Source organism: Cnephaeus nilssonii, assembly GCF_951640355.1.
Source record: "Cnephaeus nilssonii genome assembly, chromosome: 4".
Lineage (NCBI taxonomy): Eukaryota > Metazoa > Chordata > Mammalia > Chiroptera > Vespertilionidae > Cnephaeus > Cnephaeus nilssonii.
This window is the reverse complement of record NC_137075.1, coordinates 3,603,306-3,664,253: the sequence shown is the minus strand read 5'-3', so window position 1 is coordinate 3,664,253 and position 60,948 is coordinate 3,603,306. Positions and strand designations below refer to the sequence as shown.

The window sequence follows — 60,948 nt, the reverse complement described above, 5'->3', positions numbered from 1 at the left end:
AGAGTATTGTGGTTATATTTTTAAAAGTCTTCTTTTGGAGAAATGTACTAAAGCTTTCTGGAGGAATCAATATAGTGTCTAGGATCTGCTTCCAAATACCCCAGACCGTGGGGTGTGGACGGCACAGCATGTGACCGTGGGGTGTGTGGACGGCACAGCATGTGACCGTGGGGTGTGTGTGGATGGCACATCATGTGACCGTGGGGCGTGTGGATGGCACAGCATGTGACCGTGGGGTGTGTGGACGGCACATTTGACCTTGGGGTGTATGGATGGCACAGCATGTGACCTTGAATTGATAACTATTCAGGTTGGATGGTGGGCTCATTATATTCTTCCCTTGACTTTTATGTTTGATAATTTCCATAATAAGCACATTAAAAAAGTAAGTAATCCTGTAAGTCAAGTATTTTTATCCAGATAAATGTTGGTTTTCCAGAGTGGCTCTTTTTCTGAGAATTCTGGATAGCTGAGGTTTATTGTAGTTTGTAAGTTCTCGGTAGGATTCAGTTACTGAAGCTCTGCAGATTAAAATCAAGGCTGTAAATGGAAAATTTTAGGACATGCTAAAAGACACACTAAATCCTCAGCCACCTTCACTCGCACCTTCACAGTCAGGCTGTGGAAAGCTTGGGCCCCACCCGGGTCCTGCTTCGTCACCTCCCACTCGATCTCCCAGCTGCTGCCCCTGCCGCCCGCCCTCTGGGTAAAGCTGCTCCAGCAAGGCCTGTCCTCTGTGCCTAGTGGGTACTTCCTAACCCAGTGTCTGCAGTGTGAACGGCTATGGATGTCCGCCCCCCACGCCCAGCCCTGCCCAAGGCTCCCTGCTGCCCTGGAGCTCCTTTGCCACCGCTCTGCCTCCCCAGCCCTTCCACTGGGCAGCTCTCCTCACTCACCACGTGCTCCCTGGCAAGCTCGTCCACGCCCATGGCTTCAAGCACTACAGCTGTGCCATGACCCTCAAATCCCCACTTTCAGCTCATCTGCTCCTGGAGCCTCAAACCCTAATAAATGTCCAACTCTGCAGGGAACAACTCTGCTGGGATGCCCCCAGGCTCCCAGGTGACGTGTTCAAACCAAACTCCTCCTCTCCACCCCTCAGCCATCCTCTTCCGTGGCTGGGGTCTTGTGGGTGGCACTCTCACCTTATGGAGCCAGAGACTGGAACCCCCCAGATCCCTTCTGCTTCCTCCTCTCATCACCCATCAGCAAGCTCTTCCCCTCTCCCACTACTGTCCCTGAGTCTCTCCAAGCCTTGGTTCCTTACTTGTAAAATGAAGATAATAACAGTATCTCCAAGAGTTGTTTGGAGGGTTACATGAGGTAATACACCTACCTCTTGTGCTTACAACAGGGCCTGACAGACAGCGAATGCTCAGGTAAGACATCAGCTGTGTTCCTCTTCCTCTCCACCTCCTACTGGCTCCCCAGCCCGGGACACCACCAATCACCTGCCTGGCTGACTGCAACCTGCCCACTTGTCTCCCCGTCTCCACGCGGGACAAACTCCCCAAGGCCAGATGGTAGCCGGAAGGGTGTTTCTAAAATACAGATCTGCACAGGTCATTCCTCTGTCCTAAAGCCTTGACTGGTCCTGTCATCTCTGCACGAAGCTGAACTCCTGTGGGGCCGCAGAACCAGGTGGGGCTGGCCGTTTTCTCTTCGGCCTTACTTGCTCCCAACCACACCCTGGCACCTTTGCCCCAGCCACACTTGAGCACCTCACCACCTCCGCTAGGCAATGCCCTGTCTTTACCAGACACTCCTGCTCTCTGTCCCTGCTTGTCCTCTAAGTGTCTGAGAAGCTGCCCCCCACCTCCCCGCTCCGCTGTCTCACGGGCTTGTTGTGGGCTGTTGGAAACCCTCCCAGGTCCTGGGCACGGAACTGAGTCTGGAGTGAGGCCCCACCGGGCCATGAGCAGCTGGAGGGAGAGAAGTGTCCTGCTCATCTATGATGAGCCAGCGGCCAGCACAGAGCAGAGGATGAGAGAAAAGAAAGGGGGAAACAAAAGAACTATAAGCCAAGTGAGAGAAAGGGGCGGATAAAGGAAGCTCACATGCCAACGGGTAGAAAGAGGGACAGCTGGCTACCTGAGCCTGCATTCCCTCAGGGCCCCATCAGCTGGCCCCTCTCTTACTCCCGATTGTGTTAGGTGCCTCCTGGCCCCTCTCATGACTGGCACCATTTCATTTCTGAACCAAGCCGGGTTGGAGCAGCTAGTGAGAGCCCAAAATCCCCTAGACCCGGTATCAACGGCTATAAATCAGAGCTCCCCACCCACTCTTGCCCCAGCTTCGTGACTCCCTCTCCAGGACAGTCCCTCCCCTGGCAGGCCCATTGCACTCACCCCTTCCATCACTATGTGTTTCTTTCATAGCACTTATCAGTTTTGTAATTAACTTTTTTTTTGCTGTTAATCCTCATCTGAGGATACTTTTCCCACTGATTTTTAGAGAGTGCAAGGGAGGAGGTAGGAAATATAGAGAAAGAAACATCAATGTGAGATACATTGACTGGTTGGTGCCTGCACACGCCCTGACCAGGCCAGGATTGAATCTATAACCCAGGTACATGCCCTTACCCGTGAATAGAACCCACAACCCTTTGGTGTATGGCTGGTGCTCTAACTACTGAGCACACTGGCCAGGACTGTAATTGTCTTTGTGATTGTTTTCCTAACTGAACTCCACAGGGTCTTGGCTCACTACTGAACTCCAGTTCAGTTCTAGCACACAACAGGTTTTCAAATATTTGTGGTTGAATGGTCTAGTTTAAAAAAAATGAGAGGATAGACTGGTGGAGGCAAGGAGGCTGCTGTGCTGGGCCAGGTGGGAGAGGACGGTGGCTGGATGGCAGTGCAGGCACAGGCACATTGCAGTCACCTGCCTGGAGCCCCGGCAGGCGTGGCTCAGTTGGTTAGAGTGTAGTAACTACCCTGCACCAGAAGGCGGCAGGTTCCATTCCTGTCAGAGGTTTTGGGTTTGAGTTCTGGTCGGAGCCCTTACGGGAGGCAGCTGATGGATGTTTCTCTCTCTCTCTGTCCCTCCTCCCCTCTCTGAAATTAACTTTAGAAAAGGAAAAGAAGAGCTGCCGGAGTTCCAGGCCCTGCTGACTGGAGCAGAAAGGGTCAGAACCCCAACCGGACAAGGACCCCCCAGCGGCCTGTCTCGGTGAGTGAAGTGAGCCTCCCGTCCCTCAGAGGTTCTGTACTATCGCCCTGGGAACCTGAGAGGAAGCCAGTGTCGTGGCTGGTCCTCATTCCCCATCTGTGCCCCCGAGAGGCCGCTCACATTTGCATCCTCAGGCCTGGGGCTGGGCAGTGCTTACATCTCAGGTGAACGGTGAGAACCACCAGCAGCTCAGAGCCTCCCTCCCCTCTCCCTCCAGGGTCAACAGCTCCTCTGAGATATTTACTTTGCCTCCTACCAGGGGGACCCCATCTGTATCCGGTCAGGCTGGCACCCTCCCACCCCCACCCCCATCCCCATGCTTGGTTCCAGCCCTCCTTGTGCTGATGGCTTGAACACAGCAGGAGAGACAGCCAGGAGGACAGGGCTCCAGAGCCCAGATGGTCCCAGGGCCAGCCTGGGGCTATAGCAGAATGGTGGGGGAGGGCAGTGGCGAGAGCTCCCACGGCAGACAGGACACTCACGGGTGCAGCTTACACAAAGCGGCGGCCACATCTTCCGGCCGTGCTCCCCACCCACTCCTCACAGGGCAAGCACAGCCCCACTCACAGACAGAGGACGGACAAGATGGCACGGGGCAGGAGATGGGGCAGGCAGGCTCAGGGAGTAAGCCCGAGGCTGGGCCGTGGTGTCCTGGTGGAGTGGTTTATTACAATTCTATCTCACAAGGCAGGCGGCAGCAGCACACACGAGCTCCAAGCCCCTGACAGACGTCCGCCTCGGGCGCATGCAAACAGTGCAACATGGTCAAGCGCAAACACAGGGCGACCGAGGCGACACAGAACACAGAACGGGGAACAAGGTTGGGGCGATGGGTCTCTGGAGAGGGGCCTGGTTTCCCCAACCCTAGGCAGGACAGGAAAAATAAGATTCGTACTTCTTGTAAAATGCCCATTTCCTGGGTACTTTCTTTCTCCTTATTGTGAAAAATAATAAAAAATAAGCACATGGAAAAGAACCTCAAAAAAGTAAAGGAATAAAACTCTAGGAAGGTGAGAGATGGGAGGCCAGGGAAGCCTGACCGTGGTGGGGCATCCGCCTCCTGCTCCTCACCCTCCTCTCTTCTGGGCCGTCAGCAGGACTCCCCAAATCCCAGTGGGCCCGTGAGAGGTGCCGGGCCTCGGCGGGGCCCCTGAGGGGGACCGGGGCACAGGCGGGGACAGAGGAAGGAGGTCCACTGGGCTCAGTTCAGGCTTAGGCCCAGCAATAGGGGCACGAGGTCCAGTCTCTCCAGGTTGAGTCCCCAGAGGCCCATGACCTGTGCGAGCCCAGACGTCACAGGTGCAGCTCATGGGCTTTGATGTGCTCGAGCTGCTCTCGGAGCTGCAGGAAGGAGGGCCGTGTGGCGGCGTCCAGCTGCCAGCAGTTCTTCATCACCTCGTAGACTGCAGGCGGGCAGCCGTCAGGGGCATCCATCTTGTAGCCCTTCTCCACCCGAGGGACGACGTCCTTCAGGGGCTGAGGGCAGATGGGTGGCATGAATCTGTGCAGGGCCTAACCCCTGGAGGGGACCCCTACTCAGCATCCCTCTTCAGGGGTCCCCTTTAGCTCTGCCTCACACCCAGGCCCAGGAAGTGGCCCGGAAGGCCCTGAGGGCAAGCTTCTAGGCCTCAGACTAGGGAGGCAGGGCCCAGGGAGGCCCCACACCTTGCCTACCCCAGCCTGACCCACCCCAGTGCCCACACTCACAATTCTTGGATAAGGCACTCGCCCGAAGGAGTAGATTTCCCAGAGAAGGATTCCGAAACTCCACACATCAGACTTGGTGGAGAATTTCTGCCACGTGGGTGGGAAAAGCTGTGTCAGATCCTGGGAATTTGGGGGTAGGGTGACCCAGGACCCCTGTCCCCACTGCTCAGGATATAGGGGGAGGCCCACCTACCTTCTCTCTCAGGGCTTCAGGGGCTGTCCACTTGACTGGCAGCTTGCCCGTGTCCTGGGTGCTGGAGGCCTCCTTGGTGAGGCCAAAGTCGCTGACCTTGGCCACGTTGTCCTCAGACACCAGCACATTTCGGGCAGCCAGGTCCCGGTGCACAAAGTTGTTGCCTTCCAGGTACTCCATAGCCTCACACACGTCTCTAGGGGCGAGGCAGACACATGTCCCCTCAGAGAGGCCTCCATAGCAGGTGGGGCCCCTCCCCCCGGGGCGCTTCACTCACAGTGAGAACTTGAGGAGGCAGTCTCCGCCCAGCACCGACCGACCCCGTGACCGAAGGTAGTCCACCAGGCTCCCCTGGGGCAGGAGAGACAGACCACGGCCCACAGGTTAGACTTGCCCTCTAGCCCTTGGGAACAGTGAACCTGAGGCTGGGTGAAGGGGACACCCAAGGGAGGTGTTAGGAAAGGAGAGGAACATGGGAGGAGGTGACATGAACATTAGGTTCTACAGCAGGACACTGCTCAGCATTCTCTTTTAATTCTCATCACTCTGAGGTAAACTTCCTTAGTATCTCCGTTTCACAGATGAGAAAACGGAGGCTTAGAGGCAAAACAATTTGTCCAACGTTGAAGTGAATAAACGATGAGCCAGGACAAAAGCTGAGCTGTGGGGACTTCAAAGCTCAGTCGGAAGGAGGGGACTAAGAGCAGGGCCCCGTGGGGGGCTTGAGGCAGTTGGAAAGCCCAAGTATTCAGCTCTAGCACAGGGTGACTCTTGGGGCTGGTGCACACCTTGGCCATGTACTCGGTGACAATGTAGAGTCCGCCCTTCTCTTCCACAATCACGCCCAGAAGCTGTACCAGGTTGCTATGCCGAAGTTGCCTGGGGCAGGATGAAGTGATCAGAGCCTTCCGAGCCATCTCATCGTGAGGGGCAGCCTTCCCGTACACCCCCTACCCAACTCACGTCATGACCGAGGCTTCAGCCAGGAAGGCCTGGGCCGTGGCGTCGTTCTTAATGCATTTGACAGCGACTTTGTTCCCTCGGTAATCGCCCAGCATCACGTCTGTGCGGAGTGTTTGGGGTTACTCCCAGAGTCCCCACAGTCCCTTGGCCCCTCGAAGGGCTCCCGGCTCCCCCTGCTCACCTCCAAACTCCCCCTTCCCAATGGTCTGCAGCAGCTTCAGGTCCTTCATATTCAGCGCCCAGCCACCTGGTAGAAGGAAAGGGGTCCCGTGAGGGGTGTTGAGGCTCGAAGAGAGTTCACAGCAGGAGAGACAGAGGCCGACTCTAGTGTGTGGGGCTCCCTGGAAGTCTCCAGAGCACCTGGGATGGGAAGTGCCAGAAGCCTGGGTAGCAGGAGGCGAGTAGGCAAGTGAGGACTGGGGTGGGGGTAGCACTCACTCCGGAAGAACTCGTCCTGGGCTGCCACTGTGCCCTCCATGACCTTTGGCTTGATGAGCCGAGTGCAGAGTCCATCTGCATCTGAGGTATAGTGCTGCAGGGTACAGGACAGGCCATCATCAGCTGCTCACCCACTGCCCAGATCTGACCACTAGAGGGCGGCAGAGGCTCATACCAACCAGCCCCAAGTTGCTTTGTGGGGGAGAGCTCCTTTTGGCAGTGCTTGGGTTAGGGAGGCCCCAGACTGACACACGTGACCCACTGCCCATGCCACCTCACACCCAGTTGCTGGACAGATCCCCCTTTGTTGCTACCACTCTGGTCCTCGCCAGCATTCCCTGACTCAGTCCAGACACCAGTTTGTAGCCAGGCATGCCCAGGACTCTTCCCTGCCAGAGGCCAAGCCAGATAGGCAGGGGGAAGAAGCTGAGAGTGAATTCAGGAGGCACCTGGGAGGCTGTCTGGAGCTACAGGGACACGTGGGCACATCCTTGAAGGCGCATGAGTCCAGGGGACCCTGGCCATTAAGGCGTAGCTCATGAGGTCATGCTTATATACACACACTTGGACATGTAGTTCTGTAAGTGGCTGGAAGGAAGCTAGTTCCAGGATTCAAATCCTGGCACCTCCAATTTATAGTTATGTGACCTCAGGCAAATATCTTAACTGCTCTGAACCTGGCCGACGAAATGGGGATAGTGCCCTGGCTGGTGCCCTGGCCCAGTTGGTTGAGCGTCATCCCATGCACCAAAAGGTTGCTGGTTTGATTCCTGGTCAGGGCACATGCTCAAGTTGTGGCTCGATGCCCGATGCCCGTTAAGGGGCGTGTAGGAGGCAGCTGATCAGTATTCTGTTCTCACATCGATGCTTCTCTTTCTCTCTCCCTCTCCCTTCCTCTCTCTCCAAAAATAAATAAAAATATTCTTAAAAACACACAAAACTAGTACTTAAGAAAATAGAAATGGGGCCCTGGCCAATTTTTCTCAGTGGTTAGAGTATCAGCCCGAGGACTGAAGGATCTCAGGTTTGCTTCCTGGCCAAGTGCACAAACCTCGGCTGCAGGTGCAATTCCTGGCCCAGCTGGAGTACATGTGGCAGGCAACCAGTCGATGTGTCTCTCTCACATCAACGTTTCTCTCTTTCTCTCCCCCTCCTCCCTCCCTTCCATATTCTCTCTAAAGATCAATGAAAACTTATCCTCAGGGGAGGATTAAGAAAAGAAAGAAAAAGCAACGGGGACAGTGCCGCCCTCCCTGTGGTGGCATTGTGGGACCAGAGACCCACCCTGGCACACAGTCAGTGCCATCCAGGCTGCCAGACAGTCCCGAGGTCACAAAGCCAGAAGCAGTGGGACTAGAGCCAACACCCAGACCTGTGGGTGCTGCAGCTCACCTCCACCAGCTGCATGAGGTTCTCGAAGTACACCTCCTCGTCGATGCTGAGCTTGCTGGCGTGGTACATGATCCGGTAGTGCTCCACCTTGCCGTCGCAGCTCACGCACAGCGTGTAGTCACCAGGGTAGTTGGTGCTCTCCCGCACGAGGAACAGGCCTGTCTCTGGCGGGCAGAGAAGCCGTTCTGCCTGCTCCCGTGTGATCTTGCCATGGAACCAACTGGGGGATGGCAGGCCAGGGGTCATGGTGGCCCACGGGTAAGGAGCCTGGTGCCCCTGCCAGCACCCTCCTGCATCCGCCAGGCTCTACTTCCTGAAGGCCCTCCCTCTGTCCACCCTCCTATCTTCAGGCCCAGACCCATCCTCCCCCTTTGAGGTCCCGCACCCATGCCCTTCCCCTCATCTTGAGAAGCCCTCAGGACATTTCAGCCCTCTCCTCTGGTCTCCCAGTTTCCCTGACTCTTTCCTGGGGGAATCAGGGTTCCTCACCCTCCCTCCTCCCAGACGGGGAGAGGATCCCCCTCAGGTACTCACGGCATGAGGCTCAGTTTGGTGCCGACCTTCACGCCCTCCCGCTTTTGGACATAGTTGGCTGGAATGATGCCCTCACGGCCCACCTTGTTCTTGGCTTTGTACCAGTTGGGGTCCTAGGGGAAGGGCAGCCCACACACGCTCTCAGGCCCACCCTCCTCTGCAGGGACCCAGGACCCAGAGGAATGCCCAGAGGTGGGAAAGGGTGGGGGTGGACATGTGAGGTCCCTGATTACCTTGGTGACGGCCACAATGGTGAGCACATCTCCCTTGCAGAAGGGAAGGTCCTGCTCAGCAGTGCCATGGAAGTTGTACTTGGCAATACATTCTGTACCAGATGGCCAGGCGGCCTGCAGGACAGGCAACAAATGGGCAGGTGCGGCCTGGGGCTCCTCTCCACCCACCTGCCCACAAACCCTCGAGGTCCTAGCTCTTGGCTGCCATCTGTGGGCCAGGTGAGGTGCTACCTCCCACAAGAACGTGGGGTCCTTCCAGTTCACCTTCTACACTGACTGACCTGCGCTCCCATCTTGGGGCCCTGTGACAGTGGACCCTGGATTCTACTCTGTTGAAAGCCAGGGTTAAGAGAGGGCTGGGAAAGGGAAATGAACTGATCTGAACCCCCTTTTCTGCTCAGCATCCCCATGAGGGATGGGGATGCTCAACTGCCCAAAGCCCGCCCCCATGGTACCTGTATTGCTGACATCTTCTCAGATCTGGCGTCCCCGTGTCACAGGAAGGCCAACCTGTTACTTGGTACCATGAGAGCTGTGGGGAGAAAGGGAAGATTGAAAAGTATGAGAATATGCCCCCAACCCGCAAGTCACTGAGATCCCTCTCCTTCCCCATAGCCAGAGCTGGGGCTGGGAGTGACGGGGCCACCATGGGGGCTTACAGACGGACAGAACAGCCAACAGAGGCAAAGGAGGTTCGGGGCTGAGTAGCACCAGTGTCACCTGCCCCCCCCCCCCCCCCCAGCCCCAAGCCTGATGGTCTGCAGGGGAAGAGGGCCCAGGGAAGTTCTGTGACCTGGGGGAAGGTGCAGTGTGACTTGGGAAAGTCACCTGTCCTCTGTGGACCTCCTAGTTTCTTTGTCTATAAAGTCTTGCCCAGGCAGTATTTTTAAGCCAAGGCTCACCGAGCCTATAGCCTGGAAATCCCGCTTCAGGGTGCACACTCCATAGAAAACAGGCCCGGTGTCCACTGAGGCGGGCACAGGGCACTCACTGCAGCACGGTTTGTAATAAGCCTCAAAACGGACAGCTGCCCAGATGCCTCCGAAAAGTCAGATGGATAAACTGTGGTATACCCACGGAATGTAACACTGTGCTGTGACGAACATCGATCAGCTACAGCTAAGAAACAACATGGATAAACCTTGAAACATAGTGTTAACCAATAAACCAGACACAGACGGAGCACATGCCATGTGATTCCATCGTAAATGTTGGAAACTGGCCTAACCTATGGTCAGGACGGTGACTGCGATGGGGAGGAGGCAGTGACAGGAAGGGGCTTCTGGATGCTGGTTGTGCAACTGCCTGAGCCCAGACGGGGTGGGTTCACTCTGTGGCAGTTCGCTGAGTTGGACCTGGCATAAACCTTACAGGGTGCAGGGGCTTCAAATGGCAATGCGAGGAGCCAGGGTTTGCTTTTGGGGGTCATGGGCCTCAGCAGCAGAGCGTGTGATCTCAGAGCCGGGAGAACCACCCCACTTCCAGGCCTCACTCCTGGTTCTAGAGGCAGGCAGACCTGGCACTGTCAAGTGTCCAACTTGGGTGAATGACTCAACCCTCTGAGCCTCAGATCCCTCACCCTGAAAGGTAGGGACTGGGATCCCCTGCAAGCAGGCTGTGGGAGGAATAGAATGAGGCCCTAGACTTGGAAGTGTCTGGCATAAACCCCCCACCTCTCTTCTCTTCCCCAAAGGTCAGCCTACCAATCTGACAGGAAGATTGAGGTGCAAGGAGGATGACCCATGCTCCCCTCTCCCCCATTAATACAACTGAGCTGGGCTCTTGTGGTCTGCACATGGTGGGAGCTGCGAGCTCCTTACCCCCACTTTATGGAAGCAGAAACAAAGGCTCACACGGTTGAAAACAACTTGCCTGAAGTCACACAGCCCAGACCTTGAATTGGAGCCCCCAACCTCGGGCCCTTCTAAACAGGGACTCTGCTTACTCTCCACATCCCACACCTCCCTCCCCCCACAAACAGGCCACTGCAGGAGGGCTTAGAGGCTGTGGCATCATTAGTCACCCCCTCAGCTGTCAGTTTGCAAACACTCCTTTCCCAGCCTGCAGCTGCTGCCGCCTCCCCACTGACTTGATGATGATAATAAAAGTAACAGGCCGTTTTCTGAGCACTTATTCTGTGCCAGACCCTGTCTTTGGCATGTTACGGCTTGTCAAGTCCTCTAACAACTGAGAGAGAGGCTACACCGTTTTATAGAAGGAGACCCCGAGCGAGGCCACGAGGCAAGGAGTCTCCTTCTATAAAAGGGAGGAGCCCTCAGGTCACCCTCTCTCCCCACTGACACCTGAGGGCTCCGGTGTCACCCACCTCTGTGCCTCCATGCCTCCCCTGCCCACCATGCCAGGACCACACTGGTCTAGGAGAGAGAGAATGTGAGGGAGGAGAAGCAAGTGATGCTCAGAGAAGGGACAAGCCCAGGAAGCAGTAATCTGGGTGGCCTTCCTTGAGGGGCCAGGCTTGGAGAGGGAGGAGTCAGGCTCGGAGAGGGAGGAGCCAGGCTCGGAGAGGGAGGAGCCAGGCTTGGAGAGGGAGGAGCCAGGCTTGGAGAGGGAGGGGCCAGGCTTGGAGAGGGAGGAGTCAGGCTTGGAGAGGGAGGAGCCAGGCTTGGAGAGGGAGGAGTCAGGCCTGGAGAGGGAGGAGTCAGGCATGGAGAGGGAGGAGCCAGGCTTGGAGAGGGAGGGGCCAGGCTTGGAGAGGGAGGAGTCAGGCTCGGAGAGGGAGGAGCCAGGCTTGGAGAGGGAGGAGCCAGGCCTGGAGAGGGAGGAGCCAGGCTCGGAGAGGGAGGAGTCAGGCTTGGAGAGGGAGGAGCCAGGCTTGGAGAGGGAGGAGTCAGGCCTGGAGAGGGAGGAGTCAGGCATGGAGAGGGAGGAGCCAGGCTTGGAGAGGGAGGGGCCAGGCTTGGAGAGGGAGGAGTCAGGCTCGGAGAGGGAGGAGTCAGGCGTGGAGAGGGAGGAGCCAGGCCTGGAGAGGGAGGAGCCAGGCGTGGAGAGGGAGGAGCCAGGCTTGGAGAGGGAGGAGCCAGGCCTGGAGAGGGAGGAGCCAGGCTCGGAGAGGGAGGAGCCAGGCTTGGAGAGGGAGGAGCCAGGCGTGGAGAGGGAGGAGCCAGGCTTGGAGAGGGAGGAGTCAGGCCTGGAGAGGGAGGAGCCAGGCTCGGAGAGGGAGGAGCCAGGCCTGGAGAGGGAGGAGCCAGGCTCGGAGAGGGAGGAGTCAGGCTCGGAGAGGGAGGAGCCAGGCCTGGAGAGGGAGGAGTCAGGCATGAAGAGGGAGGAGTCAGGCTTGGAGAGGGAGGAGCCAGGCCTGGAGAGGGAGGAGTCAGGCTTGGAGAGGGAGGAGCCAGGCTTGGAGAGGGAGGAGCCAGGCCTGGAGAGGGAGGAGCCAGGCCTGGAGAGGGAGGAGCCAGGCCTGGAGAGGGAGGAGCCAGGCTTGGAGAGGGAGGAGCCAGGCTTGGAGAGGGAGGAGTCAGGCTTGGAGAGGGAGGAGCCAGGCTTGGAGAGGGAGGAGTCAGGCTTGGAGAGGGAGGAGCCAGGCGTGGAGAGGGAGGAGTCAGGCGTGGAGAGGGAGGAGCCAGGCGTGGAGAGGGAGGAGCCAGGCGTGGAGAGGGAGGAGTCAGGCGTGGAGAGGGAGGAGTCAGGCGTGGAGAGGGAGGAGTCAGGCGTGGAGAGGGAGGAGCCAGGCGTGGAGAGGGAGGAGTCAGGCCTGGAGAGGGAGGAGCCAGGCTCGGAGAGGGAGGAGTCAGGCTCGGAGAGGGAGGAGCCAGGCCTGGAGAGGGAGGAGTCAGGCCTGGAGAGGGAGGAGCCAGGCTTGGAGAGGGAGGAGCCAGGCCTGGAGAGGGAGGAGCCAGGCCTGGAGAGGGAGGAGCCAGGCTTGGAGAGGGAGGAGCCAGGCTTGGAGAGGGAGGAGCCAGGCCTGGAGAGGGAGGAGCCAGGCCTGGAGAGGGAGGAGCCAGGCCTGGAGAGGGAGGAGCCAGGCTTGGAGAGGGAGGAGTCAGGCTTGGAGAGGGAGGTGCCAGGCTTGGAGAGGGAGGAGTCAGGCTTGGAGAGGGAGGAGCCAGGCGTGGAGAGGGAGGAGCCAGGCGTGGAGAGGGAGGAGTCAGGCGTGGAGAGGGAGGAGCCAGGCGTGGAGAGGGAGGAGTCAGGCGTGGAGAGGGAGGAGTCAGGCGTGGAGAGGGAGGAGTCAGGCGTGGAGAGGGAGGAGCCAGGCGTGGAGAGGGAGGAGCCAGGCCTGGAGAGGGAGGAGCCAGGCTCGGAGAGGGAGGAGTCTGGCTCGGAGAGGGAGGAGCCTGGCCTGGAGAGGGAGGAGCCAGGCCTGGAGAGGGAGGAGTCAGGCCTGGAGAGGGAGGAGTCAGGCGTGGAGAGGGAGGAGTCAGGCGTGGAGAGGGAGGAGTCAGGCGTGGAGAGGGAGGAGCCAGGCCTGGAGAGGGAGGAGCCAGGCCTGGAGAGGGAGGAGTCAGGCTCGGAGAGGGAGGAGTCAGGCTCGGAGAGGGAGGAGCCAGGCCTGGAGAGGGAGGAGTCAGGCTTGGAGAGGGAGGAGCCAGGCTTGGAGAGGGAGGAGCCAGGCGTGGAGAGGGAGGAGTCAGGCTTGGAGAGGGAGGAGCCAGGCGTGGAGAGGGAGGAGTCAGGCGTGGAGAGGGAGGAGTCAGGCGTGGAGAGGGAGGAGCCAGGCGTGGAGAGGGAGGAGCCAGGCTCGGAGAGGGAGGAGTCAGGCGTGGAGAGGGAGGAGTCAGGCGTGGAGAGGGAGGAGCCAGGCGTGGAGAGGGAGGAGCCAGGCTCGGAGAGGGAGGAGTCAGGCGTGGAGAGGGAGGAGTCAGGCGTGGAGAGGGAGGAGTCAGGCTCGGAGAGGGAGGAGTCAGGCTCGGAGAGGGAGGAGTCAGGCGTGGAGAGGGAGGAGTCAGGCGTGGAGAGGGAGGAGTCAGGCGTGGAGAGGGAGGAGTCAGGCGTGGAGAGGGAGGAGCCAGGCTCGGAGAGGGAGGAGTCAGGCGTGGAGAGGGAGGAGTCAGGCGTGGAGAGGGAGGAGCCAGGCTCGGAGAGGGAGGAGTCAGGCGTGGAGAGGGAGGAGTCAGGCGTGGAGAGGGAGGAGTCAGGCGTGGAGAGGGAGGAGTCAGGCTTGGAGAGGGAGGAGCCAGGCGTGGAGAGGGAGGAGCCAGGCGTGGAGAGGGAGGAGCCAGGCTTGGAGAGGGAGGAGCCAGGCTTGGAGAGGGAGGAGTCAGGCTTGGAGAGGGAGGAGCCAGGCGTGGAGAGGGAGGAGCCAGGCGTGGAGAGGGAGGAGCCAGGCTTGGAGAGGGAGGAGCCAGGCGTGCAGAGGGAGGAGCCAGGCGTGGAGAGGGAGGAGCCAGGCGTGGAGAGGGAGGAGTCAGGCGTGGAGAGGGAGGAGCCAGGCGTGGAGAGGGAGGAGCCAGGCGTGGAGAGGGAGGAGCCAGGCTTGGAGAGGGAGGAGCCAGGCTTGGAGAGGGAGGAGTCAGGCTTGGAGAGGGAGGAGCCAGGCGTGGAGAGGGAGGAGCCAGGCGTGGAGAGGGAGGAGCCAGGCTTGGAGAGGGAGGAGCCAGGCGTGCAGAGGGAGGAGCCAGGCGTGGAGAGGGAGGAGCCAGGCGTGGAGAGGGAGGAGTCAGGCTTGGAGAGGGAGGAGTCAGGCGTGGAGAGGGAGGAGCCAGGCGTGGAGAGGGAGGAGCCAGGCGTGGAGAGGGAGGAGCCAGGCGTGGAGAGGGAGGAGCCAGGCGTGCAGAGGGAGGAGCCAGGCGTGGAGAGGGAGGAGCCAGGCTTGAAGAGAGAGGGGTCAGGCTTGGAGAGGGAGGAGTCAGGCATGGAGAGGGAGGAGTCAGGCGTGGAGAGGGAGGAGCCAAGTTCTCCCCTTTGCTCTACTGGCGGCAGCGTGACCACTGGTGCTCCCACCAGCACAAAGGGTTGGCGATAACCCCGCAGCTCCAGCGCTGCTCTGGGCCTTGCCAGCTCTCCAGGGCCTCCGTTATGCCTGTTTTCTACCTGCGGTCCCCATGTCCTGCCTTGGCATTGTCTTCCCACTCCCTCCCCTGCTCTACCCAAGGAAATGCCACTCAACTTTCAGGGAGCAGAGGAAATGCTTCGGTTGGATACGCGCCTGAAAAACGTAGTGCGGCAGTCCACACAGTACTGTTGGTAGTAGCAAGAGATTGGGAGACACTCTTTTTATGTCCATTCATCAGGGGCCAAGTAAACAAATGACCAGGTATCCCTAAAAGGGAACAACGTATTTCAGCTAAGGGGGCCAGGACAGATCTGTAGCTGCTGATATGATACACAACACTCTTCATGACAGAGTAAATAGAAATGGCAAAGCCAGCCCAAGTCATAAAGGAAAAGCTGCTGGACACAGCTTCCAAATCCCAGCCCGCCGATTAATCAGGATGAAAAGCACCTTCACAATAGGGAATCTGGCAGGCGTCTTGCTAACCAAATGGTCAGATTAAGCATCACCAATAGTAAGAGAAGCAACGAGGGCCCCCCGCTGTGATCTATGATGCCAAGAAGGACAGACTCTGGGGTAGTATCTGCAGAGCTGATGAACCTGACTCACTCAGGAAGATGCGATCAGATGGAGCCCAAATAACTGGCCTGGACTCTTTTTTTTCTTAAATGTATTTTTATTGATTTCAGAGAGGAAGGAAGAGAAGGAGGGGGAGAGAAACATCAAGGGTGAGAGAGAATCATTAATCAGCTGCCTTGCTGAAACCGGTTTGGCTCAGTGGATAGAGCGTTGGTCTGCGGACTGGAAGGTCCCAGGTTCGATTCCGGTCAAGGGCATGTACATTGGTTGCGGGCACGTCCCCAGTGGGGGATGTGCAGGAGGCAGCTGGTCGATGTTTCTCTCTCATCGATGTTTCTAGCTTTCTATCCCTCTCCCTTCCTCTCTGTAAAATATCAATAAAATATTAAAAAAAAAAAATCAGCTGCCTCCTGCATGTCCCCTACTGGGGATCGAGCCCGCAACCCAGCCATGTGTCCTGACCAGGAATCGAACCATGACTTTCTGGTTCATGGATCAACACTCAACCATTGAGCAACACTGGTCAGGGCTGGCCTGGACTCTAAAGTCAATGTCATAAAAGACAAAACAAAGGCTGGGGAATGTTACAGATTAAATAAGACAGGGAAGGAGCAGGATACAACAACAAAATGGTAATTATGTGAGGTGAAGGGTGTGTTAATTAACCATATTGTGGTAACTTTTTGCAATATAAATAAATATCCAATCATTACATTGTACACCTTACACTTACAATGTTATATGTCAATAAAGCTGGGGGGGGGGGGGCGGTAAAAGAAAGGTGACAATATTCAGTGAGTTATTCTAATTGAGATTCTGAGATAGAGGGAAAAATAGCTATAGAAATCATTACAGGACATTGGGAAAATGGAAATGTTCGACAATATAAGTGTGACCATGGTGCTGAGATTACGTTAGAGATCCACACTAAAACACTGCAGAGGAAGCCCTGGCTGGTAGCTCAGTTGGTTAGTGTTGTCCCAAAATGCCACGGTCGGGAGTTTGATCCGCGGTCAGGGCACATACAAGAATCAACCAATGAGCCCTGGCCGGTATAGCTCAGTTGGTCGGAGCGCAGTCCTATACACCAGAGGGTGGTGGGTTTGACCCTTGGTCAAGGCGCTTACCTAGGTTGCGGGTTTGACCCTTGTTGGGGCACATACAGGAGGCAACTGATTGATGTTTCTCTCACATCAATATTTCTCTCTTTCCCTTCCTTTCTCTAAGTATCAATAAAAAATTTAAAATATCAACCAATGAATGCATAAATAAGTGGAACAACAAATGGACGTCTCTCTAAAAATCAAATAAGCCCTGGCTGGTATGGCTCAGTAGTTGGAATGTTGGCTTGTGCACTGAAGGGTCGCAGGTTTGATTCCGGTCAAGGGCACATCCAATCTCCACCCCAGGCCGGGGCACCTGTGGGAGGCAACCAACTGATGTGCACATCATGTTTCTCTCTCTCCCCACCACTCTCTCTAAGAATCAATGGGAAAAAATATCCTCAATCCTTGGATGAGGATTAAAATAATAACAATAATGATAATGATAATAAAATAAAAATAGAATACTTGGGAGTAAAGGGTATGATGCCTGCAACTAACACTCAAATATATCAGCAACAAAATACATATATACACGTGTCTATGTATATAAAAGAGGTAACGCAAATATGGCAAAATGTTTAGAACTGGTGAATCTGGGTAAAGGATATATGGGTTTTCATTATACTATTATTTCAGCTTTTTGGTACGTTTGAAATATCCAAAAGGTTGTATAGAAGAGCAAGGTGCAGAATGTCATCCATGGTATGTTACAAGTTGTGTTTTTCAAAGTGACATACAATTCCTCCCTAAACTCATATGCACAGATTATCTTTGAAAGATAGAGGAAACTGATAAGCAAGGTTGCTTCTGAGATGGGAAGGGGGAGTATTAAGTTCAAGGGAAACATACTTTTCACTGTATATTTGCTATTTTGTCCCTGACCTTTTTTTAAACAACATGCATCTATTACCTTCCCCCTAAAAATAAGACTGAAAATAAGTAAGCTTTTGAAAGCCACCTCTGTCAGGAGCTTTGTGATCCCCCAGCTGTGCTGGCTGCTCTGAGCCTCCATCCACAGCCTCTCACACATTCCAATGCTCCAATAAGAACCTCACTGGTCCTGGCTGGGAACTCTTAGGGGAAAAGTGGGGGGGAGGGGAGGGGGGGGCTGACTCACTTCCCCAGCATGGCTGGGCCCAGAGTGCTGAATGAATGAACCAACAGAAGAAAGGGGGAAGCTAGGATGGCTGCACCACACTGAGGCCCCATAACCAACTGGACTATATTTAACCCTAAAGGACAGCAGCTGTCACCCCCCCCCATAGGACTTGGGGACAGGGAACTTTGTAACTTTGTTAAGTCAACGCTTCACTCTGACTTCCTGCCCCAAACGCTGCTCCTAGCAGTCCTTGTGCTGGGGTCCTGGGAACAGACTGGGCATTGTGCCCAAGTACTGAGGTCAGTGGCCACAGCCTCAGGCAGGCCTTTCTTGGGAGCCCAGGCTGGTGGGGGCGGAAGCCCAGAAATTCCTGGGCTGCCATCTCCCTGCCCTGGGGGCAGTTTTAGACCCCCACAGCCAAGCACATGCTGAGAGCCCTGGGAGGTCAAGGGGCTCCTGCCCTGCCCCCTCACCAAAACTCACTGCCTAATGGGGTCTGGGAGCCTTCAGTAACTGTTTATACCCAGCTAAAAATACCCACTGAAAGGGGAAGTGCACAAGAGACCTAGGGGAACTCGGGGCCATGCCCCCAGAGACTCTGATCCGCCACAGGACCCAGCTAGAGTCTGGGTGCGGGGCATGGGCAGCCGCGGAGGCAACAGGCAGGTCCACCTTGCCTTCCCATTCCTTGAGTCAGTTTTCAGGAGCCTCCGTATGCACCCAGCCCTATGCCTGGTGGGCCAGGCTGGGCAGGAGGAAAGGGCCCAGGAGGTCCTGCCCTTAGGGCTCCAAGAACTGCACTCAATGTCCTCCTGATAGCAAATCACAGTCAGGTGTGCTCAGTGCCTCACCAGCAGGACAGACGGGGCAACCTGGGAAGACTCTCAGGAGGGAGGGGAGGGGAGCTGCCACTGGGAGGATTTTAGGTGGAAGCGACTTGAAGGGGTGTGTGCTTAAGACTCCAAACTGTGGTACGGAGGGAGTTAAGGCTGAAGAAGGCTCAGCATGGGGCACACAAAGGCTTTGAAGCCAGCCCGGAAGTTTCTGACGGGTCACAGGACAGATACAAGCAGAAGTGAATTTCCGATGTGGGCATGCCCCTCCGAAAGGGCAGTGCACCTGAGAAGGGTGGGGCACTGCCAGCAGCTGGGCTGGTTTGGCAGTAAAAGCAGCCCCACCTCTGCAAAGGACACCCAGGCTTTGGGCACTGGGGCGCCTCGGCCACACACCAGACTATGGGGGTGAAAGGTTCTGGCTGACCCAAGCAGGTGGTCCCAGAGCCCTCAGCACCCCCCTGCAGATGTCTCAGTGTTGGGCAGCAGAATTGGGCACCAGACCCTTGGAGATACCTATACTTCTCTGGGGATCAGGGAAGGCCTGGAAGGATGCTCTACTTTGGCTCCAGTGTATGTTGCCCAAACCCCACCCCCAGAGCTCCCACAGCCTTCAGCACCCCTTCCTTAAGGGGAGGTGCCAGTTTAATGGCTGAAAACGTTAAAAAACAAAATCACAGCCACTCACTGGCTTTCTTCCTGCCCCCAATGGCTGGCTCAGTGGGAATGGTAGTCCCACCTAGGCAGCCTGCAGCGGGAGGCTGACACTCCTGGCCCAGAAAGGGTTCTAATTACCACTCAGGGCTAATTATCTGCATGCACTGGGCCGCAGGGACTGGGGCCTCCCCAGGGTCCTCCTCGGTCCTGAGCTCAGGCGGTATAGTTTGCATCTTCATTTGCCTATATTTACATACAGCCTCTCAGCACTGACCTCCAACGAGCCCTTAGAAATCACAGAGTGTACCTGTTCCTCACCCAAAGTCTCCTAGCCACGTTACAGATGGGGAGACTGAGGCCCAGAAGCCCATTAGCTGTCTAGAACTTTGGCCTAGATTCCTGGTCTCCCAATCTCAGAAAGGGATCCACAGAACATACAGCTCAGAAGGGAAGACAATGAGGGTCCAACACAGGACATACAGCTTTGCTGCCTACGTGAGGGAGAAGCGGGGTTCAACACCCTCCCCAGCAGGATGGGCTATAAAAATGAAAGCACAGGAGAGCCTACTGACCCACCCTGAGTTAATTACTTAATCCTCCGAAAACCCTGTGAGATTTTACTGCCCATCTATTTGTCAGAGGAGGAACTAGGCTCTGAGCAGTGTCACCAGCTTCCATGAGGCAGGGCAGGGAGTTGAGTTCAGCTCTGTCTGAATTTGTTCAGGGGAAAAACGTTCCACTTTTCCTTGGGCAGAACAGATGACACCCTGAAAATGGACAGACAGGTGAGGAGGGTGTTCACGGGAGGTGTGCCCAGAGCTTGGCCCTCCTGTCCAGGAAAGCACAAGTTACATCGGTGCCCACTCCGTGGGTGCCACACCCTGCCTCGCACAGAGAGACCAAGAGTTTGTCTAGGGCCGTGGTCGGCAAACTGCGGCTCGCGAGCCACATGCGGCTCTTTGGCCCCTTGAGTGTGGCTCTTCCACAAAATACCACGGCCTGGGTGAGTCTATTTTGAAGAAGTGGCGTTAGAAGAAGTTTAAGTTTAAAAAATGTGGCTCTCCAAAGAAATTTCAATCGTACTGTTGGTATTGGCTCTGTTGACTAACGAGTCTGCCGACCACTGGGCCACACTGCAACTAGAGAAGCCAGCAACCCTAGGGAGGGCAGAAGCTCCAAGCCAGGAACTCTGCCCCAGCCCTGCCTCTTCTGCAAATGCTTCTTGGTTTTCACGGCCTTCCCCTCCAGGAAGCCCTCCACATCACAGCCTACGCAGATCCTCGGCTCTGCCAGGAAGTCGTAACCACAGGCCTCCCTAATGGACTGCTCTCCCCATCTGCTCTCTCCTGCAGCAGGCCACTAGGGGAGCTCCCAGGGTTCCTTCTTCATCCTCCCCTCCAGTCTCCCCGAAGCGTGGACAACAGAGACCACAGATGCCTGAGTCTCAGTGAGGACCAGGTGCTGGGCAGGACTGAAGAGCAATAGGGTGAACAGGCGTGAGAATGACACCAGGTTTTCACCCACCCACAGGCTCCCAACTGTGGAGAGCAGGGCAGGCAGAGGGGCATCAGGCAGCCTCTCTTCCGCTGCTCCTGCAACTCTGGGTCCAGACCACAGAGGGTGGGGGAGGGGGGAGGCGGAGGGAAGCTGCGGTTGGAGGCCCAGCCCCACGGAGGCGTACAGAGCTAGTGTGCGATGAGAAACGACTCTCATCATAGCACTTCAAAACCAGGAAGAGAAACTGAGCAGGCAGAAAGGGCGAGCTGGCTGCATGTGGCCCTCAGGTCCCTGGGGCCTGCCACGGGTGGCTCCAGGAAAGTCACAGACCGCTTCTCCCTTCTGGGCCTCAGTTTCCCCAAGGAAAGAATGGGATTCTCTCCCTGGCCCTGCCAGTCTGCCCGACCAGTGCAGGCTGCATCCTGCTGGTTAAGAGACGCCACATTGGGTGGAGCAGTGCCGATACCCCAGGGGGCCGTGGCCTCTCCCAGGAAGCAGGGCCCGGCCTTTCGAAGCTAGCCCCGCCCTGCTCACTTCTCCCCTCAGCCACGCAGGGAGCACAGCAGCTCCCCCTTCACCAGCTCTTTATTTTTAGGTTTGAATTTGACTTTAATCATTACTTAGCAGATTCTATTTCCAGCCCGTGAATAAAGGACCCGAGGAGAGAAGGGAAGCAGGGCTCCCTGCCTGGTATGGGGGAGCCTGCTGCTCCGCCCATCCTGCCCAACCAAGAAGCGGGGACCCAGAAACATCCAAAGGGCTTACCCAGGCCGGACCAGCATCTTGGAGAGGACCCCACCCTGTGACCTCATCCCAGCCCAAGCTATGGGACAGGAGGGCAGCTGTAATACCTACTTCCCCTGTACCAAGACCAGGGAGGAGGAAGACACTTCACAGCAGAAGAGTGGCAGCCAGAGTCCAGGTCACATGCACGGGGGACCTCTGCATTGATTGGGCCATTTTGGGGAGGATCCTCTGCCCAGGTTGGTCCTAAGCCATCCTACGGTCATCTGGGACAATGGTTTCCTAGGCCTGGGAGTGACAAGCTGAGACTGGTTTCCTCCCACTGTCCATGAGGTGGCTCCAGGAGGGCACTCCCAATTCTGTAGTTTCCACAGAAGCAGAACAAGAGGAAGCAAGCAGAGTCACAGCAGTACACACTCAGGTTAGAGCCGGGGACACCTGCCAAAGAGGAGGGCGCTAACACAAGACTTCCCCAGGGATTTGTGGACCATTGATGTTCTCCTTTAACTCCCCTGCCGGAGGCTCTAAAAGCCCGACCTCCCCCATAGCTTTCTCTCCTCCCCCGGCCACCTGGGAGGATGAGGTTGGCATGGCTGTACCAGGTTGGGGCTCAGAATGCCTGGGTTCCTTGCCCAAGTCTGTTTTTCCAGGGAAAGCAGGCCTTTGCCTCCAAGGGGTAAATGCAGGGCTTTCCCAAACGGCCTAGGAAGTAGCTGAAGCTGGGACAGGAGGCAGCTGAGCTCAGAGAACTCATCCACGCAGTTCTGATGCTGGGCAAAGAGAACGGGCAGGGTCAGGTTCCAGAAACCAACCAGTACCCTATCTTCTCAGAGCCAGGCCCATGATCTTGGCTGGCAAATCACAGGGTGATTGGGAGGGGGAAGGCAGGGAAGCCAGAGCAGTCCAGAGCCTCAGGGACATAAAGAGGGTTTCAGAAGCGTGCCCCCCGCCCCCCCCCCCCCCCCAGCAGAGACCAGCCCTTGGCTGGGTGAGCCATCAGCTAAGCCTGCCCCAGGTGTCTTCCCCATATGTTGAGGCAGCCTGTGGTGGGCACTCCATCAAGAGTGCCAACCCCTCCTGACAAAGTGCCTACAGAAGCCAGGGGCTGGGCCAGCGCTTTCTAGCACCTTGGTTAGTTTACACTATCCACCCCCCGTCCCCCAAGGAGGTATCGCCATCCCAGGTGTACATACAAAGGAACTCTGGCTCTTCAAGGCCCCTCCACCAGGCCTAAATGGCATGGCTGGGCCTAGAACCTACGTTGATTGGGAGCCAAGTTGCCCACTCTCTCCAATACTCCTGGCTGCTTTGGGGGCCTGTAGCAACGACCATCACAACAACAGATGGGCAACAGGTGCACATGCTCAGTAAGAAGGTCTGGGTGAGGCTGCTGTGGCAGCTATTTGGAAAATTCTATAATTTCTTAGAGGCAAAGTTACACAGACCATGTAGCAATATGAGAAAATGCCCATAGACACAGTATTAAGTGAAAAAAGGTGTCATTGCCTGCACATTCAAATGACAATAGTGACGAAGAAACAACCAGGAAAGACTGGCAAGGAATTCAAAAATGCTACAATTTGTAAAGAAACAGTGGGTGATTTTTGTTGTTTTCTAAATTACCTGTAGTTCTGTTTTGTCTTTCTAAATTAAGAAACTAATACATACATAGTTTTCTCACAATGAGCTCAGATTTGCTTTCCTGAGCTCCACCTGCTCCCCAGCTCTGGTCCTTGTGTCTGGGACATCTTTTGCCATGGGACACCCTTCTATTAAGAGGCAGCCCCTCAGATACATTAGGGTCTCTCCCTACCATGTCTTTCCCAGGCCAAACACCTCTGTTTTGGGGGGACTATGTGTCAAGGCTTTGAAATTCCTCAAAAGATGAAATTCAGAACTAGACCCAGGCTATCCTGCCCGATCAGGCCACCTGGAGGCTTGTTAGGGCAGCCTCATCCCACCGTGGATTCTTAGCCTCAGTCCCTGCCTGCTCTCAGATGCTTCATAGGGCTCAACCTCTTGGGGCCTGGTGTCCCCTGCAGTGGTGCTGGGGACCATTTTCTGTCCTTTCTTGCCCCCAACCCAACTCAGAGAGAAAAGGAACCACTTCTGAGAAGGAGGGAGACACCAAGATTGCCAGATAAAATACACATCCCTGCACACACGCTAGCCTGAAGCCAGACCCTTTTCTATACAGGCCTCAGGACCCCAGCCACACCAGTGCAGGTCATGGATGGTATAAAAGCACCTAACAATGTCAGGCCTCAGCTCCAGCCCCGCAGGCTGGAAAGAAAATTACCGCTAGGTGAGGGCAGCCCTCACAGGCCACCCACATCTGGTTCCCCTCCACTTTGCATGTCAGGATGACCAGAAAAAACAACTTCAAAATCAAGGGTAGAGGCCTGAGCTGGGCTCAGACATGGCTCAACATCCTCCAGGGAACCTCCCACTCTTTTCAGGAGCAAGAGGATCCTGCCACACTCCCAATCTCCCTCTTGCTGCCTTTGCCATTCCTGCTGAGGTCCCACCTAAAAAGACACTGGAGCCGAGACCGGTTTGGCTCAGTGGATGGAGCGTCGGCCTGCGGACTGAAAGGTCCCAGGTTCGATTCCGGTCAAGGGCACGTGCCTTGGTTGCAGGCACATCCCCAGTTGGGGGCGTGCAGGAGGCAGCTGATCGATGTTTCTAACTATCTCTCTCCCTTTCTCTCTGTAAAAAATCAATAAAATAAAAAGACACGGGAACCCCCACGGTGTGAGAAGCTTGGAACAGGCCCCTGGTGCCCCTGACGACGCTCCTAGGCCAAGGCTGCAGGGGGCTCCCATTGGAAACAGGCTCTCATCTTCCGCATCTGGGTCTCATTCACACCCTGAACCTGGCTGTCCCTATGCTAGCTAGGACCAAGGTGTGGGAACTGACCATCAAGCTGTCTCAGCTCAACTCTAGGGTCACACCAGATGGGTGCCCCCACATATTCACCACATCCCCATTGGTGGGATCCAGCCTCAGGCACAGCAGGGAAATCCCATGGCAGAGCAGATGCTGTCTGAGCCCTACCCGGCAGAGCCGAGGCCGGAAGTTCTCTCCCTCCCCTCCAGCCCTCGGTGTGGCACATGCCCACTCCACAGGGTCCCTTGGGCCGGGCTGGGAGCCCGTGTCCCTGATCGGTACAGGTGCCTGTCCGGTTGCCCTCCAACCTACAGAAGCCCTCCACCTGCAGTGTGGGGGGTGCAAGGGCAGACGGCAAAGCTACCAGAGTCCTGGGGGAGTAACATCCCCCTCTGAGCCTCAGTTCTCTGGTCTACAAAATGGGAGAGGAGCTGAACCCCTAGTTAAGCTTCAAGAATCTGGTAGCTGGACACGCCCCTTCCTCACACCTGGCCTTGGCCCTGAGCCGTCTAGAATGGGCTGACCAGACTGTTAGGTGGTGGGACATGGTCCTAACACCCAGTGCTACCTCCACCTAAGACAAAGGCCCTGCCCAGTGTCCCCACCCAAGGCCGGAGGTCCCAGCCAGAGGCTTAGGCTGGTCTGGGACGTCAGGGTGACAAGTTCAAGCTCTGGGCCCTGGGCACCCTGGAGCCGGCAGAGCCTCAGCGGAGGGAGGCAGGGCGGGAGGGGTCAGAAGCAGGGGGCCCAGGGCAGGGAACCGCACACGCCCTGTCCCCAGGCTCCCTCCCTCCCTCGGGGCTCCAGCCAGCCTCTACCGGGGACAGAGGGACCCTCAGACGGCGTGGGACAAGTCTGTGGGACTCGGGGGGCAGCGGCTCCCTCCGGCGCTCCCCTCCCAGCCGGGCGGACAGCGACTCCCGGGAGAATTCGAACCCAGGAAGGAGGGGCAAGGGAAGTGGGGGATGGGAGTGGACGCGACGGCAGCGCCACCCGAAGCGAAAGGAGCGGAATGGGAGACCTCCACCCTCCTCCCCGGGAAGCGCGCCCACGTCCGCCTCCTCCGGGCGGCCAGCACTCACCTCTCGGGAAACCGCGGTCCGAGCCACCTCGCCGCGGGCAGCATCAGCGGCCTGCGGGGCGGTCCATGTGGCCAGGAGGGGGGCAGGGTCCCGGGGCGCGCGGAGCGGAGGGGCGGAGGTGCGGAGCGGGGAAGGAGGGCCGGCCGGCCGGAGGCAGGGGGCCGGCCGCGCGGCTGGGGTCGGGAGGGAAGAAAGGCGGGGGAAGGGGGCGGGAGGGAGGGAGGGGGAGGAAACAATGTAGCCGGCTCGGCCCGGCAGAGTTCCGCTTCCGAACGCCGCCGCCGAGGGTCGATTTCGGAGCGTCGCGGCGGGGCCGTCCGCCGCTGGACCGGGGGCCGCGGGGCTCCCCGCACGCTACGCCGGCGGCCACAGGCTGGCCCGGGCGGGGGAACTCCGGGCCGGTGGCCGGCCCCGACGGCGGCGCGGCCGGGGGACGGCCCGCTGGGACCCGCCCCAGCAGGACCCCCAGGCGGGGTGCGGGGTGGGGCGGCGGCGGGAGGGCGGCGGGGCGGCGGCGGCGGCCCACCTCGGCTCGCCCGGGGCTCCGCAGGGAGGAAGCGCGCAGGCCCGGCCGGAGGAAGCGCGGCCCGGATCCTCCGCCCGCGGCAGCGCGCCTGCGCGAGGGAGCCCGCCGGACGTGCGGCGGGGCGTGGGCCGCGGAGCGGGAGCCGGCCGGCGGCGCCCCCTGCCGGGCGCCGGGGGCACGGCGGGAGGTGTGTCCCCGCGCCGGGCCTCCACCTGCCCGCCCGCGGGGAGCGCTCGCCAAAGACCCTCGCTGGGGCCGCCCGGGCCCACCTCCAGCTCCTCCGGGCGCCGCGCCGCCGGGGCAGACGCGGGTGCGGCCGGGCCTGGGCCCTCTCCCGATCTGCTGTGCGGAGTGGGCCTCGCTCGCCGCCGTAAGCATTCATTCATTCATTCATTCATTCATTCATTCCCAGACCTCTAAAGGCGCTGACGACGGAAGGCCCGGCTCTGGAGTCCACTAGTGGGACTCCTTCCTGACTGCCGAGGAGTTCTCAGTAGTAAAACTGATCGGCCAACAGACGATCTCAAAGAAATAACTGATAGAAGTGCAGAGGTGATGCACCAGGTCCACAGGACACAGAAAAGAGGGGGCGGGCTAATGGGGAGACCTCAGAGCTGGAACCCCAGGCTAGGGAACGCGTGGACAAGGCAGGGAGAGGTGAGAGAGCTTGATGTCGTTGGGAACTGTAAAGAGCTCGGTATGGATGCGGTTTGTAGTGTGGGTCCAGGAAAGTGGTGGGACATGGGGGTCGCTGGAAGCCACAGGGACTAGAGAGATCCCAAGAGCCTTGTGGGACTTTCTTAGGCTTTGTTTTCAGCCTGGAGCTAGTAAAGAAGTTGTCAATAGCTGTGTGACTTCGGGAAAGTTACTTAACCTTTCTATGCTTTAAATCCCCATTTGGTGAAATGGGGGAAATAACAGCCCCACAGTTTTGAGATTAGGTGAGACAGGAAATGAGTAAATACATTTAAAACGCTCTGTGTGGTGTGGCTGGCACCTGGTCAGCTCTCAATAGTGCCTGTTATTATATATCATTATCAACAAGGACAGGGAGGTGATCTGCTTTGAATTACAGGAGCAGGTCTGTGTGGGGGCACAGAGTGGGGCTGGACAGTGATGGGGGAGAGATCAGAGACTCCAGTGTAGGTAGGAGGTGTCAAGGCACTTCATAGGGACTGGGTTGGGTGGGCAGAGCGTAGGGGCATTCTCAAGTGGGGGAAATGAGTTGTACTGGCAAAATCTTGAAATTCCAAATTAGGGAGGGGCTGAGGGAGTGAAGTGAACAGTAAAGGGCCCTGTGGGAGAGTGTGGCTGCAGATTGTAAAGAGTCTTACATGCCAGGAACAGGAGTTGGCTGTGCCTCCCCAGACAAACCACAGGTTGGCCCTTTGACCCAATGCACCCCTGGGCCAGCTTCCCAGGAAGAGGCCAGCCCTTCAAGGAGGGAAGTAGTTACACCCCTGCCCTTTGAGGAGACATCCAGTAAATCGGAGAGAGAGCTATGGTTGGTATAATGGAGAAAAGCATGAATTTGGGATTCAAATATTTTCTTGTGTGTGTGGCAGAATTTTATGATTTTATTAACACAAATACAATGTGCACACAATCTGTCTATTCACTTTCTTCGCTGCGCAGCCTGGCATTGGGGTTGGTGAGTCTGATGGCCAGCTGGGCTGCTCTTCCCGCAGTGGCTTTGCGGTTCTTTGAGGAGACGCTGTGAGCAACCTCAGCACAGTAAGATTTATTGCACATCAGCAGCACTTCAATCTCCTTGATGTTATGGACCAGAAACTTCCGAAAGCCACTGGGCAGCATGCGCTTGGTTTTCTTGTTGCTCCCATAGCCAATGTTGGGCATCAAGGTCTGGCCCTTGAATCTTCTACACACCCTATTGTCAATGCCTCTGGGTTTCCGCCAGTTCTGCCGAATTTTGACATATCGGTCTGACTGGTGCCGGATGAACTTCTTGGTCCTCTTTTTGGCAATCTTGGGCTTCACGAGGGCTCTGAGGGCAGCCATGGTGCCGAGTAGGAGATGGTTGCCTCCTCCGTAGGGAGCCCCGAGGAAGAGCTGGGATTCAAATCTTAAAGTTAAATCTCAGCTGAACCACTTACCAGCTGTGTGACCTTGGGTTAGTTACTTAAGGTCTCTGAGCTTAGTTTCCTCTTCTGTCAGATCCTGCTCAAAGCACACCTCTCTCATGAGAGATGGTGCAGATTCAGCGAGATAACAGCCTAGGGGTGAGAGGGATGTGAGGATGCTCAGCTCCTTTGGTTCCCCTTTTTCTCCTCTGAGGTCAAGATGAAATGATAAAGTGGGGGCTGATGGGGCCACCTCTCAGCCTAAAAGAAAGCATTTCAGCAGCTCTGCAAAGGCTTCTAGAAGGGAGAAGTTGACAGCTCTCCTACCCTGCCTGAATCAGCTAGCAAAATAGGAAAGGACTGCGGGGATTTGGAGAAAATGCTCTAATCCCTGTCCCGATTTTGTTACCACCCCATCTTTCCTTAAACTTAAATGCATTTGACTCCCCCAGCCCCTCCCTCTGGGTTTACGTGGCCCAGAGCATGAACTTTGGAGTCAAATAGACTTGCATTTGAATCCTGGCTCCACCTCTTCACAGTAGAGCAAAATAAAATTCAAACTTCCCTGAACCCCAGGCACAGGGGACAAATCAATAAAGGGCTCTGTGCCACAGAACTACCCTCTAGAGCAGTGCTCTGCGGACCACTGGTGGTCCGTGAGGTCCGAAAGGCTGGCGACCGCTGCTCTAGTGGAAGAGCTAATTAACTCCCAACCTCCCCATTCATTTGCTCATTCAATAAATACTGAGCACCTACTAAGTGCTAGGCACTGTTCTGGATGCTGGAAATGAAGAAGTGAGCAAAGAGTGAGCATGGGTCTAGCTTGAGAGGCGAATTCAATAAACAGGGAAATTAGATACTGTGGGAGGAAGGCAAGGAGTGCTTGATGGAGGAGAGCAGAGCAGGAAGACAGGCCCAGAGGGTTTAGCACCTTGGGGGACAGTAAGAAGGCTGACATAACAAAACCAGTAAGTGGGAGAGGGTAGTCTGAGAGAAAGGGCCAGATTCTGCAGAGTGCTGTGGACTAGGGATTTTATTACATGAGTTTGGGTTTTATTATACGAGCAATGAGGAGCCATTAAAGAATTTTAAGTAGGGAAGTGACATGACCGAGTGAAGGTCAAGAGACCAGAGAGGATGTTGTGAATAATCCCACCAGTGGCAGTGAGCGTGGGCTTTGGCGGACCAAGGAGAGCCGTGTGACGGCTCTTGGTGAGGGGCTGTGAGGGGAGTGAGGCCACGGGAGAAAGCAGGCTGGTCCTCAGGGGTGGCTGGAGCCCTGGGGGGAAGTATGGTGCTCTTTACTGAAGTGGGAGGGCCTGGGAGAGGCTCAAGCTGGGAGTAATGCTCGGAGCTGGCTTTTGGACAAACCCAGTTGAAGACGCCTACGAGAAACGGAGGTGTCAAGCCAATGTTTGGAGCCATCTTCTATAGACCAGGCTCAGAATAGAAAGAATCTTCCCAGCGTCCACTCCCAGGACTAGGGTTTAGATCTGAGGACCTCCGAAACCGGGAACACCAGCTTCCCCGTGTAGTGGGAAGGAAATCATTAGAGTAGGGGCCTTGGGTTTTAGGATTTGGGGGGAAATGTAAGAGGAGCCCTCTCCCACCAGGTAGGCCCAAGCACCAGCTTTCTCAAGCTGGGCCACCTGTCTGGCGTGAGGGAAAGGAGAAAAGAGAGGCTGGAGACCTGGATGTGGGAAGTGGAGCTCAGGACTTTGGGTGGCATTTTTATTAGATGACACAACTGGGCAGCTTGTTGCTAAACTGGGCTGGTTGTTGATGGCCAGAGGTCCTGAGCTTAAGCGCCGTTTGGGTGGGCTGTGCTCTGCTCCTAGGGCCTCTCTTCCCTGCTTCATTACTCCTCCCCGCCCCCAGCATCTGCTTTGAGATGACAGTTTAGAGAAGCTGGTGTGAAGTAGTTTGAAACTCAGTCCTGTCTGGGCGTCCCCAGGGGCAGAAAACAGGAAGCCAAGATTAAAGGCAGATTTCCAGCAAAGTCCCCTCGACTTCCTGCCGAGCAGGTGCCCAGGGTGAGCTGACTGTGAGCAGCCTCCCTTGCTGACAGCACCTGGGGCACCCCGCATGGCTGGCCCTCCTGCCGTGGGAGCTGTTCTTTGGCCCTTCATCACCTTCCCCATGGGGAGCTCCGCCAAGCCCTTGGGGAACAACCTCCTCCAGAAGAATACTGTGGGAGGTGCAAGGAGCAGTCACTGGGAGAGAGGCCTGGTGCTGAGGACACGGGGGGGGGGGGGGGGGGGGGGGGCAGGCAGGGAGACCAAGCAGAAAGGGCATGGGCTTTGAGGTCACTCAGACCTGGTGTGAATGCCAATTCCCTGCTGCAGGGACTCACTGACCTGTGGAGGTGGGGCAAGGGGCAAAGCAGCAGAAAGGGGGCAGGGGGGCTTAAGGAAGGTGGCCGGGGAGACTGGACCAATGCCCAGGGCTAAGCGACCTAGGGAAGGCCAGAAACCAGGAGACAGTACGTGGTCATAGTGGCCCCCGCCATCTGAAAGTCAGAGGCTCCTTTCACGAGCTTCACCTAGTCAAGAAACAGCCTGCCTCATGCCGAGGCATCATTCTCACCCAATTTATCATAATAGCTTCTGGGTTAGAGTCCTGGTCTCCCCGGTGCCCAGCGGTATGCCCGTAAGCAGAAGTCACTTAACTGTTCTGAGCCTCAGTGACCTCATCTCTAAGATGGGAGTGAGAGGCCCACCTCACAGGGTACTTATAATGCTAAACTGAGATGAGCTAGTGAATCGCTGGCACAGTGCTTTGGCCCAAGGCACACTTTCACTCACTGGCAGTTAGAAGAATATTTTTTCTCTGACTCCAGAAACAGGCTGTGTAGTCTCAGCTCTCCCCTGCTGTCCTCTAAGCATCCACGTCTAGCTCCCTGAGGCCTTTGTTCAATGGACGCCCTCTGTCATCCATTCACCCAATATTGAGGGCGTGTTCAGTCCTTTCTGGGACCTAAGCCGCTAGAATTAGGCAGGTCCAGACGCTTCCTCGGTTCTTAACTGGAGTCCTGGGCTTTCAATACCTCTTACAGGTGAGGCTTCCCCCTCAGAGCTTCTTCACCTGCCAGGTGTCATCTCTGAGCTGGACCAACCCTCCCAGAAGTCCCAAGCTCTGCCTTGTGGATGGGAAACGCCAGTTGGTGCTGTTTGGGCTTCTTCATGGGAACTGTTTGGGGGAAAGCAAGAAAAGCGTCCAGGGGTTCTCTGCGGACAGAAACTGGGCCCAGGATGGGAGGAATGAGGAGCAGGAGCAGGTTTGCCTGGCTTGAGCCTCAGGCCAGCCTTTTGCAAATCACATGCAAATCCTCTTTGCCAGGTGTATCTGTGAATAAGCCTGGTGCCAACATTTGTCCCTGTCAAAGATTGGGGCACTTTCCAAAGTCCCCTCCCTCGGTTGGGAGTGGGGTGGAGCTGGGTAGGAAGGGAACATTCCCCGAGCCAGAGGAAGTCTCAGAGGCCACGTGTGGTCAGAGAAGGGCCTTCTTCAGTGAGCTGCGGTGGGATGGGATGTGTTTCTCCCCTTTGGTTGTACAGCCCCTGAGTTTAGTTCTAAACAATGTGCTGGCGGGGGCGGGGGGGGGGGGGAGCTCTCTGAGGACAGGGACTGGTTCCTTTTCCTGTCTCTTCAGTGGTGGCGCTGAGCCTGCAGTAGTAAATGTACGTTGAATGTGTCAGTGAGTGACTGGATTCTCCTTGGGATCGCTGCTCTCACTCCTGCGACAGGTCCCCCCAGGGCTCCCATACCAAGGAGAAGGCCTTTGCCTGCTCCCCCATTGTCCTTCCCACAGCCTATCTTCTTGGACCCCTTCTCGTCTCCTCTGGGTCTCCAGGGGCCCTCTCCTGACGTACAGGTAGCTTCCTAGAGGTCAGGGTCCTAGGTGTTCGATGTCCACACTGACCGAACATTGGTTGAATGAGTGAAGGATTGAAGTTGGGGTAACAGGACCAACGCTTGGAAGAAGGTTTTTGCTTCTCTGAGTTTGTGGTGCAGAAGAAGCATAAGGCTTCAGGTCAGTGAGGGTGAGGGTTTGTGACAGAGAGAAGCGGTGTCACCAAACACTAGGGACACTTGGAGATGATTCTCAGTGGCAGCTGGAGGCTGAGAAGCCAGGCGCAGCATCCTGTTCAAACCGCACAGGAGGCCCAGTCTTAGCTGTCTTCCTTGAGCACTGTCTTTTCTGCCACTTTCGTGAGCAGTGCGTTTTTTCAGTTTTTGCTTAAGTTAGCTGAAGGTCGGTTTCTGTTGTTTGTGACTTAGAATACTGCCTCTCAACCCCTAGCACCCCCCATCGTGGTGGTGGGAGGATGAGGTAAAGTCCTGCATGGGAAGTTCCAGATTCATAGCCGCGGTGAGACAAAGGCCGTTGTCTTTCCTTTGCACTCCCTGCGATGACTCGCCTTCCACTCTCTTTTTGTAAGAGACCTGCGAGCTCATCAGGTCTGAGGGGGAACAGTGCCTCTGGTCGCCAGAGTGCAGATCCCAAGCAGAAGGGAAAGAATTGGTCCTGGAGGCGGAACAAAGTCACAAGGCCCTGGCCAGCAGCTTCAGGGTCAGGCCAGAAGAGCAGGCCTATGTCTGTCCTGGAAAAGGGTGGCTGCTAGGAGCCTAGGGAAGACCCTGTCCCAGGCTCGATTAGGGCCAAAGGCAGAGCTGACCGTCTCCAACTGGGGCCAAAGAGCCGCATGTGGCTCGCGAGCCACAGTTTGCCGACCACGGCCTTAGACCATCAATGCATTACCTCCAATGGATGCCCCCTCCCCTGGGAGTGTCAGAGGGCTTGCTGGGGTAGACGAGGACAGGGAAACGGGGCTGCTAGAAGGGGAGGAGATAAGGCCACTTCCTAAAGCATGTGGATTGGTTATTCCTTCACAGAGGCAGTAACCAGCCGTTCTGGAAACCCCAGTGACCCATGTCTGGCTCTGCGTGGCCTTTTCCAGATGGGGTGCTGGTAGGAGACAGCCAGATCAGCACCTGGCGGCCAGGCTTCCCCAGGGCTTCCCACCTTGAGTTGCTCTAGGTTTCCAAGGCCCCCACCACACTGGCCTCCAAGTACCTGGCCTAGCCTCAGCATTGACACCTGGGATTTCCCTGAGCACCGAGAGCAAGCTGAGGATGAGAAGGAAGGCATACTCTTGTCTCTCTCTCCATATATATATATGTTCTTATTGATTTTAGAGAGAGAGGAAGGGCGAGGGAGAGAGATAGAAATATCAATGAGAGAGAAATCTTGATTGGCTGCCTCCTGCATGCCCCCCACTGGGGATTGAGCTCGAAACCTGGGCATGTGCCCTAACGGGGGAATCGAACTGTGACACTCAACTATTGAGCCATGCTGGCCAGGCACGCACACTCTCTTGAACTGTGTGCTGGCTGTTTTTATATTTGATCTCATTTGGTCATTATCCTTCAAGGAACACAGTAGCATCTAGATCTTATCTGTATGGCAAGGAGGCCCACAGAGGATGATTTGCAGCACCATCCCAGAGCCTGAGCTGTGTCTTCTGCCCCATGACGGGGGCTCTCAGACAGCAGTTCCAGAGGTCCCAGGCCCCAGGTCCTGAGTTTGCTCGGCAGTGGAGGGACTGTGAGCTGGGGGAGAGGTTTTCATCTTGGCACAGAGGAGCTGCTGGCACAGAGCAGGAGGGCCTGGATGGAATGTCATGAGCCTCTAGGTGGCAGGCAGGACTGGGAGGGAGGGGTGTGAGGGGCAGGCTGGGCACACACTTCTTGCTTCACAGTCTGGACCGAACCTTCCCGGCAGGCCTGGCTTGGGCCCAGGTGTCATGTGTGGGGACACGGAATTCTGAGCGTCAGAAGCCATCCAGCAAGCCTGAGGTCAAGCTCAACTCTGAAGATTCCTAGCAGGGTCATCCTAGGCAGGTGACTTCCCCTCTGCAGCCCTGTCCCCATCTGCCTGGTGAGCATGAGCACACTGCCTCACAGAGTGTTGTGAGGACTAGTAGGGCAAAACACCACGAGGGGCAAGTGCTCAGGGAATGAGGCTGATTCTCAAGCAGAATCAAGGGCCACCTGGGTTCCAGACATCCCCAAGATTCTAGAACTTAATTCCTTTGAATATAAGAGCCCTGAGAAGAGGTAGGTTGGGTATATATGCAGGTAGAACTGACTACTGCACCTCTGCCTGTAGGTGAACTTGTAACCCTTGTTTGCTCACCTGTTGCTCCAGGTAAGTGAGTAGTGTGAGAGTCCCAGTGCTTCTCATGTCCCAGCATAGAAAGGTGATGGGTTAATGTTGGGGGTAGTGAGCTCTCTGCTCCTGGAAGTAAGAGAAATAAGTTGGACTTTTGGCAGGGAATTGGACTAGGGATTTCTATTCAGGTGGGTTATAATGACCAAGTCAGGGAACGGGGGAGAGGGAGTAGGGAGAGTCCTTTGGCCGTTTTTATTGAATTCTCCAGAGTTTCTGAGTTGGAATGACTGGAAACTTGTCTTAAAGCTGAATTTGCAGAGTAAATTTACTTTTACTTTGGAATGGGTCATCAGGGCTGCAACGATGGTCAGCAATGGTGGAAAGCATGTGCTTCTCTGAGTGGCCACTAGGGGGCAGCCCAGACTGTATTCTCACGGCTCCAGCTCCAAGCAGTAGGGTGTGGCAGATCTGGCCAGAGAACTGAGAACGTGGCTGGTTGCCTGCAGGAAGCGGGGTGCCAAATTGGACCGCTACAGGGGTTGGAGTAGGAAGGGACACTCTCATCCCTGCAGGCCACAGCACAGGGACCTGGCCCCTGTACCCCAAGCAGCCTGACTTTTTCTTTTAGAGAGGGCAAGGTGGCAAGGTTTCCTTTGAACAATGAGTCCTGCTATTGGAAAAAATTTGCAGACTTTGAAGACTACAATTGTAGTGAGTGTTGGGTCTGACCAAATAATTGAATTGATGCCCCCTCCCCTGGGAACTGACCTTTAGACCAGTTCGCAATGGACATTCCCTTTCACTTACACCACATTTCACTTGCTAAGACCATTATCTCTCCCCTCCGGACTTTCCCAGGATCTGGACCCAGCCAGACAGTTCCTTGCCAAAAAAGGCCCCCTAGAGTCCTTTAAAACCTCTGACTCCTCCTTCCTGGGTGCTGGCACCATTTTGGGGCTCAGCCCGTCTAGTCTCCAGATGACCTAATAAATTTATAATCCCTTACCACCTTTAGCCTCGTGTGTTCTACCTTCGTTGACCCTAACATTTGGTACCGAAGCCCGGGAGGGTTCCACAGGGAAGGGGAACCATCATCCCAGCTTTGGTCATCCCAAGTTTGCTACTCAGAGAATGGTGGGCAGCAGCAGCTCATCCGGGGTTACCTCCAAATCCTACTCAGGTGACTCAATCGCCGGCTTCCATCCCTGGCCTCGATTAAGCCTCCCTCCGTTACCTCCCCCCCCCCCCCCAACCCCAATCAGCCAAGGAGGATGTCAGATCAAGAACCTCTCCTCCATTGCTGACCCTCCATCCCACATCAGCCAATCTTCTCTAGGTGATTGACATTCCACAATTTCCCTTGTCTCGAGTCTTCTGTCCACTTACTCTCACTGACTTCTGGAAAGTCCTAGTGCTAGGCCAGAAGACTCCTCCGCCGTTCAGCCTCTGGTCTTTCTGGACTGGGGACACCCAGTCTGGAGGGTTGGCCCTCATTTCTCGTGGTGGTTTGTTTAGCGGTGGGACACCTCTAAGTAATCACCTTTGGACTTGTGGTCTGTCACTCACCCTTCCCCTCGTGGGCCACACTTACTCTTCTTATCATGGGGTATACTCCCTCCACACCCCCTAAAACAACCCCTCTTGGCTAGCTCTTAAAAAATCTTGACTGCCTTAGACTCATGGGGCGGGGGGCGGGGGAGATCAGGTCCAAACACCTCATTTTCTTTTGTAACACTGGCCACAATATAAACTAGATAATACAGCTCAATGGCCGGAAAACAGCACTTTGGATTTTAACACATTGCGCGATTTAGATAATTGCTCTCACTACAATGGAATATGGTCAGAGATTCCTTACATCAAGGCCTTTTTCACCCTTCGGTCTTAACCCTCTCTCTGTCAGTCCTTCTCTACCCATCAGATCCTTCTCCTTCACACAAACATCATACCCCTAACACTTCTGATTCTGATTCTACTTTTGACCCAACAGACCAATGACCTCCATTCTTTGCACACCCCCTCCCTCACCTGCAGTAGATTCCCAAAACCCAGACCCTTCTAACCAGCAACCATCTTCTCCCCCAACCCCTGAGAGCCCCAATCCTAAGAATGTGAGCTCCAAAACAGCCTTATCCCACCTAATACTTGTACTCAGGCCACCCAAAGACCGCCTTCCTCAACAGCCTCTTCTTTTTTTTTTTTTAAATTTCTTTATTGATTAAGGTATCACATATTTGTCCTCGTCCCCCAATTCCCATCCCACACCCCTCCCCACACATGCGCCCACCCCCCTGTTGTCCTTAACCACCGGTTAGGCTCATATGCCTGCACACAAGTCCTTTGGTTGATCTCCCCCTTTACCCCCACCCTTCCCTACCCTCCCCCCGAGGCCCGAAAGTCTGATCCATGCCTCCTTGTTTCTGGGTCTGTTCTTGTTCATCAGTCTATGTTGTTCATTATTTCCCCTAGATGAGTGAGATCATGTGCTATTAGAAATACACTTATAAGAACCGAAAATGAGACAAGCAATAATGGTTATGGTGACAGGCAAATGAATCAGTGTGTAATGAGTTTCTTTCTGGGCCAACAGTTCTTTTGAGACCCAATTTCAATGTCCAACAGTTCCTTATGTGTACATGTCAGCACTGACATTTCAGTTCTGGATGGTTGACAAATGGTGGTAATGCAGGTCCGACTCTGTCTGGTTTGGTCCTGGGCAACCTGCTGTGATGCACAGCTGCTAACTCCTAGTATGGGAAGGCCACATCAGCGTCTTCCGTCTCTGGACTGCTTCTCTTCTGTCTTCATGGCTGGAGTAGTCCTGTCGATTCCTTTCTGTTGCTGGAATCCACATGGTTTCAGAGTTGTTTTCTGAAAATATACAAACATATTCTCGACCAAAAGTTAATAAAGGAATATTTTATATAAATTTGACTGGGGATCCTTTTTCAATTTTTGCCCAAATGATTTTCCTCTGGCTTGTTTTGTCACCTTGTGTGTTTTTCATGGGTGTCTTGCTTTTAGCCTTACAATTAATTTTCTAAGGTATTAATTTTCTAGATGTAATTTACTTACAGGATATTTTTCCTTACATGATATTACTCTACTATTCCCTCCTCTTTTGATTTAAATTCAACAGCCTCTTCTATTCCCGAGCCCATTCTGCCCCTGAGGGAGGGAGCAGGAACTGAGGGCACAGTCTAAGTCCCCGTCCCATTCTCTATGTCCGACTTTTCCCTTACTGAAAAAGACTAGGTTCTTTTTCCACCGACCCAACCACCTTTACTAAGGAATTGAGTACCTGACCCAGTCCTACGACCTGACCTGGCATGACATCTATGTCCTCCTGTCCTCCTCTCTCACCCAGAGGAGAAGGAGCGCATCTGGCAAGCAGCTCAGGACCACCCATGCCCTCCATAGACAGGATGTGGTGGCAAACCCTGTTGGTACTGACACGGTTTCCTGAACTGACCCGGGATGGGACTATCAGGTTAGTTCTCCAGGGGGCCGGCTCTGTAGCCATATAACTACCTGTCTCATTGCCGGACTCAGAAAGGCTGCCCATAAGGCAGTCGACTATGATAAACTTAATGAAATCAGTCAGGGCCCTGATGAAAACCCAGCTCTCCTCTCCCACCTCACAGAGGCCTTACAGAAATTTACCACCTTAGACCCCACCTGCCCAGAGGGAACCCTTCCTCTGAACACTCATTTTATATCCCAATCAGCTACCGACATATGCCATAAACTTTGAAAAATAGACACAGGTCCACAAACCCCTCAAAAAGACCTCTTTGACCTGGCCTTTAAGGTCTTTAATAATAGAGACGAGGAGACCCAAATCCAAAAACAAAGATGAGATTAGGCCAAGGCTGAGGCCCAGAGGAGGCCTTCCAGCTTCTAGCCACCGCTCTCTCGAACCCCAAACAAAGTGCCAGTCCTCCAACCAAGGGTCAGTCAGGAGCTAAGTCTCCTTTGCGCCCATGCTTCAAATGCAACAAGGAAGGACACTGGGCCAAGTCCTGCCCAAACCCGTGACCCCCGCCTGGGCCCTGCCCAAGGTGCGGAAGGGAAGGCCCCTGGAAATCAGACTGTAGTCTGGCCCCTCTGGGTCATACCTCAGCCAGTCCAGCAAGGCTGCCCTCTGGATCTGGTTTGGAGCTCCCAGACCTCCTGGGACTGGTCATCGAAGATTGAAGCTGCACAGGCCCTGGCAGGGCCCCACAGACTTACATCACCAGGACAGAGGCTCGAGTAAAGATTGTGGTGTCAGGTAAACTAATCTCCTAAAAAAATTATATATATATATATATATATATATAATTATATAATATATATAATTGATTTCAGAGAGGACGGGAGAGGGAGAGATAGAAACATCAATAAGGAGAGAGCACCATTGATCATCTGCCTTCTGCACGCTCCCCACTGGGGATTGAGCCCCCAACCCAGGCATGTCCCCTGACCAGGAATAGAACCCTGACCTCCAGGTTCAGAGGTCGACACTCAACCACTGACCTACGCTGGCCAGACTCAATCTCCTTTTTAATTGACACTGGGGCCACTCATTCTGCCCATGTCCTCTCCTCAGTCTCTATTATAAGGGGGTTGATGGATTAGTCTCACAGCCATTAACCACCTCACCTCTACACTGCATCTAACTAGACACCCCCTTTTATCCACGCTTTTCTCATTCTACCTTGGTGCCTGACAGGGGCTACAGCACATCCTATCTAATAAAAGAGTAACATGCAAATTAAACATCACTCTGCCACACTCACAAGCCACGCCCACCAGCCAATCAGGAGTGAGTATGCAAATTAACCCCAACCAAGATGGCTGTGGCCACGGAGCAAGCAGGAGGCTTGGGTTTCCCCAGCAATGGAGGAAGCCAAGCTTTCCACACACCCTGGCAGGCCCAGGCCTCCACTCAAGACTACAAAGTTTCAAATATAGAAGATAAATAAATCCTAACAAAAATGGCGGCAGCCATGGAGCTGGAGAGAGCAGGAGGCTTGAGTTGCCCCTGGCAATGGAGGAAGCCAAGCTTTTGCACACCCTGGCAGGCCCAGGCCTCCACTCAAGGCTACAAAGTTTCAATTATAGAAGATAAATAAATCCCAGATACCAGGGCCTCCGCTTGGGTCATCGGGGGGCATGGCCAGCCTGCAAACAACCATAGGCCCCTCGCCCAGGCTGCCCCACACCCCAAGGGAACCCCCACCCTGATCCGGGACACCCTTCAGAGCAAACCAGCTGTCTGCCACCCGTGCACCAGGCCTCTATCCTATCTAATAAAAGAGTAATATACAGATTGACCATCACTCCAACACACAATCTGGCTGCCCTCATGTGGTCAAAGATCCTGCCCCCATGTGGACACAAGATGGCCACCACAAGACCGCCAGCAGGGGAGGGCAGTTAGGGGTGACCAGGCCTGCAGGGAAGGGCAGTTGGGGGGGACCCAGGCCTGCAGGGGAGAGCAGTTGGGGAGGACCAGGCCTGTAGGGGAGTGCAGTTAGGGGCAAACAGGCTGGCAGGGGAGCAGTTAGGATCAATCAGGCTGGCAGGGGAATGGTTAGGGGGTGATCAGGCTGGCAGGCAGAAGCGGTTAGGGGCAATCAGGAAGGCAGGCAGGCGAGCAGTTGGGAGTCAGCAGTCCTGGATTGTGAGAGGGATGTCCGACTGCCCGGTAGGATCAGGCCTAAACAGGCAGTCAGACATCCCTCGAGGGGTCCCAGATTGGAGAGGGTGCAGGCTGGACTGAGGGACACCCCTCCCCCGTGCACGAATTTCGTGCACCGGGCCTCTAATCCTCTCATAAAGCTCACTTGTCCTAAACCAGTCACCTACCTTGGTTTCACTGTTACCCCACAAAGTCATTATCTTAGACCAGTGGTTGGCAAACTCATTAGTCAACAGAGCCAAATATCAACAGTACAACAATTGAAATTTCTTTCTTTCTTTTTTAAAATTTTATTTATTTATTTATTTATTTATTTATTTTTAATTTCTTCATTGATTAAGGTATCACATATTTGTCCTCATTGAAATTTATTTTGAGAGCCAAATTTTTTAAACTTAAACTTCTTCTAACGCCACTTCTTCAAAATAGACTCGCCCAGGCCGTGGTATTTTGTGGAAGAGCCACACTCAGGGCCAAAGAGCTGCATGTGGCTTGCGAGCCGCAGTTTGCCGACCACGGCTTAGACCATAAATGCATTACCTCCTCCATGACTGTCCCCTCCTCTAGGCAAGAAATACTCTCTTGGGTTCACTGGGTAATTTTGCCTCTGGGTTCCCAACTGTAGTCTTCTTGCAAAGCCCCTATGTAACGCAGTGAAGGGACCCCTCACTGAAACTTTAGATCCCAAGGCCAGCATTCTCACCCTTTAATGCTCTGAAAACTGCTCTCACCTCAACGCCTTCTCACCTCCTCCCCAAAGAACAACTTTTTAAAAAATATATTTTTTTTATTGACTTCAGAGAGGAAGGGAGAGAGAAAGAAACAGAAACATCAGTGATGAGAGATAATCATTGATCAGCTGCCTCCTGCACACCCCACACTGGGGTTTGAGCCCGCAACCGGGCATGTGCCCTGACCAGGAATCGAACCGTGACCTCCTGGTTCATAGGTCAACACTCAACCACTGAGCCATGCTGACTGGGCAAGAACAACTTTCTTTACAGCAAAACTGCAAACACTTAACAGTCCAGTTACTATCAGAAGCTGAACTCATTATCACCCAAACCTTCACATGTTAACTCTAAGGAACAATGTGGCAGTTTTAAATCTAAGCGGCTGGAGGCCTAGAAACTATAGTCCTAGGACAGGCTGTGGGACCTTCTCTCTCCTCTCCCTGCTTTTTCTCCAACCTCATAGGCCTGTATGTAATTTTCCAAAGTCTTTGGTAACTTAAAAGCTTTGGAGCATTGCTGGGTTAAATGATAAACATCTAAATATTTTTAAATAACATAACATACTAAACCATTGATTGCTAGATAAATTTTAAATTCACCTGCTAAAGATACATTTTCTTGAAAGTAAGAGTGTGTTTAAAGTGTGTTCATAATTGTCAGTCTAAAAAATGCTGGTTGTTTACTTTTTGGCTAAAGCTGGTTATTTGTGAAATAGAGGCCCAGTGCACAGATTTGTGCACTGGTGGGGTCCCTTGGCCTGGCCTGTGGGGATTGGGCGGAAACCAGCTCTCTGACATCCCCTGAGGGGTTCCAGATTGCAGAGGGTGCAGGCCAGGCCAAGGGACTCCACCAGTGCATGATCGGGGACAGGGAGGGACAGAGGGAGGGTTCCAGGGTGTGTCTGGCCAGTCTCGCCCAGTCCCAATTGGCCAGACCCCAGGAGCATGCTAACCTACTGGTTGGAGCATCTGCCCCCTGGTGTCAGTGCACGTCATAGCAACTGGTCGAATGGTGAGACACTTAGCATATTAGGCTTTTATTATATAGGACTAGAGGCCCAGTGCACGAAATTCGTGCACTGGGGAGGGTGTCCCTCAGCCCAGCCTGCACCCTCTCCAATATGGGACCCCTCGGGGGATATCCAACTGCAGGTTTAGGCCCGATCCCTGTGGAATCGGGCCTAAACCTGCAGTTGGACATCCCTCTCACAATCCGGGACCACTGGCTCCTAACTGCTCACCTGCCTGCCTTATTGCCCCCTAACTGCTCCCTTGCTGGCCTGATTGACACCTAACTGCTCCTCTGTGGGCCTGATTGCCCCCAAATACCCTCCCCTGCTGGCCTGATCATCCCCAAGGCTTTTATAGTATAGATATGACCCTGCACAGAAAATTTTACTAACCCTGCTTTATAATAAGGGCTTGACGATTGAATCATTAGGACCAGACACCAAGATTTCCTTTCTTTGAATAGTGGAGGGAATAATTATCTTGTCTTTAAGTTGCCCGGAAATTAAAATGAGATAATGACTTAGAAAAGTATAAAAGTATAAAAGCACCATATAAAGACAACTCTTTAAAATGTCCTTATATGGTGCTTTTATACTTTTTTTATTATCCCCTTCCTTCCTTTACAGCTTTTATTTAAACTTTGAAATTTATAAAAATTTCACTCCAATTTTCATTTTGTTACATTCAATATTATTTTTTATTGGTTTCAGGTTTTATATTAGTTACAGAATAGTGGTTAGACAATCATATACTTTACAAAGTGTTTCCGGATATTTCTAGTACCAACCTGGCATCATACCATCATTACAACACTATTGACTATATTCCCTATTTAAGTGACAATGGGTTTACAGGTTCCTTTCAGTCTTTCTTTTGTGTTGCTCGTCCTTCCTTTTCTTTCTCACTTCTTCCCTCATTTTCTTTATATAGTATCTCAATTGGCCATCAAAGCTCAGAGAAGGCACTGGGACATGCTTCATCCATTTTACAGACCAGGAAACTGAGGCCAATTCCAGTTGGCTGTGGAACTTGACTCAGCACACAGGAAGCCCTCAGAGCCATGCTCTTTGCACTTCCTAAGGGGCAGTGGCCCAGCAAACAGAACAAACCTTCCAGTCAGGCTTCCGAGCCTCTTTCTCAAGCACCTCTTCATTGCGGATGCTCCACATTCTTTGCTCTCCCCGTCCCCTGCCCCCCATTCTTTACTGCCCCCGCTTCTCCGGAGCAGGTGGAAGGCTTCGCACTCACTGCCTAGGCATGCTCTGCCATGGGGCAGGGCAGCGTGGGCTTGCTTTTGGGTCAAGGCGGGAGCAGGAGTTACTGCCTTTGAAGTGTGAAGGCCGCCTGAGTGAGGCCCATTAGCACTGGGAGCTTCTCTGAATCACATCAGTCAGTCCAGTACCCTGCAGTGCAGCACCCCTCCACTGAGGTGGCACCGCCCCTCAACCCCCGCCTCAGGGGTGAGGGTCCTTTCCCCTCTGCCTGGAGTCCTTCCATGCCCCTTGATCCCTGGCTGGGCCCACCCGCGTCTTGGGGGCACTGCAGAACCTCTGTCTCTCTGCAGCGAGGCAGATCCCTGCCCTTGGTCTCTGCGAAGCTATGAATCTGTGGCCAGAGGCCCAGTCTGGGTCTCAGCAACCCCCTGCCTACAATGTTCCCAGGGACCCCCAGGAGCGGCTAGGCGGGGCCAGCCTCACCTCCCCCGGGCAGCGATGCTCCCAGGGACCCCTGGGAGCAGCTAGGTGGGTCGCGATGAACCCGGACCCCTCCTGTGCCATCCAGCGCTGCCCACCCCACCACCTCCCCGGCCATGGACTGGTACCTTGTGGGTGGTGTCTGGCGCTGCCCGCAGGGCCTCCTCTGCTCCCGATGTACCTGTGCTCCTGTAAGCAGGTCATGGTGCTGTCCGCCCTGCCTTCGTATGCAAATTAACCGCCATCTTTGGTAGGTTAATTTGCATACTCACTCACTCTGATTGACTGTGGGCATAGCGAAGGTACGGTCAATTTACATATTTGTCTATTATTAGGTAAGATGAGTAGAAAGGTTTATGAAAGTTGTAAAAAAAAAATGTGTCCAGCAAGCTGATCACCCGTGACTTCTGAAGGGACCCCTTCTCTCCTAGTAAGCTAAAGCAAGCCCACCCAGGCTCTCTCCTGTTGCTTATGTTCCTAGATCAGAGCCTAGACTTTCTTTATTTCCACAGCTCATTCACAGTCCTTGACACTATCACTGAAAGGTGGGACAGGTCTTCCTGCTTGGCATTTAGGACCTTCTCTCCCCTTTTCTAGCCTTCTTAAGAGTCATACACTGCAAAGGACACAAGTCAGGAATGGTCCCATAACACAGGGAGATAACCAAGCAGACCAGAAGGCTAAGGCAGCAGCTCAGAGGAAGCCTCTGTCTCCCAAACTCTTAGCTCTACCCCATCTAACACCCAATACACTCCAGAGGAACTTCAGTCCCTATTAGCTCTTAGGGCCACTCAGGAAGATTCATGGTTAAAATTTCAGGGAAAATATATCCTTCCCCAGGAACAGACCTGAGATATCTTATGGGCTATTCACAATTCCCTACATATAACATACAGACCACTTTTACAACTCCTAAAACCCCTCATCACATGTCCTAGCCTAGCCCCGGCTACTGCAAGATACACCAAAACCTATTCTACTTGTTACTCAGTATCTCCTCACAGACAGGTTAGACCTCCTTCTTTCCCCACTCATCAAGCTAGGGGCCAAATCCCTGGACAAGACTGGCAAATTGACTTCACTCACATGCCCCCTATTAAAAGAACCAAATATCTCTTAACCCTAGTAGATGCCTTCTCAGGCTGGGTAGAAGCATTCCCCACTACCTCTGAAAAGTTCTCTGAGGTCACTCAAGCTCTCATTCAGCATATTCTACCTATCCACCTCATTACAATCAGATAATGGACCTGCTTTCAAATAACTCAACAGGTTTTATCTCCTCCACTCTGAACATCCAGTGGATCTTATGTACCCCTACCAGCCTCAATCTTCAGGCAAGGTAGAAAAGGCGAATTCCTTAATTCAGTCTCATCTAACTAAATTAACTCTTGAAACTAAAGAACCTTAAACTACTCTCCTACCTCTAGCCCTTATGTGCATCGTGGCAACGCCCCATGTGCCCTCCTTTCTTAGTCCCTTTGAACTCATGTATGGAAGACCCTTCTTATTGGAAACTTTCCTTCCACGGAGACTCCTCTAGGAGGCTATGTCTCCCTTTTAAATCTCATCCAACAATTACTGAGAAAACATGATGATCGACTTTTTACAGGACACCTCCCCGGCCCCCCGTGCCCCATTCCTCTATAGCCAGGGGACTGGGTCCTCCTAAAGGAAATCCATTTGTCAAACAATTTACATGGCAAGTCCCTAATCACATACTCCTAACTACCCCAACTGCAGCTAAACTGTCAGGCATACCCCATGGTTCCACCTTTCCTGATTAAAACCCGTCCCAGGAACACCACCATCACATGAGCTGGAGTCCCCTAAGTATCACAGCCACCAGATCAGGCCCACCAGACTCCACCTTACCCACATCCCAGAAGAAGAGGACAAATGAGTGAGCAACCCTGCACGTACCCCCTATGCACTGACCCTAATAACCCTGACCCTGAAAGCTCACCTTCTCTCCCAGTGCAAACCCTCCAGGTCCTAGCTACTGCCCCCTCTCCCTTGGCATCAGGACTCTCACCTTTCTATGGGACTCCCTTCTACAAGGGGACTTCGATTACCCATGGGATGAGGTTTCCTTCTTTCTAGATCCCAAACATACCCTTTCCCCACCTTGGGATGATCCAGACCCTGGAAGTGGGGATTAGCTCTCCTTCCCATCCTATCCCAACCCTCCTCTCCTACTCCTATAAAGAACTTTCTCACCTCCACTCATCTAGAATGAACACTTAACCTTACAATTCTCTCCTAAACCAGACCAATCCAGCCTTAGCCAGGAACTGCTGGCTCTGCCTTTCCCTCTCCTCTTCAGTGTCTACCACCATCCCTATACCAATCAATAGATCAGGCAAAAATCACTCTAGCTTATAAAAAGGAAAAGGGAACTATATTTCTCAAAAAGGCAGACACCCTCTAGGTAATTATCCTACAGCCCAGGCAAATCAAGCCTCCCTTCTTTTTTGTACTTATATTCAATCTTTTTACTAAGGCAGCTACTTCTTCCATCCTGGTCACAGGTCCTATCACTCTACACACCCCTTTATGATTTACAAGGTCACAGGGCAATATTTCAATAGGCCATCTCCCATCATCAGCTTGCAACACCACAGTTAACCTAAAACTACTGAACGGCCATTGGTCCCAATGGGTTGACTACCAGGTCTCCCCAGAAGCCAATGGTTATTTCCTACAGCCGGTCCATTTTACTTCTTATCCAACCATCCAGGCCTGAGGCTTCCACTGCTCCTTCCTTCCCTTTGGCTTTTCCCTTGGGTAACAGCCCATTCTAGCGTTCCCGCCCACTTTCACTGCAATAGGATCTCAACCACTCATCTGTCACCTCTTGTTGGTAGCACCATGGCGACTACCCTTTGGTTTGGAGCACGGAACTAGGAAAAGGAACCTCATACTCTTTTGTCCATCTCTTCTCTCTATGCCTTTCAGCTTGTCTCCATAATCAGGGATTGTTCTTCCTCTGTGGGGAAAACACATACATCTGCCTCCCGACCAACTGGACAGGAACATGTATTCTCGTCTATCTCTCACCCAATGTAGATGTAGCTGTCCCTATAACCCATCATCTCTGACACAAAAGGGCAGTCCAGAATATCCCTCTCCTAATAATTTTTTACATCACAGCAGGGGTTGGAACTGGCATAGGGGGCTTAACCACTGCTCTATCATATTTCAAAATCCTATCTCAGGACCTACAAGAAAGCCTAGATGACATTGCCAAAAATTTTGCTCAAATTCAGGATCAGATAGACTCAATAGTAGCTGTCACCCTTCAAAATTGGAGAGGACCAGACCTCCTAACTAAGGAGAAAGGGGGTCTATTCCTCCTTTTTGGAGAAGAATGTTTTTATGTCTATCAGTCTAGCCTAGTCAGGGATGCCACCCTAAAATTAACATAAAGGGGCACAAAGATTAGAGAACATCAATCAAATTCATGGGACTACTGGCTAAAGAATATAAAATTGGTATACCTGGCTACTTCCCTTCATAGGACCATTAGCATTTCTATTCCTCATCCTCGTTTTTGGCCCATTTTTTCAGCGCCTTTTTTCATCTTTCCTTCAGGATCACTTTTGAGCCTTCATCAACCAGTTTCTCATGGAAATCATATTGTTGGAACCTGTCACTCCAACCATGAGGAATCTATACAGAGTTCCAGCTGGCTACAAAGTCTATCCCCTTATGATCTCGACATTCCCCTCAGCAGAAAGTAACTACGGAAGATATGACTTCGTTCCTATTCCATAAAACAAAAAGGCTGGAATGTTAGGTCTGATCAAATAATTAAATTGATACCCTTCCTCTGGGAACTGACCTGTAGGCCACTTCACAATGGACATTCCCTTTCACTTAGACCACATTCCACTTGCTAAGACCAGTATCTTTCCCCTCTAGACTTTCCCAGGATCTGGACCCGCCCAGAGAGTTCCCTGCCAAAAAGGCAAAAAAGCCCACCTACAGTCCTTTAAAACCTCTGACTCCTCTTCCCTGGGTGCTGGTGCCATTGGGGGCTCAGCCCTACTGGTCTCCAGATGACCTAATAAATTTATAATTCCTTACCACTTTCGGCCTCGTGCATTCCTCCTTCAGCAACCCTAACAGTGAGTGCCTAGGAAGCCTTCCAGATTGGCATTTAGGGACATTTCCCCCGCCTCTGTTGTTGGAAGGGGCTGCTGTTGGAAGGGGCCTGGTATACAGGAGCAGAACTCTCCCACTCCCTCTCCCCAGGACCTGCCTCTTCATGGCCGTGACATGCCCGGTGGGAAACATGAAGAAGGAGGGACTTCAGGCACAGGGATGAGTTCCTGGAGTCCTCGCCATCTCCTGGGTGTGCAGACCATGGTGCTGGCTTTCCGCTGTCCTGGGCTTGCACAGCCCTCCAGGGAAACAGACGTTGCAGAGAAGTGAGACTAACATGGGGCACTGGAGTCTATTTGTCCATTTTTATTGGATTTTTTTGAAGGCGCTCTTTGCATATTAAGAGCATGGAGGGCCAAAACCGGTTTGGCTCAGTGGATAGAGCGTCGGCCTGCGGACTGAAGGGCCCCAGGCTCGATTCCGGTCAAGGGCATGTACCTTGGTTGCGGGCACATCCCCAGTTGGGGGTGTGCAGGAGGCAGCTGATCGATGATTCTCTCTCATAGATGTTTCTAACTCTCTATCCCTCTCTCTTCCTCTCTGTAAAACATCAATAAAATATATTTTTAAAAAAAAGAGCATGGAGGGCAGGCCTGTGTGTAGGGTGTGCTCACTTCCTAGCTTGAGGCTCTGCACTGGCCTAGCACAGGCCCCATTGCAGGAAAGTAGGCTCAAGGACTCCCACCCTTCTGGGAGTAACTTGGGTAGAAGGCAGCCCCTTGTCAGATTCCTCAGGCGCATCCCAGGTATGAGGACAAGGGTCAGAGAGTTTAACCAGACCCTAGGATGGCAAAGAGGAGATTCTGCTCAGTCCCACCTATTGTTTGCCTGCCAGGCTGTGTGGGAGCCTGGCAAAAGTGAGACAGGATCCTGCAGCCTTAAGGTGGTGGTGGTGGCTGGGAGGGGGTCTGGCCAGGCAGAATGATGGCTGGGTTTTTAGTCTTACCCATTCACCAGCTTCCTAGGTGCCTATCTAGATCTCAGTTTCCCCATCTGTGCCATGGGTTTTATTTATGCACTTATTTGTTGCACATTTATCTAGTGCTCAGCTAATGGCTTTGAGTCCTTCCTCTTCCACTTACTTGCTGGGCAATGTGTGTGATGTCTCTGGACCTCAGTTTACTTACCTGTAAAAAGGGGAAAATAATAACATACACTCCATAGGGTTCTTGTGAGGATTAAATTAACAGGATGCAATAAGGAAGCTAAGAACTGGCTGCTATCTTCAGGGAGTGCTCAGTGTAAACACACCGAGAATGCTGCACACACGAACTTGCAGGTACACAAGGACACACATACTCATATGCACTGATGTTTGTATACAAAAGAAGCAGCATTTTAGGAGAGGTACATTTCAAAGGCTGGGGCAAGGTAGTGGGGTCTGGCTCTAGGGCCAAGGTGACCATGGTAAGTTAGCAGCTCAGCTGTCTGGGCTGTGTCAGTGCTCATGGCATGTGTGTACATGCTTGCACATGCACAACGTCTCTGATTGTTTTCCTCCCTCAGTCCCTGAGCTGGAAGGGGAGGGAGGGCAGAGCCAGGGCCGTGGCCAACTTCTTCCCCTTAACCTCCTGCAAGAGGCAGGTCCTCAAATACACCGAGTTCTGAAATAGCACTGAGCTCATGGACTCAAAGATCTAAGTGACCGTTCTGGCTCAGCCACCTTCCTCGGAAAGCCACCTCCCCTCTCTGTGCCTCTTTCTCTCCATCTCTAAAACGGGGTTAGTTCACAGGGGAGTCTACGCCTTCCCTGAGAGGCAATTTACCCGTGGACACACAGTAAGCCCTTTTCTGCCTCCAGACCTTTACACATATTGGTTTCTCTCACTAGAACTCTTTTTTTCTCTGCTCTTTCTATTTAATTCTACTTCTGAAGCCTGCCTTGATCAACCCATCTAAAGTCACCATCCCTATTTGTCTCTTCATAGCACCCTTTACAATTTGTAACTGGTTATTTATTTGTATGTTTACTTTCTGTCTGCCTGCCTCTTCACTTGACCATATGCTCCCTGAGAGCGGAAGATAAACAAGTTTTAACACTGTTCACGGCCATATCTCCAGCACCTAGTGCATGGTAGATGTTCAGTCAATATCACATAAATTTATTTTTGAAATAGGAATCTATACCTGTGGTGCAAAATCCAAGTTACAAAAGGATAAAATCTCTCTCAAAGACATCTATTGCCTTCTCTGGAGAAGAAACTTGCTTTTTCTTATATATTCTTGCGGGATAGTCTCTGCATATATTAGCATACTGAGGTTAAAAACATAAATGGAAACAAAACTAGTTACCCTGATCCTCCATATCAAGAATATTATCACGAATCTGTCATAATTTATTTAGTCATTTCAAGCTTATTGAAATGAATGGAATGCTGCAACAAAGATCCTTGAATGTGTTGTCATTTGTGTAAGCTTAACTGAAAGGTAAGTTTCTAGAAGTGGAATTGCTGGTTCAAAGGGTATGTACTTTAAAAATTTTGACAAATATTGTCAAATTAACTTTTTAGAGGTCATAATAAATATGACCTCTAAAAAGTGCATATAAATTTATATATGCATATAAATTTTAAGCTATATTTCTCTTATTATACATGAGGCCAACTATCTCTTTGTAATTTAATACTCATTTGTATTTTCCCCTTCTGTTAACAGTTCATTTTATTTGTCCATTGTTATTGGACTTTTTTTGAAGGAGCTCTTTGCATATTAAGGAAATTTACCTTTTATCTGTGTATCATGCAGAATCCCAGCAGGAAACCAATGGCATGCTCAAATCAGTTTAGTTTGAGGAAGGTTTAGTACAGGGATATTTCCAGGTATGCAGACAGGGAATAGTGGAGTTTGAGTGATAGTCAGCTGCCTGAAGGATGCCACTGGAGGGAGCAGCTGCCTGCGGTCCAGGAGAAAGCTGTGTGGAGAGCCATGCCTGAGAGGATACACCTCCTGTTGTGGGAGCTTCCACCCCACGAACCCAATTAGAAACCAGAAGGCCAGGGAGTCTGTGGGATGAGCCCCTGCAGGGCAGCTTCCCATTGTGGAGAACAGGGGAGAGAGGGAATCTGGAGGAGCAAAAGGGAAGGCATCCAGCACACATCCATTGTATGTCTTTGGAGTTGATTTAAATTATTTATTTTTATTTAGTAGAAGCAATAGTTTCTTTTATAGCTTTTGGACTTGTGTGAAATTTAGAAGGGCCTTTTTCATTCTCAGATAATTAAAAATACGAATTCCATGTTTACTTCTGACCATTTATGGTTTTATTACTAACATTAAAATTTTAGTCCATTTGAATTAATTTTGATGTTAGGAGGGAGATAGGCATCCAATTTTCAGCATTGTTTATTCAATAATGTATCTTTCCCCCAATGATTTGAAATGTTACTGATGAACAAAAGCTTGTATGAATGGATGAATGAATTGGTAGCATTGCTGGGAACAAAAACTCACTGCTATACCATCAGCTCCACAGCACTAGACCTCATTGTTACCCCTGGGCCCTGCCTGGATTTCATCCCCACAGCCCTTCCACACCCAGAGTGTCCTTTGAATCTCCATAGTGGAGGTGGTGTGGGGTCAACAAGACAATGTAGCTCCTGGGATGGTACGAACAAGCTGGTGGAGAGTGGGGGTAGGAATGGGCATGCTTAGCAAATGCTAGTCCTGGGCGTGTGTGGATAAAACTGCAGAAATGGGGACACCACTCTCTGGGTGCATGCACACGGGCAAGCGTGGGCCTGAGTCAAGTGTATACATGTGCGTGACTTTGCTAGATGTTATGTTCAGGTGGATCAGCACGTCAGCCAGGTAAGTGCGTGCTTGCAGTCAGGTGTGTGTTTACAGGTGTGCCTGCTACGTCCTGTGCCCTTAGTGCCAAGGGAGCCATCACTTCCCAGCCTGAGAGTCAAGAAATCTCAGTTCCTGGGTAGGAGGTGGGGTAGATATGGGGAGGCAGGGTAATCAGGCAGGTTTACAAAACCTGTTTCTGCTCTGGCTCACCAGCAGTGGTCATAGCTGAGAACCTGGAATCTGGACCCAGTGATGCCACATCCCTGGATGGGGGAGCAGAGACCCTGCTCAGAGCTTTGGAGGGCCATGGTGTGGAAAATGAGTAGCTGGTCAAGATCCAGGCAGAGCTCAGCTTCCACCTGCACATCAAACAAGGCAGTTCTCAGGGCTAGAGTGTCCACCTCACCCCAGGCCGGGAGGGCCCAGCTGCAGAAAAGGTCTCATTCAGTTCACTCCCCACACACAGATTCTAGGTTAGGAAACAGATGCCCAGAAGGAATCCTAGAGTCTCTGGTCAGCAGCCCACCTGGTGTGAACCCTTCGAGTTGGATGTGGACAAGCATAGTGGAAGAGCAGCTCCCCACTGCCACTTCCCCTGATGGTGAAGGCACGGGGCTCCCGAGAGGGAGGGTGATTGTGTGTGTGTGTGAGAGAGAGGGAGAAGGTGGAGATCTAGGCAGAGGTGCTGCTACACAAATGAAACCCTAAATGCTGGAAGGACTTTTCGGGGACAGCATCCTCGGCCCCCCCCAGCCGTGTGCCCTGTGCTCACTGGAGGGATTTCTGAGGCCCTGACCTCATCCCTGTCTGCAGTGTAGGAGTTTTGGCTGAGCCTCCAGATGGCTCCTTCTCTCTCATCTTTCCTGGCTCAGCCCCTGAGCCCCTGAATATCTCCTGACTGGCTTTCTGCACTCAGCCCCTCAGTCAGTTGGTCAATACTCATAAGACTGCTTAGTTAGGCCACATCCTGGGGCACAGCTGAAACAGGACCGTGGACTCTTGCAGGAGGACTCAGCCTAGACCCTGGGGAGGAGGTCAGGGATGCCCTGAAAATGGGGGTAGGGAAGGTCAGACCAGGTGGTAGGGACAGAATGTACTAAGAGTGAGAAGCTCTCCTCTTGGGTAGCATGGGGTGGAGTGGGGCTCCAGGCTTCCCTGGGTCAGGTGTCAGGGGGCGGTGGCCTGTTCCACTGGGAGTTCAGTTTCCTTCTGGCAGCTCCTTCTCACGCAAACGGCCGGAAGGGCTGGGGGCCCATTGTTCCCTGGCACGCCAACAGCCCCAGCTACTGGGTGGGGGAGCAGTGGAAGGAAGCAGGCTGAGTCCAGGCCCTGGCAAGACCCCAATAGTAAGAGGGTGCAGGGTCCTGGGAATGCTGACTTACACATGTGTGCCTGGTGTAAGCACAGTGGCACATGCCATACAGGATGGGTTTGGTCCTATCCTGAAACTATCCTTCCCAGCCTTCCTGGTGTGTGTGTGTGTGTGTGTGTGTGTGTGTGTGTGTAACACCTGGCACTTTATACACTTTATCTCATCAAGCTTCCATCAACCCTGTGAAGTTAAGTTTACCTTGCACAGTCACAAGATGAGAAAATCTAGACTCAGAAAGGTTTTGCACCAGGCCCAGGGTTAGTGGAGGAGCTGGGATTTAGGCCTCTCTGGGTAAGCCAGCCTCCTGCCTTAACCCCTTTTCCTTTCCCAGACCATGCTGGGCATTGGGCTCATTAGTTACTGGCCCAGGATGGAGTAGGGGGTGCAGAGGTGAAGGACCAGAGGTGAAGGGGTGGCCTTGGGAAGCGTATCAAGTGTTACCATATTATCCTTCTAAAATCAGAAAAATCCGCTGGCACATGGAGGCCGCAGGGAGAGTACAGGTGGCCTCAGTGGATACCAGAGGCTGCCTCTTTCATTAGAGGGAGCTAACGGGCACTTGCACAGCCTTAGAGCCCATCACCACAGCTGCACATCTTTGAATTACAGCCCCAACTCCAGAGGGATCCTGCGAACCTGGTGTTACGTCATGATGAAGGAGTAACCAGCGTGCAGGGTCTTGGGAGGCTGATTTGAAGAGGGGACCACGGAGTGATGATCACGGAGTGATGCGGAAGGGCTCAGGGCGTGAATACCTCAGGAACAATGATAAGGAACTACCTCAGGAACAATGATGAGGATAAGGTAGAGGGCAGACTCATAAACTGACTTTTTAAAAAATATGTTTTTATTGATTATTAGGGAGAGAGGGATAGAGAGATAGAAACATTGATGAGAGAGAAACATCATCAATTGGCTATCTCCTGCACGCCCCACACTGGGAATCGAGCCTACAACCCGGGCATTGCCCTGACTGGGAATGGAACTAGCGACCTTCTGGTGCACGGGAAATGCACAACCAACTGAGACACACCTGTCAGGGCATGGACTGACTTTTTTTTCCCCCCCACACAAGCTTTGGACTAGGAAAATACAGCTTCTGCTTGATCCCCCCCGCCCCCCCCACACACAGTGCATTCACTACCCTTCTTTCAGATAGTCTGCTACCGCCTCAGATTTCTTTGTCAATTGGAAATCCTTCCTTGAGGAGCAAGTTGCCTTAAGACTGAAACTTATCTGGGCAGATTTGGAGGGTCCTCAGGGACTGGGGAAAAGGAGCCAGGCAGGACCACCTGGCGCAGTATCATAGCCTCCTTCCGTGAAGGGGTGAGCTGGTTTGGAGCAAGATCACTGATGCTTTTTCTTCTAATTTGTCAGGAGGTCTGAGGGGACTGAGGGCAAGGTTGCTTCGCACTGAGGGTTTGAGGGTGGTTGGGCAAGACAGGAAAATGGCAAATGGAGGCTCTTGTGTGGCTCTGCTGGTTCCCCCTGTGCCATCGTCTCTCTTGGCCGGGCCCTCCTGCTGAAATCACAGCGTGCAGTGCCTGTTTGGACCGGTGATGGACATGGCTGCAAGGGGACTCAATTATTGACTAACATGTGACCTCTGACTTATACGGCCTGGCCCAGAAAGATGGCTTGAATTGATCAAGTGCCTCTCTCAACAACTTAAACTACGTTATATCAAGGGTGGTAGTGATATTTGAGATAAAAGGATCGGAACTGGACATGCTGGGAGGCTTAGAGAAGTCACTTGATTTTCCCTGTGAGGCAGAGGTGGGATTCCCAGCCTAAGGCTTTCCCCATCATTTCATCTTCACCAAATTTACCCCACCCCAGTGGGCCACGCCTCAAAGTTTGCCAGACCCGCAAGGGATTTTGCCTGTAGCGTTAGGTGAGGCTGACAGAGCAGGGCCATTGTTCGTGGCCGCACCCTCAGGTTTATAGGGCTGGAGAAGACCTAAAAGGTGGCTGAAGATGGAGGTCGGCGGCCCAGAGAGGGCGAAGGACTTAGCCAATTTCACCCACACCTAGAACTTGAGATCAGGGCTCTGAACCCTCTCTACAGGGATCATTGATCATGTTGCATCTCTGAGCTGCCCTGTTCTATCCAGGCAGTCCTGGCTGAGGGAGTGAGGTAAGGTACAAGGAGAGGCTCTGCCCAAGGTGTAGAGAACACAGCCCTGAATCTCTCTCCCACCAACTCCCACATCATGCTTTCTCAGCCTGGGCTCCTTATCTCTAAAGGGGGTATGATGGGTTTTTGTGAGAACAGCCTGGGGTGATGAGTGTCCAGGGCATGCCCAGGAAAGGGCAGGGCAGAACTGTTTCAGCCTGCCTGAAGCCTGCTGTGAGGGCAGGATTGGTGAGGGGGAGGGAGAGCAAAGTCTCCATGTCCTACTTTGGCTCTGGCCAGAAAGAAGCCCTAGGCCAGCCTGAGTGAGTTAAATATTGGCCAGGTGTGCGTGAGAAGCTTAGGTCAACGCCTGAGCGTAGGGAGCCAGATGGGGCAGTGACTGTTGGGTGACGACTGGGCCTGAAACTCCCCAGGGATCTGGGCCTTGGCAGAGTCTTGGATTGACAGTCTGGCAATGTCTGTTTGTTGCTTGTTGGGGTCTTATATGTGCCACTAGGGGGCATCATTGGAGTTTTCCACTAGTTCGGGACTCTGAAAGATAGGACCATGTCCCCTCAAACTGGAGCTCCCAGAGCAAGGCCATGTCTCCTTCCTCAGGCCAGGCCATGTTTCCTGAGATTCCAGGATTGGGCCGAGGCCCCCTCATCAGATTGGGACTCTCAGAGCAGGCTTATTTCCCCTTCAGACTGGAGCCCCAGGTGGGGCTGTGTCTCCTCCACAGTTTGTGATGTCCAGGACAGGGCCATGCCCTGCTCAGCCTCAGGTTCCCAGGGCAGGACTCTGTCTTCTTCCTCAGATTGGGGTCTCCTAGGGCAGAGCCATTCCTCCTTTGACTGACAGGTGCGCTGAATCTTCTTTCAGATGGAGGTTCCCTGAAGAGTTGGGTTTGGGTTTGAGGACAGGCATGAGCACAGGCAGATGGAGCTCAGGGGAGGTGCTTCCTCTCTCCAAGATTTCAGCTGATTTTACTTCTTAAATTTATTATCACCTTCAAAGCCACAGACAGCTATGATTACTTCCAGAATGTTGGGGTAATTATGCCATTGGATGAACACGTTGGGAATGAAGGTATGACTCATTTTCACCTAATTTCAGAGAATCATAATTTGTAGGACAGATAAAGCTTAGTCATTTTATTTTATCGGCAATGGAAGCTTGGCCTAGAAGTGATACAACCTTAAAAAATCTGTGGTAAAATACACGTAACAAAATTTACCATTTAAACTATTTTAAAGTGTATAGTTCAGTGCACTAAGGAGTGGTCCAGCAATTCATGATGAGGCCTTTGTTTCCTTGCTGAGGCACAGCCGAAGGGGATTTTTAAGACCTGGGGTCACCTTCCACTCAGACTGATTGCTGTTTGGTTGATGAGCTGCCTTCACACGCGAGTGGTGGATCCAGGTGCTCAATCCTGCAACCTTGAGAGCTGTGGGGGTGGTTAATATGACTGGATAGGGTCCCTTCCAGGTAGGCTTGAGGGGTTCCTTTTTCCAATCCTTTACCCAAACCTGGTCTCCAGGTTTATAAGGATGTACGGCTGTTCCTAGAGAGATGGGTAACTGATCAGTAACCCACCTGTGGATCTCAAAGACAGTTTTTCCAAGTCCTTGTAGATGCTTCTGGATTTCCAAGTTCTCTATTTTCCCCAAATACCCCTTTGGCCGAATTAAGAGAGCGGGTCTGCCATATAGAATTTCAAAGGGAGAGAAACCTACCCAGGCCCTTGGGGCACAGCGTACCCACAGGAGTACATGAGGCAAGATATCTGTCCAGGGTAAGGTTGTCTCTTGGCATAGCTTAGCCATGGCCTGCTTTAGAGTCCGGTTCATGCCCTCCACTTTCCCTGAACTCTGAGGCCTGTAAGCTGTATGTAGGTTCCATTTAATTCCTAAAGCCTTGTCTACCTGTTGTACTATTTCTGCTACAAAGGCTGGGCCATTATCGGACCCTATGATCAGAGGCATTCCATACCGTGGAATTATATCCTTCAGCAATGCTTTAGCGACTTCTCTTGCTTTTTCAGTACGAGTGGGATATGCCTCCATCCATCCTGAAAAGGTGCAAATAAAGACTAACAGGTATTTATTTCCTCTGCTAGGTCCCATTTCCATAAAATCTACTTCTAAGTCTTCGAAGGGAGCTTGCCCACAGCGCTGAACTCCTACTGGTCCCACAAGACCCTGTTTAGCATTGTTCTGCGCACAGAGGAGGCAACGCTGAGAGACTGAGGCAAACAAGGAGGGAAGACGGGCAATTAGGTAGTACCTGCCTAACAAAGCTTCTAGGGCAGTCTTCCCTAAATGAGTGAGTTCATGCTGCTGGAGGACTACTTTGTGGCTAACTGTTCTGGGACACAGACCCTATGATCTGGGAGTATCCACCAGCCTTCCATTGTTCTCTGCCCCCTTCTTCCTGGGCCCATTCCTCCTCCTGCGGAGTGTACTTTGGAGGTTCAGGTAACTCGGGGCCAACATGATCCGTGACGGTGCTTCTTGTTCTTTAGCAGCCAGCTTGGCTGTGGCGTCAGCACGCTGGTTTCCTTCTGACACTGAGTCTTTCCCTTTCTGGTGACCTTTGCAATGGATGACGGCTATTTCCTTAGGCTCCCAGACTGCTTCTAGTCACTTTAAAATCTCGTTCTGATTTTGGATTCCTTTTCCTCCTGCTGAAAGAGCCCCCTTTCCTTGTATATATCCCCATGGACATGCAGGGTAGCAAAGGCATAGCGCGAGTCAGTGTAGATGTTGGCACGCTTATCCTTACTGAGTTCTAGGGCTCTGACTAGGGCCCAAAGTTCTGCCCTCTGTGCTGACCATCCTTCAGGCAGGGCCTGTGCCTCGATTGTCTCAAAGTTTGATACCACTGCATATCCGGCTCGTCTTTTCCTTCATCTAAGAACCTGCTGCCGTCTGTGAACAATACCAAGTCCGTGCTCTGCAGGGGCCTGTCAGAGCTGGTCGGCTGGAGTAAACCTCCTCCAGGACTTCCAGGCAATCATGCTTCGGGGCTCCCTCAGAAACGGGTAGAAAGGTGGCAGGATTAAGAGTTCTCACTGCTTCTAGTCATACCTGTGGATTCTCACATAGGAGCCCCTGATACTGAGTCATTCGAGAGTGAGTCAGCCAGTGCTGCCCCCTTGCTTCCATCAGGGTAACAAGAGCATGAGGTACTTTTACATTTAAGTTTTGTCCCGGGATAAGTTTATCCGCTTCGTTGACTAATAATGCCATGGCTGCAAGGGCCCTGAGACCTGGGAGCCACCTGGAGGCAACTGGGTCAATCACTTGGAGAGATAGGCTACTGGTCTTTGCCAGGGTCCAAACTCCTGGGTTAGAACTCCTGGGGCTACCCCATTGTTCTCGTGAACGAAGAGGTTAAAGTCCCGAGTCACATCAGGTAGCCCTAGTGCTGGGGCCTCGGTGGGTGAGCTTTGCTTTAATAGTGATAAAGGCATTTTCCTGCTTGGGACCTCAGTCGATGGGTGCCTTCTCTTCCCCTTTCAAAGCTTTATAGAGAAGCTTGGCTAGATTTGAAAACCTTGGGATCCAAATCCGACAAAACCCTGCTGCTCCCAGGAATTCCCGAATCTGCCGCCGGGTGCTGGGGACTGGGATGGCACATACTGCCTGCTTCCTTTCAGTCCTTAGCCTTCGTTTCCCTTGGGTGATCCGGAAGCCTAGATACTTGACTTCTTTCTGACAAATCTGTGCCTTTTTCTTAGACACCCGATAACCTGTTTCAGTTAAAGTCTCAGGAGGGCTCGCGTCCCCTCCCAGCACTGAGCTCTTGTGGAGCTGGCCAGTAGGAGGTGGTCTACAAACTGGAGTAGAACACACCCCAAGTCCTGTCCTGGGAACTTAGATCAGATGCTAGTGCTCCACTAAAGAGATCAGGGGAGTTCTTGAACCCAGTGGCAGAATGGTCCAGGTGAACTGCTCATTGGCCCCCGTAGTTGGGTTTTCCCACTCAAAAGCGAACAGGAGCTGACTGGAGGGTGCCAACGGAAGGCAGAAAAAGGTGTCTTTCAGATCTAGACATGTAAACCATTCCGCCTCTGATGGGATGAGTCCCAAAAGTGTGTAGAGGTTCGATAGCGCCAAATGCAGGGTTATAACAGCCTCATTAACAGCCTGTGGGTCCTGCACCGGGCGGTAGTCATTAGTCCCAGGCTTTTCGACAGGCAAGAGAGGAGTGTTCCATGGAGACTGGAATCATTTAAGAAGTCCCCACTGGAGCAGCCGGTCTAAGTGGACCTGGATTCCTAGATGTGCCTCCCTTGGAATCGGATATTGGCGGATTTTAACGGGCTGTGCCCCAGGCTTTAAGTCGATTAGTGTTCCTTCTGCCCAGACTAGCAAGAAAACTTCCTTTAATTCAGGTTCTAATGGTGAGGCCTTTGACGGGGGTGTATAAAGTCTCCATTCTTCCTCCCTCACCACTGCTAAGTACAGATCATTGGGGAGGTCTCCTCACTTAGGCGAAGTTGTGCTGAGTCATCTGGAGCAAAAGGGATTTCTGCCCCCCAATTTGTCTAAAAGGTCTCTCCCCATCAGAGGTACTGGACAGTCTGGCAAGTACAGGAATTCATGAATTACTTGATGGCCGCCAATTGGCATCGACAAGGGCGGCAGAATGGTCTATGGGTCTGGTCCCCAGTAGCTCCAATAATGGTGACCTCCTTTCCTGAGAGAGGCGCTACTTTCTGAGTGACTACTGAGTGCTCAGCTCCCATATCAACCATAAAGTCCACAGTCTGCCCCCCAATTTTCATTCTGACCATGGGCTCGTGGGGGCCCAGCTGAAAAGAGCCCGGTCTGTCCTAGTCGGAATCAGCCATTGCAGCCCAGTGAGATCTGCTTCAGGTGGCTCTGGCTGATAGCGACTGGGCGGAAAAGGGGGCCCTGTTTTTTTGCTTTGCTGTTTGGGACATTCATTCTTCCAGTGTCCTGTCTCCTTACAATAGGCACTCTGGTCTCGTCTCAGGCTTGCTCTTCCTTCCCTTCCTCCCCCCCCCCCCCCCCCCCCGCCCCGATCTATATTCTTGTCTGGGAGCCCAAACCTCTAAAAACCACTGCTATTATATTGGCCCTTCTTTGTATTCTCTTTTCTTCCTCCTTTCTTGCCACCCTGTCTTGGTTGATGAAAGCCTTGCTTGCTATCTCTAGCAGTTCAGTAGCATTTTTTCCTGCAAATCCTTCCAGCTTCTGTAATTTTCTCCTGATATCAGGCTGGACTTGGCCTACAAAAGCAGCATTTACCATGGTTTGATTTTCTGGGGCCTCAGGGTTAAAGGGAGTGTAGATTCGGTATGCCTCACATAGTCTCTCATAGAAAGCTGCTGGACTTTCGTCAGGCTTCCGGAAAACCTCAGAGATTTTAGCCATGTTGTGGGCTTCTTGGCTCCGGCCCTGACCCCCTGGAGGAAGGCCAGCCGATATCTTTCTAGCCCGGTCCTTCCATCTTCTGAGTTCAGGTTCCAATCAGGTTCCTCATCTGGGAAGGCCTCCCTGGCCCATCTGTCTGTATCTAATATTCCTGCCGGGGCCTCGGTCTGGAGCCACTTCCGAGCCTCTGTTACTACTCTCATGCGCTCCTCAGTGTTAAAGAACGTGAAAAGGAGCTGCTTGCAGTCCATCCAGGTGGGCTTCTGGGTCTGGAAGATCATTTCTAGGAGGTCTACCATGGCCTGAGGTTTTCAGAATAATCTGGGGTGTGATGTTTCCAATTCAGGATGTCACTGGTGGTAAAGGGCTGATAATAATAGACCGGCCCTCCCTCTTGTAAGGTCCCATCTTCACCAAGTACTTGGGCACCCCGAATCTCCCTGAGAGGCATCTGACGTGCCGGTTGTGGTTTGGGCCCTTGGTCAGCTGAACGCAAGCGCCACCCAACTGGCTCTGGAGAGCCCGGTTGGGGAGAGACGGTGGGGGGCGGTGTTTCTAGACTTTTCGGACCTTCCAGATCAGTGAGGGGAGCACTAGGTGCCGCCTGTGGCACATATGGAGGTGGTAACACTGGCAGGACTTCCTCAGGGGGTCCTGGCAGAACAGGGGGCTGAGCTTTCTTCTGAGGGACCTGTTTCTTTTCTCCTGCCTGCCTCTGTTCTGCCACTAAAACCTTACTCTGTCCCTTCTCACACACACAGAGCTGGATCCAAGGCGGCAAGGTCTGAGCAATTTCTAACCAGTAGTCTATGTAGGAAAACTTATCTGAGTGTCTGGGGTCTTCTGTGACTACATTCCAGTCCACCCTGACCAGTCCTTCATCTAAAGAGCCTTCTGAGGGCCAGTCGACCCCAAAGGCTGGCAATTCTAATTCACAGAATTTCCTCAGTGTTTTGGGATTTATTTTAATATCATAATCCCCATTGAAACCCTTTTTTAAAAATTTCAACATGCAATTGAGGACAGTGGGATTACTTTGTCCCGACCCCATGATGGTCGGTGGCAAGAGACAGACAAGGGAGGGGGTGACCTGTTTTCACAGATCCTCACTCAGATGCCTGCC

At 53.2% G+C, this 60,948-nt stretch overlaps 2 protein-coding genes across 4 annotated transcripts; both read right to left on the bottom strand.

Annotated features, from left to right (window-relative positions):
- Nucleotides 1-3,815: 3,815 nt before the first annotated feature.
- On the bottom strand, nt 3,816-25,672 carry CSK (C-terminal Src kinase). Of its 3 annotated transcripts, XM_079767975.1 has the most exons (14): nt 25,074-25,672; nt 14,741-14,854; nt 9,087-9,163; nt 8,632-8,745; nt 8,399-8,511; nt 7,865-8,084; nt 6,473-6,566; nt 6,216-6,281; nt 6,035-6,134; nt 5,860-5,950; nt 5,349-5,422; nt 5,072-5,267; nt 4,879-4,965; nt 3,816-4,647 (listed from the first exon to the last, which is right to left on the bottom strand). In XM_079767975.1, exons 3-14 carry the CDS (start codon nt 9,099-9,101, stop codon nt 4,465-4,467), a joined length of 1,353 nt encoding a protein of 450 aa, XP_079624101.1. In that variant the 5' UTR covers nt 9,102-9,163; nt 14,741-14,854; nt 25,074-25,672; the 3' UTR covers nt 3,816-4,464. The 3 variants fall into 3 exon arrangements, with proteins under 3 accessions (XP_079624101.1, XP_079624100.1, XP_079624102.1); XM_079767974.1 differs by lacking the exon at nt 14,741-14,854; XM_079767976.1 differs by lacking the exon at nt 14,741-14,854 and having other exon boundaries at nt 25,600-25,618.
- A 1,538-nt stretch (nt 25,673-27,210) lies between these two features.
- LOC307098864 (large ribosomal subunit protein eL32-like) lies at nt 27,211-27,633 on the bottom strand (the record flags this gene model as incomplete). Its single annotated transcript, XM_079769990.1, has 1 exon — nt 27,211-27,633. Exon 1 carries the CDS (start codon nt 27,616-27,618, stop codon nt 27,211-27,213), a length of 408 nt encoding a protein of 135 aa, XP_079626116.1. The 5' UTR covers nt 27,619-27,633.
- Nucleotides 27,634-60,948: the final 33,315 nt, after the last annotated feature.

Excerpts from the sequence above, each read along its gene's own strand:
- CSK (XM_079767975.1), bottom strand. Across the intron at positions 5,951-6,034 it reads GCTGAAGCCTCGGTCATGAC|GCAACTTCGGCATAGCAACC; the intron begins GTGAGTTGGGTA and ends ATCCTGCCCCAG. Across the intron at positions 4,966-5,071 it reads CTGAAGCCCTGAGAGAGAAG|AAATTCTCCACCAAGTCTGA; the intron begins GTAGGTGGGCCT and ends CCCACGTGGCAG.